Raw genomic sequence first — 72,089 nt, 5'->3', positions numbered from 1 at the left:
AGATTTTTGTGAAAGTTATTTTGTATTAAATAATTGTATGGTTTTGGTTGGTTCCATTTGAACATTAACAAAGTACAGTATTTCTCACATGTTGGTATTTTGAGTTAATCTCTATAATTATATTGTTTATATTTTTTAAAGTATTATTTGTACATTGCCAGTCAGGGGTGCCAGTAGTTTTGGAGCCCACTGTTTCTTGTCTGTTGTGTTGGAGGTGCACCAAGGTAATTCATTTTAAATCTGTTTTAGATTTGTATGTCACTTAGGTTAATGGAACCAGGATATTTTGTCAGTTTGTAAGATTTGCACATATATATAATGGCAACTGAACAAAAAATGGTTAAATATGCATTTGCACATTTCTGAATCGAAGCAAACAAATGGAGTGCCAGATGTCTTATGAGAAGATTCTGGAGAAGAAAGGGACAATGTCTGGTGTGGATTTAATAAGCAAATCATTTATCGTATCCCTCTTCATGAAATGTATACTAATGGCTGCATTAAATTGAAATACAGATGTTCCCTACATTCACATTTTAATAGAATAGTGCACTTTGCAAAACGATTCTGATGTGTGGTAATTAATAGGCAGACTGTGGGCCAAATCCGGACCACCAGACGGTTTTGAATGGATCATGAAAATAATTTTAATGAACTTATTATCATTATATATATATTTTTTTTACAAATGTATTGTTACAAGGGGTTGTTGCAATCAGTGCCTGTTATTGTGTGGAACCTAGTAGCAGCCCTTCCTGGTTATTAGCCAATAGGATGTTTTGTATTTTCTGTAATGTGGGATGTCCTATATAGAGCTAGTGTTCCTGTTAGTTAGTTGATCGCTCGCAATTGTGTTTGAATTTGTGTTTTTCTGTAATGCACAGTAGAGATCGCGTGGGGTCTGGACATCTGTTCCCATTTCCACCATCTCATCAGCAGCAAGTTTGATTGCTCCACCAACTCCATCTGGAGCACCTTTACTGTGATACTTCCCTGAGTAACTCCCAACAAAGGAATGGAAGTATGCTTAGCAGATAGAAATTTATTTTATTTTAATACTTCATCACTGGACCAAGGCTCAAGGTGTGCCCATATGGCTCTTTCATCATGGCAGAGGCTATCTGAAATTATAGCATATGACTTGCAATCCTGAGATGTGTACACCACACTACTGTGTATGGTGGCTTTCTTTCTGTTACTTCCAAAATGGAAGACCTGAATCTTGGTGTGCTTTTTGCAACCATAGTTCTCGGAGAAGTCTATATGAACAACAACCTTGGTGTCACTTAAGTTTTAGGCACTCTTCAGCTTGATGGATGCAGTTAAAATGGTGCTTTGCAAGCAGGTCGAGTTTCTTGTTGAAGGTGGTGTTCACATCCATCCATGTTCCTATCTCAGTCTTCTTCACAAAGTTTGTGAATGTCTTTTCACCATTATTTGTCTTTTCTCATTGCCGTTGCTGCCATGTGGTTGTCGATGTTTCATCTTCAAGTAGAGCAAGCTGTATTTCACTGTAGCAGCACTTTGAACACACACGATATATTAATTTCTTGATTTTTGTATCACATACTATAGAGGTTAGCAGCTCTGATATGCTCAGTATTTTTTTAGCAAACCATTTTCATGGAGTTTGTTGGCAAGTAGTTTCACATTTTCGAAGTCTATACACAAGTGTTGAGATCACTTGTTTTCGGCCCTGTTACATAATAGGGCACAGGTGCACAAACTTTCTATACGACAGTGAAAACTCTTTTCCTGCCTCTTTATTGTACAGCACATGGATTTCCTTCACCAGTTTTAATTGGACTCTTTGTTGGACTTTTTCTTTGCCCTTTGTTAAGGTCTATTCACAGCGGACGCAACACGATTTGCCGTGCGGCAAAGCGATTTTGTTGCCGCAACATAGCCTTTCACACCAGTAGGGACAGATGCATGTGATGCAGCAATAAAAAAAAAAGTGTTCCAAGGAAGATGATGAAGTAATCTTAATGTTGACTATATGTTATAGGTAAATCATGTAATTCAGAATATCATATAGGCAGCATATAATAAGCTGTATGGGCATATAAAGTTATATACGGTAGTCTATATAAACATATGCAAATGTTTATTGCATTTTAATAATCATATGAAGGAAATAAAACAAGTATTTAAAATGGTAAACACTTAATAATAGGACATTCCTCCAGTGTATATGGTTCCCAGGTCATTACATGAATGGATGATGGTTACTTAAACAAGATATTGTAGAGTAGTGCAGTACAATGTTACCGCTGGTCCTAGCATGCAGAGAAGCTACCGTATTATTTGTTAATGCAAGTTTAAAGTAATGTAACTGCTTATTAATAATAATAATAATAATAATAATAATAATAATAATAATAATAATAATAATAATAATAATAATAATAATAACTTACCTTTCAGATTTCTGTGAGCTAGAGACTCCTACACCTCTATTGCTTTTAGCTACCAGGTTGTCATCTCCACAGTCTGACACATTGTGGAAGTAACATGTGAAGTGCTGTAGACATGCCATTGCTTTCTTTGTATTCTTCATTCTTTACTGTTGTGAGCAGTAAAAAGCTTTTCATTGGTCACTTATCTAAATGTTGCCTGTTTCTTGGCCCTGATTGGCATGAATTTCATTCACAAGTCTATTTTTTGATGAAACCTTCTTTGAATTATTTTTCTCAGATTCTGTCATTTTCTGTTTGGCTGAGCAAGTTGCTATTTCATTTTCATGAATTGTTTCTTCAGCCTTACCTTTTCTTTTTTCAATTGACTGCATTGCCTCGGTGCTGTGTTCTGAGTTGTGTGCAGCTGAGGTATTTTGCTGTGGAGATGAGGCTTGAGGTGGGAGCTAAGGTTGAGCATGTGGTTGTTGTAGATGTTGTTCAGGATCCTCCTCAAGAATGACGCCATCTATGGACTCTGGGGTGAGGTTCATCAAGGCATGTAACTGTTTCAGTCTTTCCCTGCGACAACTCTGGTTTCTTCTCCACTTCTCCAAGCAATTACTTGGCCACCTATATAAATTGATTACTTTGATGTACAACTATTCATTGTCATCTTTCATATTAAATATTCATATTTTAATAAAACTATTCATATAAATGCTTTTTAAGTGTTGTCCAGTATGACACAGAATTTTGTACCCTAGTTCACAAGTGATCAAGAAGGTCAAATCATTAACATTTTAGAAGAGACTAACCTTTCTGCACAGGTCCTTCATAATCTGCTGCATGATGCAACTTCCTTTCACATGGATAGCAAAATGAAATATGATGTAAAAATGCTCCTGAATGTCTGTTGTCCGGAATGACATTGGATGAAATCCTAATGTTGGGACAAAAGTTTTTTACATGTAAAAATTAAACGAAATGAAGAATCTTTGCAATATTTGCATACATTAATGCAAGCACTCACATAAATATGTCCAACTGTTAGATCTAAAGTTTTATTTTTATTTATTTTCATATTTTTTAAACATTTTGGCATTTTCATTTTAGGTGTGGACAGTTAACAGGTATGACATTTTGAATGATTGGAGATTAATAGTACATTAAATTTTAAATACTCCCATCAGTGAATAAAGATAGGAGTGTTATCAGTTACATATTTGTAATATTATTAATAGGCGTTGGACACTAAAATGGATGTGTCATGTCCATTTTGGATCTCAAAAGTGATTTGGCACAAGGGCTGACATTTTTGCATTCTATATTAATAAGTAGGTCTTGTTTGGGACATTAAATTAGCCTATAGGACCTACACTTGTAGCTCTGTTCCATGTACTACTGTAAATTCTGCCAGGATCATACTTCTGGCATCAAAGCAATCATTTCATGCCAACAAATATGCTCCATAATAATCTTTTGTGATCACATTTTCTTTGCAGATTTCATGCTTGTGACACGACAATCACAACAAATGGGTGAGATTTACTAGAAAGACAATAGCGCACTGCCACAATTATTGTAGATTACAGGGAGGATCTGAGTCTTAATGGTGGCATTTCAGTTCACTTAAATCTATAATTATAAAAATTGTGAGTAATAGCTATAATTCAAATTTAACTTATAAACTTATAAATAAATAGTCATAGTCTTTCACCAAAATAATATTTTTTATAGTCATCTATTTTGCCTCCTGAAACACAAGTCAAAGAACAGAAAAGAACAATAAATGAGAATGATCAATAAACAGTAAATAAGATATTTGATCTTAATATAGTACATTTAACCATTACATTGTGCATTTCACCGACCATCCTATCTATGTTTTTCTGAATATATTAAACCTTGTAAAAGTTCTACAATGTTCATAACTGTATGTGAAAATATCACCAAATGGGTATGGCATTGAGTTGAGTTGACCCTCAAGAGGATAGGCAAATGTATGCAAGGATCCAACTTGCTCAACATTTACATTTCATTGGATCTCACTTATATATTTTATATGAAATGGTTTTGCTGCAACATTACCATTAAGCACAATTACCTTTACTGTGACTATCATTGATCAACCAACCAGTGGATAGGAAGAACAGCTGATTCACAGCTGGATTGCATGGGGGCCTGCCACTCTGATCCTCATCTCATGCTGGCTGCATTGGTGGTAAGGCCCTGAGGTGATCTTGGTTGGGCGACCAGCAGCATGGCGCCGTCTTTCACCCAGGGGCGTGAAATTATGCATCGATCATTTGTAAGAGTATTAATGTATTACCTGCTGGATGTCCTCAGGCCTAATAGTGCTATCTCTCACCAGGAATCTGGACTTTTGAAACCCTTCCCATTGACCAACAGCTACATAAGTGATCTTAGCCTGATAGTATGCTGTCCGGCAAGTGGTGAGAAAGTCAAATAACTGGGGGATGTTATAAGCTTTAGTGCGATGAAGAATTTTGTCTTTCAGGATCCTCAGCGCAAATTCAACAAAGTTGTTTTTGTTGTTGCCTCTGACTTGTAGAGAGTTCCTGAAAGACAGAACCCAACACTCCCTCCAACTATACTGCCTCTCCATGTACAGTGAGTAATATTCAGTCAGCTTCAGGGAAGTCTTCCTGAAAGAGAGACGAGTAATTATAAAACCCCTAACGTAAAACCTGTAATCTCTTGATAGATCTTTGATGATGGCAAAAGCACTGCTCTATGAGTCATGGCAACACCATTGTCGTTGGACCATAAACACATCCACACTACTTGCCACAGGTGGAAGGAGCAGAGGAGTAATGTTGATTTGGGAAGTCTCTATGAAATTCTGATCTCTCTGCTGTCATCTGTTAGGAATATCAAAGGACCTTCTCTCTGCCCTCCTAATGTAGAAGGCTCTTAAAAAGTTCCAAACCTGAAAAGATCAATCTTCCTCTTCAGACTGTGTGATTATTACCCCAAGAGGATGACCCCCAGCATAGCTATGGGTAAGCAGAAGGAACACGTGACAGTGGTGCCTGTCCATCTCCCCACGGTGCTTAAGTTTGGAATGTACTCTTTTCATTAGTGGGGAACAAATGGTTGCCCTCCCCCCTCTCGTCACCCCAATTTTGGAACAAAACATATTAGCAGCAAAACTAGCAGCAGTGGAATTACATTTTAAGGGGATGGACACACTTCACTTTCATGCAATTCAATAAGCAGCAAAGCTCGATAACTTTAGGTTGCATTCTGCAGAATTCTACCGATCTTACCGATCCCGCGAAGAACCAGACCAGCTTGATGTATCTGGTCAAAAACATCTTGTAGATGCTGAAGATATTCCTGCCAAGAATACCTGAATATGGCATTATCTATATAAGCAGTAGCATACCCTTCAGCTCATTACAGCACTTGGTCTATTAAGCACTGAAATGTCACCGCCGTGCCATGAAGGCCGAAAGGTACAACCGTAAGCTGAAAGAGGCCTAGTGGAGATTTGAAAGCAGTAGGTTCTTTAGCTGACTCAGTTAACGGCACTTGCTAATAACCCTTACAAAAGTTCAAAGTGGTTAAATATTTGGCCGTACCAAGTCTTTCCACTAGTTCATCAACTCTCAGCATGGGATGAAGATCAAATGCAGATTAAGCCATTAAGCTTTGAAAAGTACACAGAGAAATTAAGTAGGCCATCCTTTTTAAGGACCAACACAACTGGACTGCACCATTCTCTTTGTGAAGATTCAATCATGCCCATCTTGAGCATGGTCTGGACTTCACATTTGAAAGTTGTCATCAACCGAGCTGAAGTCTTATCGGGCCAGGAGACAGAAGGCGAATGTCATGCTTGGCCAAACTAGTGTGATCAGACTCTTCCCTGAAGAGACCTTCTGGTAGTATTTCCAGCAGTTCTTGTCTTTGCGCTGGGAGAATGGCTTTCACTCCAGAAGTTGTCGAGTATTGCTCCTGTAACTCCTCCTCTTCAGGAACATTACAAACAAACAAACTTCACAGTATCTTGAAACTCACTCTTTTAGAATATTAACATGAAAAAATGGTTTTCTTTTTCTTATCCAGCATTGACATTTCATAGGTCACAGGACCTTTCTTTTACAGGATCTCATAGGGTCCCTGCCATTTGGCCAGAAGGCTGCTGGTGGAGGTAGCAAACAACAATAACACCTTCTGTCCTGGTGCATACGAGCAAACTCGGGATGACTTGTCATACCACTTATTTTGCCTAGGTCATATTCTCATGCACCGTTGTAGAAAGCTGTTCAAACTTATTTTTAAAATGTAGGTAAGGATATTCTCTGGCTGAGGGGGTTTCTCTCCATCCAACACTTCTTTTAGTACAGCCAGTGGGCCTCGTACTGGATGCCTATACAAGAGTTCAAATGGATCAGTGGGGTGCTTCTCTGTAAGCAAAAATAAGGTAGGGAAGCCACTGATCCTAATCAGAGCCAGTTTCAGCAAAACAAACCTCCTCAACATGTTTGTTAAGGTTTGGTTAAACCTCTCAACAAGACCATCAGTCTGAGGATGATATGGTGTGGATTTAATTCCCTTAATCCCTAACAGATTGTAAACCTGCTTCATCATGTTTGAGTTGAATTTGCCCCTTCATCTGTGATTATCTCCCTTGGAATTCCTACTCTAGAACATAGCTGCAACAAAGAGGTGGCTACTTGCCTAGTTTTAACCTTCTTCAAGGGAAATGCTTCAAGATACTGAGTTACATAATCACACACAACAAGTATATATCAGGTCCCTGTCCTATTTCTCTGTAGTGGACCCAAAATATCCATGGCTATCCTGGTGAATGAAATGTGAACTATTGGCAAATTAATCAGTGGAGTTCTATCTCCCTTCATAACCTGACCTACTTTCTGACACTCAAGACAACTTTTAGAAAATTCAGCAATATCGTGAAACCACAACGGCCAAATGAAATGTACAACAACTTTGGCCCTCATCTTTGCTCTGCCTAGATGACCTGCCCAAGGTATCAAATGTCCTAGCCACAGGACCTCCTCCCTAAGGTCTACAGTAATCAACAATTGCCCTCCTTCTTCAGTTCGATGACACAATTTTTTATTGTCCCTGATAAAAAAGATTCAGGCTTGACCAAATCTGTTCCTTTCTCTGCCAGGGCAAAATAAGGTTTAAGGCTAGGATTTTGCCTTTGGAGACTCGCCACATCAGAAGAGATCTTTGAAACATACTCTCCTTAGTCTGGGCTTGTCAACACCTCATTACTTTTTGTCCCCCTAAATTTCTCAATTTTTGGCAGTGTTATCAGTGTTACTCCAACTCTGGGCTGTTGTAATCACCATCACCATTCAAAACTGGTATGTCACACCCCAAAGTTACTGGGTATGGTGAAACTTTCAATACACCTACAGAAAGAATATAGGCCTGTTCTGCAATTTCAATTTTAAGATCAGCTACCAGACAAACACATTCATCTGACCCTGACTGTTTGTATTTAACAGAGCTGAATCAATACAGTCCTCTCTTACTAGAGTTTGCGTACTACCAGACTTCCCAGCAACCTTAACTATAACAGTGCCTTCATTACATCTTACCAGTTACATCTTTGACTTGAATATCCAGGAATCTAGAAACAAAACACAATTTCAGCTCCCTAACCACCCTCAAAGGACAATGAGGTTTAGCATCCCCAGCCTGACCACACCTGTAGCATACAACTTCCTCCTCTCTTTTCCTAACCTGATCATGTTTCTTAAACTTACTGCAAGAGTTATTTGCTATCAAACTAAAACCACAACCATAATCTAACTCTGACTCGCACTGGGCTTAGTAGGTTGATGTTTCTTCTGAACAGGATATCCGTGATACCTCTTTCTGACTGTCAGGTACCCAAGTCCGCTGCTTCTTTGGATGTTTTTGGACTGTGTTCTTAAACCCAGATTTTTACCTCTGTGCTGAGCAGCCATTGAAACTGTTCAAGAACTATGATGTCCCCTATCTCCTCTTTAGCTGCCCCTGTGTTTTCATCCATTTATAAAAAATAAAAAAAAATCATTCGGGCCTGCATCTCCTAAGGAGTCTCTCCTTCTAATACTCGTGTTGAACAAAACCTATCTGGTTGTATTTCAAACTTTCTTAAAATGTCTGCTTTCACACATTCATAACTCAAAGTGTCTGTAAGGTCCATGGTTACATAGGCAGCTCGTGCCCTGCCTGTCAAAAGAGAAACTAAATGTAAAGCCCAGTCAGATTTTGGCCAGCTACAAGCTATAGAACAATCCTTTCAAAAGTTGTCAAATAATATTCAATGTCCTCATCATCTTTGAAAGGCAACATTTTTGGCCCTTTCCAACATGTCTGGCAAACTCTTTCCTGGGACACTGGAGTAGGAAGAGGAGCATATGAGTCAGCATCCTCTAGATCCTACTTCTGCTGTTACTCATTGCTCCTCTTTACTTCCTCCTGTAACAGGTTGAACTGGCGATGAAGCATCCTCCAGTGTTGCTCCTAAAGTTGTACATCTTTCTCGCATGCTGAATCAAAAAAAAAAAAATGATTGCACACAGTTACTCAGACAATTCACAGTCTCTCAAAAACAGGTAGTTACTATCTTCAGTATGGCTTAGAAAGACAATCAAAACGAATGCAGCTCATGGTAGTATTAGCTTGATGGTGAGGCCAGTAGTTAACTCATAGAAATAATTAGCTTCATCATTCACTTGTTGCTAGCAATGCTGATCTCCTAAGAATTGGTCTACTTTCATTCGAACATCAACAGTCACTGTACCTTTAGTAGTTTCACTTGATCACAAAGAGATTTCAGATAACAGCGTCTCTGTCGCAGTCCTGTTCACAGTTTCCAACATGAGCAGAGATTTTGACTCTTTTGTAGTGGCGCAGCTTTCTTAATTTTGAATTACTATGTTTTAGTTAAATTGAATTTGTAATGATTGATGCCTTGTACTTAACTGTATTTTTGCACTTTGTTTTGCACTTATGTTGTAAGTCACCCTGGATAAGGGCGTCTGCAAGAAATTAAAATAATAATAATAATAAAAATAATATAATCAACCATGGGTGTGTATGTGAAGCAATGAGTCTAACGTGAATAAAACATATCAATACAATTCTTTGTTTTACTGTTTACTTCGAAAAATAAAAAAACAATACAAACAAATATATTTTACATGGTCAAAAACTGTGTTGCTCTATAGACTTCTTCCTGCTTAATGAATTAGCATTGATGACAGTACTAAACTAATGGAGCAGCTAATTATGCAAACATATAAAACATTTTAACATTAACTAATACATACATAAACAATGATATTAATTCAGAAAATGCACTTTTTCCTTAACTGATGCAGGACCATTGTTGCAGCAAAATAGTGTAACCCATGTATTAATTTAAGCTTTGTGTATTGCTCCGGAGAGGACATTTTTTGAGAAACATTTTCATCCAAGGCCATAAAGTTTGGGGTTCCTCACTGATGCCATGTAGTTGCTCGGCAAGGGTGTCATCTTGTATATGATAGTATGTTCTTTAGAAAAACTTTAGATGGGTCGTGCCAACTGGCCATCTCCGTAGCTGAATAAACTATTTTGGTATTATTTCAGTTAAATCGGGCCCTGAGTATTCCTTGTCCGCCTATCTATTGAGGGAGTACATTTCTCCCTATCATTAACTATGGCTTTTACAGTATAATTTGCGTTTTGTTGTATGGTCTTTGCTAATGCTGCTAATTTGGGATCTTTCAGTAATATGTATTCAAATAGCTTTATGAAAAGCCCATTAGGAAAACAGTCAGCATTATCTATTGTATGGATCACAATACCCCCCCCCAATCCCCAGCACCGGCCATACCTTGTGAAATATTTTTTCTATTGTATGGGGCATCCATCCCATCATCCGTTATCTGTTTAAACCTAGCCACGCCACCTTGTGGTTTGCAATACAAATGTTTTAACAAAATACACTACCTAATTGTAGGAGCTGAATTTGCAATTTTCAATATTGATACTGTAACTTGAGTAATAAAAACAATGAATATACCATAAATACAAATGTTAGAAGTGCATGTTTATTGTCATAGCCCTACACAAATAATGAAATGATTATTGCGACTGAACCTAAGTTACTGTCTTAAAATAAATAATAATAATAATAATAATAATAATAATAATAATAATAATAATAATACACTTTCATTGTGGTTGTCATCTGTTTTTGTTTATATGAGCTACTAAATTCCAGCAAATGCCAGATTTCTTATATTAATACAGGAAAACAGCTCAGTCAGCATAGCACCTGGTCTGACAGCAGGCACATCTACTGCAGAGATCTCTATCATTAATCAACCATCTTTAATAATGGCCTGTTGTGTGAGTTGAGATCTGTGTCCACATTAGGCTTGGGCTGTTAGAGGGCAGGGGCAAGCAAATACTCTATATTTCGCATTTGCCCACAACAAGCAGAGGGGGTTATAAAGGAAAGGTGGGCATTTGTCCTTTGACGTCAACCACGTCAGCAACCACAGTCAGCCTCAAGAACATGGTTATCTGTTCCCGACTCTGCTACCCTTTTGTTTAAAGCAGTGCCTAAAACTTTCAGGCCTAAACACACACAAGGTCACCATGTGCCCTTTCATACTTGTTTTGGTGTTGAGTGTGAAGTATGTACTCCATGTTGACTGGTTTTCCAGTGCTGGCATCAGCCCCTTCATCTGTAATCCTCTGTGTTCAAGACTGAAGAGACTCAGTTCGTTTTACCCACAAACACACACATACGGAACTTCTCCAGGGTTGCCAGACTGAAATGAATGTCATGGCAGAATAATAATAATAATAATAATAATAATAATAATAATAATAATAATAATAATAATAATAATAATAATAATGGGGGTGATTCTGATTGAAATGGGGGAATTTTATGTTCTCTGTAATGGTTTTGAACATGTACACTATGAGCCTGGTTACAATTGCACTACCTAAGTGTGGGACCTTACAGACCCCACCCACAATTTTTCCCACATTGAAATTGTAAAGTAGCTTGTGTAAATCAAAGGGATGAAATCCCATTTAAATGCATACAAAATGCAGGTTGTTGTTAGATGACAAAATACGAAAATGTCCAAGGGGGTGAATACATCCTAGTATAGGACATGAAAAGCCTTCCAGGAAATTTGTTATTATTAACCAAATAATATGAACATCATTTTTATTTTATTTTTTTTTTAAATATGAGGTTAATGTACTTCTGACAATCTTTTCCCATTCATGTCATCTCTTTAATATAAAATTGCAATGTGGAATAATTCTGCAAGCTTGATTCAGTTTCTGTCATGGTATTAGAATTAAAAATATTTAAAAGAGGCAACCCATTTGCTTAGTTGTTTAAATGTATTATGCAATCGAATCTTGATATAGAGAAGTGGCTGTACTGTCACGGTCCGTTCAGCTCTGGTCCTTTAAATTTCAGCATGCAGTTTTTTACAGTGTTCAGCCAGGGACGCTGATGTTTACACAGGCATCGAAATTCTTTCAGTGGACAAACAACACAATCTTTTCAGATGCAGTAGAGTAAAATAACAACAGGAACCGTTATTAATTTATTGTATTTTTTTTATTTTTTATTTTTTTTACAAAATTCACCAAGATCGTCAGCAGGTATGCAGCTTGTTTTTCTCACTGTAACGATAATTAAACAGTAACATCAATATTAGACTTCCACGGCAATTTCTTTGAAATGAACGCTAACCATTTATCTACACATGCAATGTTGTAAGTCAGTATATATGTATATATACATGGTTCACTATTGCATTGTATTCTTATTTGCGTTATGATATAATCAATGATCTAATGGTATTTGTCCTTTGTGTTGTTCTTTTTAACCCTTTTGGTTCACCGTAGCAGTTTCTTCTGACTCATGGAGTTGTAGTCTTTTGCATCGGCATTATAAATTCGCGAGTACGACATTATATGTATAAAAACACTACACTTCCCAGTATAAACTATTTGGAGCTCTATGAAGTATGCAGGGACCATTTCAACAGAGAGGCCAGGGGCAGGCTTCCAAAACCCGGTCAGTGAGGGACTTGCAATTCCGAGGATTGTCTGGGGCCTTCGTAGGTTTTTTTAATAGTAGACAACGCTTGTAAACATTTATCTTGAAGAGATTCCCCAAATGATACGCTTGTGTTATGCTTTTAATAAAACATTGATTTGTAAACTTGAGTTTGAAGCTAATAAAAGCATGCACGCACACATTCTCCCAGAGTGTAAGTACTGGATTGTGATATCTAAGTTACGTGAACGTGTTATAATTAGGAAGTATGTCGCCTCTCTGTAACAAACAATATAAACTATGTGTGTAATAAGCTGATGTATAAATAAATATTTGAAACGGAAAATATGGTTTAACATATGGTTTACATGTGCTGTAGTTGTTTTGATTTCTCTAAGACTTTGATGTATTTTATTGCTTATAGAATATAGGCCTAAATATTGTAATCCTAAGGTGATGATGAATGATAAATCAATGCTTTGTACCCCCTACACTGAATGTTAAAAGTATGTGCCTAAATGTGGATTAATGAACAGTATTGTTTATTGAGGACAGAGTGGTATTTTTATTGTAAACATAAAATTATGTATATAAACGTGCGTACATATATACACACATGTATTTTGGCTTATGTTGGAGTTGGTACATTTAATTATTAAGAATACATTGGTATTCTATAAAATACTGAATATTGATTAGTTATAAAAGCAGCATAGAAATTAAGCAGTAAATCCACTGAAATGTTCAGTTACTCCAAAACACTTATGTTTTAACAAAATCCACCATGTTCTTATAATACTTAAAAAAGTAAATTCTGCAGCTGTACTAGATCTAGTGCTTCTTGCGTTTAAAAAAGGGGAGGAAAGTGTATGAATAAAGACACCGAGACCGATCACTCTTTTTTCCCCATTTAGAGCAAGTAAAAGTGTGTTGTTTCAGGAGGTTGTGGTTAAAATGCCCTGTATGATGAAAGGTAAGGAGAGTTCCGGTGCTGAGATGGGCCAAAAACATCAACAGCGTCTGACATCATTCAAAGTTGAGCTAGAAGGACAGTGTTTTTGTGATAATTTGTTTAAGAAATGATATTCAGCTGATCTTTCACTAATATAATTTCTCACTTGTTGTTTCCCAACTTTATTGGTAAAACTGCAAAACAAAACGCATCTATTCATATACTCATACTCCAGTATCTTATGTACATGCAACAATTTGAACCCTAACAAGTGTGTTCTCTTTATAATAAAACCCACTGGAGCCTAGGCTGCTGCCTAAAATGACCAGATTCCTGTTTTTTTTGTTTTTGTTTCTGTTTTTCTCAGTTGCTCCATGTTTGCTCGTCGCTTGAACCTCCTGGGCCGGAGCCACTTCTCCCATTCAGAGGCCACCCACGGCTGCTGGAGGAGCCCTTCTGTGTGGGACCCCTCATGGTGGACTGGTTTGGCCCCCTGGCCTCCGAGTTCCCAACCGAACAGATACCTCTCAGTGAATTTCAAACCTCCTGATTGTTTTCGCCTCAGCTGGTGGCAATCTGCTGGAACAAGAAACCTCTGTGACCGTTTCCCTCAAGCCCCTGCTTTCCACCTGTCCCGTGGTCTCATGGACCGCACAGGAAATGAGCCTCCATTCAAAAGGAGGAAAAGCCAGGAAGAATTTGCTCGGCATGGGGCAAGGAGCTCGCCATCGTGCCACTCAGTCAGCCCAGCTGGTAGACTGCCTAGCTCATCTCAGAACGGCCCTGCAGAGGTTGTGACCTCGGACACCAGTCCACAGCAGACAAACCAGACAACAGGTAGGCCTACAGCAACACCTTGGGTCTGTAAAGTATTCATTGAATCCTTCTGACAAAACCCTGGGCCTAAAGAACATCAGCATGTTGTTACACCTGTAAAATTACAGGTTCTGCTTTTCAAACTGCATTTTGTCTTGTAGACTACCACTTGTGTTCTGTGAACCATGCAAGTTTCCCTTAGTATGGACTGTAAAGAGGGATGACCAAAATACTGCTGACCAATCACATTTGCTATATTTTAACCACAACAATGAAAAAGAACCTCCGGATTTCTAATTGGGTAAAATTGGTTGTGATATTTATAAGACTAGGCCTACGCTTTAATGTCTATGTAAAATCATGAGTTATAGCCATGCCCATTACTGTATTTGTTCCCGGTTGTTGTCGCAGTTACCGGTCAAAAACTTTTAGAACACTGATTATTATTGAAATGTAAGCAGTTCAAGTACAGTGAATAACCTGAAATGGTACAAAGGTAAGCGGTAAACTGCCAGAGGTTAAAAAAAAAAAAAAGTTTAGGTTATCAAAAACTTAAAACTAATGTACATTTCAGAGTTATATACTGTGTTACTACACCCTCTTTAGCATTTTTTGGCAGTGTTAAACACAGCTCCTGTGCATAGAAGTTACACTGTATTCCTACAATGCACAATCGTTCACAAGCTTGTTCTCTTGGCTACGAGCGTTTCATTCTCAAACACATCTACAGATTTACAGTTTCCGTGTCACCCGCCATCATTCAGAGCTCGTGGAAGTAAACGCGCAGTCTGCTCCGGGGGTGGTCTCATTCAGATGGTCACAGATCACTCAGTTTCGATCGGATTTCTTTTCAAATAGGCTTGTTTTGTTCAGAACAACCTAACGATTGATCCAATATTATTTGATGTTCTACGAAACACAAAGAAGTTCAGATCCAATTATGTAAAATTGTTGTGTATTCGTACACTGTAAACAGGGTTTTCCATTTTTACATTTTGAGCGCTCTACGGGCTTCTACCAAAACGTGGATGGTCTTGTTTTGATCAGTAGACTGTCTGGTTCCAGAATATGTCATAATTGTCAATATTTTCTGAGATTTTGTATTCCTACTTAGATCAAGTATCCCCCCCACACGCCCATTTCAGAAACACTTGGCAAACAACACAACAGTGAAGAGTACACAGGGGATTAAAGAGAAGCTCATGGATTTGGTCCTCTTTTAAGGGTTCCAGAGGGGTTTGTCAGTTTAAGGGGTTAAATTTTGTTAAACAAAATAATTCCATGATTTATTTTTATCTCCAATTTGTTTATTTGTTCTATGCTTTAATTTCAGAGTACATTGAGACATTAAACTGCGTAAATTGCAATAAAAACTGGAAAAATGTAGGTGTTCTAAAACTTTTGACCAGTAGTGTATTTACTATAACCAACTCAACTTTTTTTTTTTTTTTTTTTGTAAAAATTACAGACTCTGCACAAATTGTACATCAGGCAAATGTGTACTCTGTAGAATAGCTTTAACAACTTTATTCCAATGTGTGTGGCCCTGTGAAATTGAGGGGGTTTTCAATCTGAAACCTCAAGATGGCGATAAAGCCACAGCTATGAAACGTCTCTAAGGAATAAGAAGGAATCATTTTTTTTAAATGATTCATCCCTTTTAGACAAATGCATCAGTTATAAAATAGCTTAGGCTATATTAAGATTTACAAAGGTTTTTATTTTGTTTTGTTTTAGTGTACCTTGTCATGTATTTAGGACTAATTTGTGTGAGTCAAACTAGTAAGCTGCTTGAAGGTAATGAAGAGTTTCTCTATTCAGTGCCTTTAATGCCCTCTAGTGAAACTCTGAAATCAAGTTACAGGTGTAAAAGTTGATTAACCAGCAGGGTTGATAACTCCACACAGACATAATCTTAGTTTGATTGCTGAAAACTAAAACGCCAATAAATCAAGATATAAAATAATTACAAGAAAAATACACATTGATACCAATTTATAGGAATCTTTAAAGCATACATATATATATAACATCAATATTCAATTTCCTATCTTTCTTTTTTGCAGAAATAAAGAGACCATGGGAAGATTTTTCACAGATTTACACGCGGAGACAAAGAGAGGATGTTTTTATTATAGATGGGAAAGAAGATCAGTCATTTGACTTCTCTGTCATGTCGTACAATATCCTTTCTCAGGACTTGTTAGTGGACAATGCACACCTGTACAAACACTGCAGGTGGCCTGTACTTGAATGGAGCCATAGGTTTTCCAGTATCCTGAAGGAATTCGAGATGTATGATGCAGATGTGAGTAAGAAAACTTGTAATCCATCTTCTGAAGATCAGAATAGTTCTGGTTGCATTCCCTTTTCAATTTTTTTTAAATTAAAGCAAAAAACATCCCAAGCATATTGTTTATAACACACAATTGTATAGATTTTCAACAATTATTGATTTCAAATTTGTGTAGAGGTGTGATTAAAAAAAATATATATATATATATATATATATATATATATATATATATATATATATATACAGTGAGAGAAAAAAGTATTTGATCCCCTGCTGATTTTGTATGTTTGCCCACTGACAAAGAAATGATCAGTCTATAATTTTAATGGTAGGTGTATTTTAACAGTGAGAGACAGAATAACAACAAAAAAATCCAGAAAAACGCATTTCAAAGAAGTTATAAATTGATTTGCATGTTAATGAGGGAAATAAGTATTTGACCCCTTTGACTTAGTACTTGGTGGCAAAACTCTTGTTGGCAATCACAGAGGTCAGACGTTTCTTATAGTTGGCCACCAGGTTTGCACACATCTCAGGAGGGATTTTGTCCCACTCCTCTTTGCAGATCCTCTCCAAGTCATTAAGATTTCGAGGCTGACGTTTGGCAACTCGAACCTTCAGCTCCCTCCACAGATTTTCTATGGGATTAAGTTCTGGAGACTGGCTAGGCCACTCCAGGACCTTAATGTGCTTCTTCTTGAGCCACTCCTTTGTTGCCTTGGCTGTGTGTTTTGGGTAATTGTCATGCTGGAATACCCATCCACGACCCATTTTCAATGCCCTGGCTGAGGGAAGGAGGTTCTCACCCAAGATTTGACAGTTCATGGCCCCGTCCATCGTCCCTTTGATGCGGTGCAGTTGTCCTGTACCCTTAGCAGAAAAACACCCCCAAAGCATAATGTTTCCACCTCCATGTTTGATGGTGTTCTTGGGGTCATTCCTCCTCCTCCAAACACAGCGAGTTGAGATGATGCCAAAGAGCTTGATTTTGGTCTCATCTGACCACAACACTTTCACCCAGTTCTCCTCTGAATCATTCAGATGTTCATTGGCAAACTTCAGACAGGCCTGCACATGTGCTTTCTTGAGCAGGGGGACCTTGCGGGCACTGCAGGGTTTCAGTCCTTCATGGCGTAGTGTGTTACCAATTGTTTTCTTGGTGACTATGGTCCCAGCTGCCTTGAGATCATTAACCAGATCCTCCCGTGTAGTTCTGGGCTGATTCCTCACCGTTCTCATGATCATTGAAACTCCACGAGGTGAGATCTTGCATGGAGCCCCAGACCGAGGGAGACTGACAGTTATTTTGTGTTTCTTCCATTTGCAAATAATCGCACCAACTGTTGTCACCTTCTCACCAAGCTGCTTGGCGATGGTCTTGTAGCCCATTCCAGCCTTGTGTAGGTCTACAATCTTGTCCCTGACATCCTTGGACAGCTCTTTGGTCTTGGCCATGGTGGAGAGTTTGGAATCTGATTGATTGATTGCTTCTGTGGACAGGTGTCTATTATACAGGTAACGAGCTGAGATTAGGAGCACTCCCTTTAAGAGAGTGCTCCTAATCTCAGCTCGTTACCTGTATAAAAGACACCTGGGAGCCAGAAATCTTGCTGATTGATAGGGGATTAAATACTTATTTCACTCATTAACATGCAAATCAATTTATAACTTTTTTGAAATGCGTTTTTCTGGCATTTTGTGTTGTTATTCTGTCTCTCACTGTTAAAATACACCTACCATTAAAATTATAGACTGATCATTTCTTTGTCAGTGGGCAAACATACAAAATCAGCAGGGGATCAAATACTTTTTTCCCTCACTGTATGTATGTATATATATATATATATATATATAATCTTTAAGTTAAAAACACAAATTATTGAGCACAAATAAGCAGAATGAAACAGAATTGCAGACTTTTCACCCAAGTGACTGTTTCATATGGCTGACTGGTAGCCTTTGTGTTTAACATTAGGATATTGTATGTTATGGCACATCTGTTTGAGAATTCTGGGCTGTTAAAATCGGTTAGATCTGAAAACCTGTATTAAATATGTATGTGTATATATTTGTAGAACTATACAATAGTTCGTTTTTTATTACATTGTCCATTTTTAATTTTTGATCCCCTGTGAATTAGCCTCCTACTTAAGTTTCCCCTCATCTGTTATCTGCAGCTTAGGACCCAGACAGCTGTGTTCATGAAAGTCCAGATAGAGTAGATTGTACACTACAGATAACAGCAGGTTCTCATAATCTGTTATAGATTTTTGACACCTGAGCCCTGAATAAATACAGTGCATCCAGAAAGTATTCAGAGCGCTTCACTTTTTCCACATTTTGTTATGTTACAGCCATATTCCAAAATGGAATAAATTCATTATGTTCCTCAAAATTCTACAAACAATACCCCAAAATGACAACGTGAAAGAAGTTTGTTTGAAATCTTTGCAAATTTATTAAAAATAAAAAACAAAAAAAGCACATGTACATAAGTATTCACAGCCTTTGCCATGACACTCAAAATTGAGCTCAGGTGCATCCTGTTTCCACTGATTACCTGTTGTAAATTCAGTTGATTGGACATGATCTGGAAAGGCACACAACTGTCTATATAAGGTCCCACAGTTAACAGTGCATGTCAGAGCACAAACCAAGCCATGAAGTCCAAGGAATTGTCTGTAGACCTCTGAGACAGGATTGTATCGAGGCACAGATCTGGGGAAGGGTACAGAAACATTTCTGCAGCATTGAAGGTCCCAATGAGCACAGTGGCCTCCATCATCCGTAAATGGAAGAAGTTTGGAACCACCAGGACTCTTCCTAGAGCTGGCCGCCCCGCCAAACTGAGTGATCGGGAAAGATGAATGCAGCAATGTACAGAGACATCCTTGATGAAAACCTGCTCCAGAGTGCTCTGGACCTCAGACTGTGGCGAAGGTTAATCTTCCAACAAGACAATGACCCTAAGCACACAGCCAAGATAACAAAGGAGTGGCTACAGGACAACTCTGTGAATGTCCTTGAGTGGCCCAGCCAGAGCCCAGACTTGTACCTGATTGAACATCTCTGCAGAGATCTGAAAATGACTGTGCACCGACGCTCCCCATCCAACCTGATGGAGCATGAGAGGTCCTGCAAAGAAGAATGGGAGAAACTGCCCAAAAATAGGTGTGCCAAAGGTGCTTCAACAAAGTATTGAGCAAAGGTTGTGAATACTTATGTACATGTGCTTTTTTTGTTTTTTATTTTTAATACATTTGCAAAGATTTCAAACAAACTTCTTTCACGTTGTCATTATGGGGTATTGTTTGTAGACTTTTGAGGAAAATAATGAATTTAATCCATTTTGGAATAAGGCTGTAACAAAATGAGGAAAAAGTGAAGCGCTGTGAATACTTTCCGGATGCACTGTAAATAAAGGGATCCAGGTTTGCAGTCTCAGTATCAACATTTGTTTTTTATTTTAATACATGGAAAAATAAATATGCCTTCTTAACCTAGGTCTCTATTTAAAAATGTACAGCCTCAAATTTCAAACTTCCATTTCTCTACATTGGAATATATTTAAAGGTCTGTTCATGTTGGTTTTGTGTTTGTTTTTTTGCATTTGATGACATGTTTGGTTTAATCTGTCCTAAGAACACTCATATGCATATTGGACATTCCAGGAAAACCATTAACACTGATTGTGTGCATCTGATTTAGGCCTTAACCAAATCAAAACTGTGACCTATCTGCAAATCGCAAATTATAAATTTATTGCTTCTAACAACTTGTAAATGAAAACTAAATTTTAAGTTCAAATAATACATGTAATATTTAATTTGCAGATTTGATTTTGTCCAGGGTTTAATCTCAGTCAAAAACAGGATAGAAAAAAGAAACTTTGACAAACTTTGTACAAGTAAAGCTCTAAAAACTTCCCAGAACCCTGGTGTTTAGAAACTGAAATCGAAATTAAGTATCAGAAAAAAAAAAACTCAACCTAAAGAATACATTTTTTTAATTTAATTTTATTGTTCAAATTTAAGTAAGTTACACTTGCTAGAATATTTAAGTACTTGGGTCCTGTAAAGGCACCTGAAGTTCCCTCTCTCATTCTGCCTGTGTTTCAGATATAACCCTCATAAATGATTGTTAGTTCAGTATCTGTACCCGTGCTTCCCAAGCTGTCTGAGTGTGTGAAGTTTTGTAATACAGAAAACTGTCTACCAAGGACCGCACTGAAATTGAAACTAAATTCATTCTAGTTTTAACCTTAGTATGGTGTCAGCCCAGACTTCTTCAGGGAAAGCCTAGTGATTTCGCTCATAGTAACTTGTATTTTGACGAGTCCATTCCTTTTAACTTCCACACCCATCCCCCCCTCCATCTGATTCAATGAACACTAATTATTCAAATCGTTGTTCTTCCATAAAAACATGACTTTCTCTTCCAGTTGTAATTGAGATGTTTCTATTCAATTCACTGTACAGCTGTGTAAACCTTTTTCTCCTTAGATATTGTGTCTACAAGAAGTGCAAGAGGACCACTACAAAAAACAGATCAAACCCAGTCTAGAGTCCTTAGGTACCGGAGAGAGATTTTGTTTTTATATATGCCTATTTTCCATGTACTTAATACATTTTGCCCAAATTTTGTAAGTGGGTAATACTGAGATGTAAAATCCAAGTGTAATTCACTCTTAATTCTGTCAAACGGCAAATGCATGTGTATATCTCTTTAGATGAACCCAAATTAATGAAATGAAGGAATCTGAGTCAAAATCAAAACAATTACCTATGGATGGTATAAGTGGTATTTCTTTCTTCCCTTAGATTTGCAAATTTAATTGTCGGCTTCCTTCAATTTGCAGACTTGTGCAATTAGGTTTCATAGTTTAATAGTTTGAGGATATAAAGTAACCCAATAAGGGGAGCTCTGGTTCTATAGAATCCCAAGACAGAGCCAGTGGCTTTCTTACTGAACTCTCATTCCAAACACATACTGCATTTATACTAACATAATACTCCCTTATGCATTTGCCAAATAGAACTAAAATCTTGCATTTCCAAATAAGGCTTTTAATGGTATTTTTGTAATATACCTTTAGTTTTAAGTAGTTTACTTTTGTGTCTTTTAATTTCTGTATGACTGCATGTCATATTGCATTTGTTATGTTAGTATTTTTAACTTGCATTGTCAACTGACTATTACTGACATTCTTCTGAAAAAAAAAAACAGCCATTGTTCCTATTGGCTACTGGTGGAACATTGATTAGCTTCCCCACAGTTTCTCTTCTAGGGCAGGATGGCTAAATTCCAAATGAAAATTGGTGATGGCATTAAGAAATTAAACTAGAAAGTGCACATGCACATTGTGGTTTTAATTATGTAAATTCCTAAGTGATGGCTAATAGATGTTGAGAACAGTCAAGTAGGACATTTCCCCATTAATTTATGGTGGCCCTCAAACCAGTCCATTATAAAACATGTCATGTTTAATTAACTCAAAAGTTTAGTTTATTTGCTATTGAGGTAGCAGTTGTGTGTGGACATTTGCTTTAATTCTTTTAAGTTCTTTGTTTTTAGGTGCAATATCCAGTTTAAATTGCTGACATAAGAAACTGTAATCCAAACCAGTGTAAATCAATTACATAATGCTTTAATGACCCAGAAAGACATTCTCATACTTCATTCTCATACATAGATTTGTTTGAGTCAAGTGTTTTTGTGTGCATTAATTAAAATGTCCCCCTTTTTGACAAATCAAATGAGTTGATGAAAAGTTAGCAGCACTAAGGAGGAGTACATAATGTAAGTGTCATCGCCCCGCACACAGGTTACCACTGCGAGTACAAGGTGCGGACAGGAAGGAAGCCAGACGGCTGTGTAATCGGATTCAAGCAATTCAAGTTCTCGCTGGTGTCGTGCCAGCCAGTGGAGTATTTCCGCCATGGCATCCCTCTCCTGGACCGGGACAACGTGGGACTGGTTCTGCTGCTGAGGCCCGCTCTCCCTGGCGGCTCTGTGCCGTCTCTGTGTGTGGCCAACACCCACCTTCTCTACAACCCCCGGAGAGGTGACATCAAGCTCACCCAGCTCGCCATGCTGCTGGCTGAGATGGGCAAGGTGGCCAGGCAGCAGGATGGCAGCTACTGCCCCATCATCCTCTGCGGGGACTTCAACTCCGTCCCCAGCTCCCCGCTGTACAGCTTCATTCGGGAAGGCAAGCTGGAATATGACGGGCTGCCCATCAGCAAGGTGAGGATTTCTCATCTTCTCAGCCAGCTTGTATGCGACTTTTTCTTCATGTGCCTCTGGGTTTTTAGTGCAGACTAATGACCGACTGTTCTTTTGTATCCTAGATCTCTGGGCAGGAGCAGGCTCTTAGAGGCCAGAGACTCTTGTCAGTACCAATCTGGCCTAAAAGCCTCGGGATTTCTCATCATTGTCAATATGAAACTGAGTCTGAGATCCATCCAGGTAAGGACTTGTATTAGACACTGGTACAGTGTCTGTATGCTTATGAAAATGCTATCAGAAAGATAGTACAGGAACATAGTACAATACGCTGTGACCTGGTTCCTTAACTTCTGGCTGCTAGTGAGAATAACTCACCATATTTTGGACATTCATGTCATTTTTTATCATATATCAATATTTATTTATTTCTTAAAACTCATGTTGTAGCAAATGTAAGTGTAATCCTATTCACTGTAGAAATCAAACAGTTTTACTCCTCTGGGTTTTGTTTGACAGGTTTTTCTTTTTTCTCCATAGATGAGGAATGTAGGAATTCTGTGTCTGTCAGAGAGAATGGAGATAAAGCTTCTCCACCAGAGACAAAGTAAGTCCTGATTATGTTGAATGTTTTGAGTATGTTAATGAAAGAGTTTAATTGGCAGTGTCGAGTATAAACTATTTACGATCATGAAAAGCCAGTGATAGATTTGCAGTGTATGCTAGTTCTCTTCAGTATGGTGATAATCCTGTGTGAAATGATGGATAGTCAAATACTGTGCCTCAGTCACTGCCTATCTAAGGCAGTGGCTTCAGTGAAAATGAATTTCAGTTGGGGAAAATGTAGCAAAGGAATGTTACACACTGTTGTGGGGGTTTACAATAATTACAGTGATATTACAATAATAACCATAATAATCCTAAAACACAGGGCAAAATATGAAAAACCTCAAAGCGTGTGTATGTATGTAACTTTCTGGTGGCTGTAGGAAATGGCTCATTTGCAGGAGGATCAATTACATTTCACTTTGTTTAAAATCTTTTTTCTGCTCAGCTTTCAAGTGAAATGGGGTCGGGCTAAAATCCATAACAGTGTTATTTTCATGTGCTGATTTTGACATTTTCATGTCTCAAATGTAACCTTGACTGAACACTCTAGTCCTCTGCTGCTTGTTCCGTATTTCGAACTTGGGCTCTACTAACACAAATGGTTAAGTCTGTATTTGTAAGACAATGCATGTGTTTAGATTTATATAAGTCATGAACTCTAAAATTCAGACAGCAGAAAGCCCCGTCTTTGCACTGTCTGCTTTCTGTGACTGTAGGAGATGAGACCTTATGACAAAGACACTGCTGCTGAAATCTTAATGAGAAGAGAATGAAAGGCTCCAAGCAAGGAAATTTCTTTATATTACTCATGCCTCCTCTTCCCACTCCTTCTATAGCTGCTTAAATTTCACAGCTCATATAACTTTACAAGTATGTTTTGAGTGCAAGAGTTATGGTTTGTGCATCGTTAAAGAGAGAGGAAAAATGTATAAAAGCAGGATTTACATTGACTGATGTGGAATGTGATCTGTCTTTCTAGGGTGCAGTCCTGTATTGAGCATGATTTCCAGTTGACCTCCGTTTACTCCCATTACCTGAGCGGGCAGCCCGAGATCACGACCTGCCACTCCAGGACCGCCCTCACTGTGGATTATATTTTCTACTCTGCAGCAAAAGACAATTTCTCTGCAGGGCATGGTAAGGAACAAGCCTGACAGCACTGTGCAGCAAGTGAAATCAATTCAACCTATAAAGTAGTGCTTCTTATTGTTAACTTTTACATTGAAACAACTCCCCCTTTTGGAATGGCTAGGTTTGAACTTTGTTAGTTAGTGAAATGTAATAAGTGTAATCTGCAATTAAATTACATTGATTTATTTTATGGAAAAGTTTTGTTTTTGTTTTTTTAAGAGCTCAAGTTGAATGCAGTGTTTTTTTCTTAGTTATAGGTTTTCTGTTATAGTTAATGGTTTTTGATCCTATTATGTAGTTATTACAGCTAAATATAATTTTACATATTAATTAATACTATGGTGATAAACTTTAAAAGTTAAAATAGTGAGTAATGCAAACCACAAACATGAAGAGAGATTACCAACTATTGTAGTAGAGCTAATTGTTTAATTAGAAGCTCAATGCTGAATGAAAACACAGCATGGCCCACACAAGATTTTAATAAATAGACAACCTGAAACCTGATTTTTTTTTTTTTAATAACCTTTTCTGTGAAATAATACAAAATATCCCTGTCCAGCTGGCTTTCCAAGAGATTTGGTGAAAATACAGGGATTTTATAAAACGTGTTACCTCCTTTTCAAAAGCTGAAGAATCAGATCAATCTTCCACTGTTTTTCACTAACCTATTTTGATTGCAAGTGCTTTATGAATATAAATGATCAAACTAAGCACTATGAAATGGTACTTGTAATACAGTTAATATAACTAACTATGAAAACATGACAAACTAAAAAAGTAATTAGCAATAGAGTAGTTGATGTTAATAGGAAAATTAAAACTGCAGGTCCAGAGTCAATATATGATAATGTTTCCACAAGTCTAGTAGGTAGGGACATGTAAATTAACATATTTGTAAGAGCCTTTTGTTTTTCTTTAGAGTGTATTGATCAAGCAAAATTGTTTGCTCCATGTCTGAAAAAGACTGCCGCTTGAAGACTGTCCATTTGTCTTGGGAGCGCTCCTTTCTTTTTTCTGTGTCGATTTTAGTTTCTTTCAATTTATTATACTCAACTGGGTGACATTTCCTCAAATGTGTTTTCAAATTTGTAGGCTTTTTGCCCTTAAGTTCCTTTGTTACACTTTTGTTCACAATATCTTGATTAGACTGCATCTCTTTCTGGTGTGGCATTACTCACCCAAATTATACTACATCTTTGCTGTCCCTATTTCTTTTGTGGAACTGAGCACATACACAAAAACAGAAAGATCCTTAAAAAAAGTGAAATGGCGCACGGTTTCGCCATCGACTGTCATGTTCACAGAAGTATGGCTCGTCATTATATATGTTAACTGTCTAGTGTGAAAGTGAAAGTTAAATAACCTGATAAATTATCCCTGGAGACACTGTGGCCCTCTAAGAACCGAGTTTGAAACGCTTCCTGTAAAATGAATCTCAAGTAGTGGAGTTCTGCATCGAGACTGCATCCTAGTTGATAAGGGACAGTGCAGGACTGTATCGACACTCATGATGTGGGCTTCTTCCTCACAGTGGGCCATCCCCACCCTGATGGCGTGCTGCAGCTGCTCTCCAGGCTGTGTCTGCTGTGTGAAAGCGATCTGCGCTCTGTCAATGGACTGCCCAACGAGCACAACCCCTCCGATCACCTGCCTTTGCTGGCCCGGTTCCGGCTGCGGCTCTGACCCAGAGAGCGGCCTCGTGTACTCTGCCTTCAGTGCCGGCACAGTGAGGATTCATCAAGGATTGTTTTGATTTTGTTTAAAGGATCTTGACAGTTTACAGATCTCTTCCTTTTATACTGTGTATAAAGAAATTTTTCTAAGAAGCTTTTTACATTGTTGGTTGAAAAAAAAAATGTTTTGACTACCCAAATACCCCCCCCATAACTAGTAAAATAAAAAAAATAAGATACCACAAAATGTGAAAAGATAATCATGGCTTGTGGATTATCTTCTCTTCAGTTCTAAACAGCATTAAGGTTACATGGAACTTTTATCACGATCTGCATTTGAATACATTTCATTTTTGTTTGTTTTATGGCATGATGTTGAAGTCTAAGATATATTTTAATTAGCATTTTAACGATTTTCTTCTACAGAAGGTCCTTTATAAGCAAAATAAATTCATATCTAAAGAATAACTATTCCCTCTCAGGAATGGGTTGTTATTTTAAGCATTTGTTTTTATTAAATGTTGTACAGTCTAACCCATTATACAATGTAAATATAAAGCACATTGATCTGGCAAACCAGAGTAGACTGCAATGTCATGAAATAGACAAAGCTTTAAAACACTCCCATATTTATATAGGAAAATGTAATCTGAAATGTACTTATTCTATGACCAGGTGGCTTACTTTTTAATTATTTTTAATAATTACCCTTCCCTGACAGAGATTTCTGAATGTTCATTTTCTTACTTGAAAACAACCGTGTATAACGTTCACTGATGACATTTTGTCATGGATCAAGGCCAGTGTTTACAATTTAAAATGTACTTCTATAAATTTTTATGGTATGTGTATCAGTTTTTTCAGATTAGATTTGTCACTTCATGAAGATTCTCAAATGTATTGGCTGCAGGGCCTCAGCATTTAACTTTGTACATTCAAATGATCTAATAAATGATATTTGTGCAGAAAACGTATTGTGCACTTTTTCATATTTCAAAATCAGATTTTAAAATTATTTTAACATTTAACAGAAACTCTCAATCAATTATTCAATCTGTTTGGAAAGAAAATAATTGCATAGTGATTAGGGTTGTGACGAAGTTTGAATCTGCATTTGTTAACTTCGAACTTTGTACATTTTTAGCATATCTGAACTCTGTTGAATATTAAACTTTTTTTTTTTTTTTATAATTTGAATTTGTAGTGAAAAATGAAAAAGTCTACCCATTGCAACATCACATTCATGAAGCCAGTCCGCTCATTCAGTCCGTATGGTACAAATTTTATTCTTAGCACACGTGCCATGTTTGTCTACTTTCCAAAGTCAATTCGGCTCATTCCGGAACTTTTCATTTTTTTTATTTGAAACCTATCGATTAACGAATAGTATGTCCACAAGGCCATATAGCCTATAGATGCACACTGTTTAAACACATTTAAAATGTATTAAAATATACGAATATTTGCCAGTACTGTATAGACTTGCCACCTATTCAGATTTTTCACCAAATATCCAGATTTACAAAAATGCTAGATCAACCTACATGTATCTATATGTTCTAATAATAGCTATAGTACAGTATTTTAATGGAAAGATCACACCACACATCAGCATCCACACAGATTTTAAAGCTTTAAAATCTGCATTTGACGGATGTGGATTTTCTGTCAGCTCCATCACATCCCTAATAGTGAAATGCTCTGATAAGTATTGTTGTCTTATATGGTTCTTTGTAGATAATTCAGAATGTAGTAGAAGTAGTTCAAACTGACAAGGTTTTTGATTAATACAAAGCCCTGCCATGTTGTTATTTGCATCCACAACAATAGTGGTTTGAATATTATTAATTGTCTTTTTGTGCTTGTTTTTTTAATTTCAGGGTTGTTTGTATCATGAACCATGTGTTGACTATAGTGCTGCTGTCTGAGATATCTAGTGGGGGTGGTGAGGAACAAGTTTACTGTGAATATGTTTTTTGCATGTCTTGTGAAGTTTACAGAATCTGAATGATTATAGAGAACTAATAAATCTCTCCACTGGCATGTTTTTTATGGTTTGTTTTTTGGTAATATGGATTTCAAACATTGGTAAAAGTACTCTGGTATTTCTTTGACAGAAGTTTTTATTTATTTATCTAGGTTATCTACATTCCAGAGACAATTAACTGAAAGTTTTTTTTCCCTGGATGTGAATAGGGAAAAGGGATTTGAATATCATAATATACTACAAAAATAAAAATAAAAATATTCTCCTGTCCCTGTAGACAAAGTTGTGAACAGAATATCTGTAGAATAAAACTGTGCAAGTCAAGGCTGCATCGGAAAATGGCCATGTAGAATGAATGGCATTTCCCTCCTTCAGCTATTCCCCTCTCATAGGACAGTTTATTTTATTGATATCTTTAGGACTTTACACAACGTATGTTTTGATGCTGTGATCTTATACAACACAATTAAATAACTAACCACTGGGAACCTCAATGGCTGTTGACAAGTTCATATAAAATTCAGCATAGTGTAGAATAATCAAGGTCATCGATGTGCTACAGTAGACATGGCTTTAGAAGACCATGAAACTATGAATTTGAATCACTTCCTACATTTCCACTGCCGTTCAATGGTTATGCTTCACTTTCCTTTAAGATGTATTTCTTGTTTGTAGATGCATTTTTTTGTTTTTGAAATCCTGCTTTTTACTTTACAGGGCTTATGTTATTGAAAGTCTGTGATATGAGCAGTGTTGCAGAATGTTTTACAGTTTTGTGATAGTGTTTTTATATAATTTTATTTATATGGACAAAAATATATAAAAGGATAAGGGTGTCTGCTAATAAATACATTTCCTTATACATTCAAGATCATGAATTAACAAAGCTACGACAGGTTTTTGATAGTGTATCTTAGTTTTATTTTATTTTTTTGTCTGGTTCAGAGTGTTATCATTTGAATGTCCTGCAAAACAAAACTCTCCTTCACACATCTGGGACTCCTTTTCCACTGGAAGGACCAAGTGATAAGACTATGGGATGAGATGTGAAACAGCTGATATGGGACAGTGTCCTGTCCAGATGCCAGATATATTCTCTCTGTATTCCTGTTCCAGCATGATTGTGTAAATCATGTGTATTTCAGCTCTGTGTATTGCTCTGGGTAGGCCAGGTTCAGTTTCAGGGACACGCACAGAGTGGGCCCCTTTGCCCTGCCACCCAGAAAGTGCCCTCCTGTAGTGCCCCCTTTTCAACAAGCGGTTGAGACCCTGCCCCTCTAATGTTCTCTGCACAGCTCTGTACAGTACAGTTTCTGTGTAGCTGCTTTTAGAAAAACATTTTCATCCAAGGCCATGCTGAGTACAGGAGACAAAGAAGTCATCTGTGATAAAGTTTGGGGTATGTCATTGACGTCATGTAGTTGCTTAGCAACCAAGAGAGTAATCTTCTATATGATAGTATGTTCTTTAGAAAAACGTTAGATGGGTCTTCCCGACTGACCATCTCTGGTGCACTTCGTTATAGTTCAATAGACTACTGTGGTATTATTCTAATAAATCAGGCTTTAGAGGGTGCGTTTCTCCTTATCAGGGCAAAGAAGGATTTTCAAGTCGGAAGTGTTTAAATCCACTTCTCTGTGTGCTTTGATCTTAAAGAACTACAACAGGGTTTCAAATTCAGTTCTGAAAGGCCACTGTTTTCAAGATTTTGTTCCCACCCATCTCCCAGTTACTTACACATTTTTTTTGTTTTATTATTATTATTTTGTTAAATTGAATACTTTTCTCCAAGCTAGCAAATTCTGTTCTGGGTAGTGTGCCTTGAATTAAAAGGGTCCTGAATGCCACATAGTAAATTACCTGAAAACAATATTATATGTATATATCTTAATTGATCAACTAACCAGATTAATTAACAAGCTGGAATGAAAGCACTACACTACATCCCTTCGGGATCCCCTTTTGAGAGCTCTGGACTATAGGATTCAATCGGGTTAATGCGTTTTTGCTCTTTTTGAATATGATTTAAGTTGGCCACCAGGTTTGCACACATCTCAGGAGGGATTTTGTCCCACTCCTCTTTGCAGATCCTCTCCAAATCATTAAGGTTTCGAGGCTGACGTTTGGCAACTCGAACCTTCAGCTCCCTCCACAGATTTTCTATGGGATTAAGGTCTGGAGACTGGCTAGTCCACTCCAGGACCTTAATGTGCTTCTTCTTGAGCCACTCCTTTGTTGCCTTGGCTGTGTGTTTTGAGTCATTGTCATGCTGGAATACCCATCCACGACCCATTTTCAATACCCTGGCTGAGGGAAGGAGGTTCTCACCCATGCTTTGACGGTACATGGCCCCGTCCATCATCCCTTTGATGCGGTGCAGTTGTCCTGTCCCCTTAGCAGAAAAACACCCCCAAAGCATAATGTTTCCATCTCCATGTTTGACGGTTGGGATGGTGTTCTTGGGGTCATAGGCAGCATTCCTCCTCCTCCAAACACGGCGAGTTGAGTTGATGCCAAAGAGCTTGATTTTGGTCTCATCTGAACACAACACTTTCACCCAGTTCTCCTCTGAATCATTCAGATGTTCATTGGCAAACTTCAGACGGGCCTGTACATGTGCTTTCTTGAGCAGGGGAACCTTGCGGGCGCTGCAGGATTTCATTCCTTCACGGCATAGTGTGTTACCAATTGTTTTCTTGGTGACTATGGTCCCTGCTGCCTTGAGATCATTAACAAGATCCTCCTGTGTAGTTCTGGGCTGATTCCTCACCGTTCTCATGATCATTGAAACTCCACGAGGTGAGATCTTGCATGGAGCCCCAGACCGAGGGAGACTAACAGTTATTTTGTGTTTCTTCCATTTGCGAATAATCACACCAACTGTTGTCACCTTCTCACCAAGCTGCTTGGCGATGGTCTTGTAGCCCATTCCAGCCTTGTGTAGGTCTACAATCTTGTCCCTGACATCCTTAGACAGCTCTTTGGTCTTGGCCATGGTGGAGAGTTTGGAATCTGATTGATTGATTTCTTCTGTGGACAGGTGTCTTTTATACAGGTAATGAGCAGAGATTGGGAGCACTCCCTTTAAGAGAGTGCTCCTAATCTCAGCTCGTTACCTGTATAAAAGACACCTGGGAGCCAGAAATCTTGCTGATTGATAGGGGATCAAATACTTATTTCCCTCATTAACATGCAAATCAATTTATAACTTTTTTGAAATGCATTTTTTTTCTGGATTTTTTTGTTGTTATTCTGTCTCTCACTGTTAAAATACACCTACCATTAAAATTATAGACTGATCATTTCTTTGTCAGTGGGCAAACATACAAAATCAGCAGGGGATCAAATACTTTTTTCCCTCACTGTAGAAGAGGAGTGAATCTGTACAAATATGATGCCTATCTACAAATGGTATTGAGATTGTATGCAGTGCTGAAGCTACAGATAGAGATAGACATTTATTAGACAACAAATACCTAAAATATCACAACAGCCAGAAAAAAATTATGTAATCTTTTCAATAGGAGTTTAAAGAGCTTCTACTTAAATACTCCACAGAACATACACGAATACAGACCGATTTATTAGATAAACTGAATTAGCTTGGTTATTGGCAAGGGACCACTAAGATGAGGAAAAAGGATTAGGGGTCTAAATCTGCACTCGCTCTGCCCGACTGTGTCCCTTTAAGCTAAGGAGATTAATAAAGCCTCTGGAGTCCAACTTTTCATCTTATCATCCCTGTGCAGTTCACATGGCTGCACTAAATTCACAATGAAGCGCTTACCTAGTCCACAGTCCTCCTCTCAGCCTGAAAGGCACTGAGTACTGGAAAAAGTTAACGCCTGAGGCTGAATTTCATTGAGATCCAAAGCAATGGTGATGGTAACAGGTCTGATCATGTTCTGGGTCTATGCTATTTTGCGGTGTATTATGTAACATGTAAAATGCATTTAATCATTAGAAGGTTAATAATAATCATATTTTTATTGTTTTTACACCTTCTGTTCCCAGTAGGTTATGAATAACCAATATGTACTTCAGTTACTCAGCTGAGAGCAACCAAGAATGCTATAGAGCTCTTGCTAGCTTCTCTTTATACAGTGGGGGAAAAAGTATTTGATCCCCTGCTGATTTTGTACGTTTTCCCACTGACAAAGAAATGATCAGTCTATAATTTTAATGGTAGGTGTATTTTAACAGTGAGAGACAGAATAACAACAAAAAAATCCAGAAAAACGCATTTCAAAAAAGTTATAAATTGATTTGCATGTTAATGAGGGAAATAAGTATTTGACCCCTTCGACTTAGTACTTGGTGGCAAAACCCTTGTTGGCAATCACAGAGGTCAGACATTTCTTGTAGTTGGCCACCAGGTTTGCACACATCTCAGGAGGGATTTTGTTCCACTCCTCTTTGCAGATCCTCTCCAAGTCATTAAGATTTCGAGGCTGACGTTTGGCAACTCGAACCTTCAGCTCCCTCCACAGATTTTCTATGGGATTAAGGTCTGGAGACTGGCTAGGCCACTCCAGGACCTTAATGTGCTTCTTCTTGAGCCACTCCTTTGTTGCCTTGGCTGTGTGTTTTGGGTCATTGTCATGCTGGAATACCCATCCACGACCCATTTTCAATGCCCTGGCTGAGGGAAGGAGGTTCTCACCCAAGATTTGACGGTACATGGCCCCGTCCATCGTCCCTTTGATGCGGTGCAGTTGTCCTGTCCCCTTAGCAGAAAAACACCCCCAAAGCATAATGTTTCCACCTCCATGTTTGACGGTGGGGATGGTGATCTTGGGGTCATTCCTCCTCCTCCAAACACAGCGAGTTAAGATGATGCCAAAGAGCTTGATTTTGGTCTCATCTGACCACAACACTTTCACCCAGTTCTCCTCTGAATCATTCAGATGCTCATTTGCAAACTTCAGACAGGCCTGTACATGTGCTTTCTTGAGCAGGGGGACCTTGCGGGCGCTGCAGGATTTCAGTCCTTCACGGCGTAGTGTGTTACCAATTGTTTTCTTGGTGACTGTGGTCCCAGCTGCCTTGAGATCATTAACAAGATCCTCCCGTGTAGTTCTGGGCTGATTCCTCACCGTTCTCATGATCATTGAAACTCCACGAGGTGAGATCTTGCATGGAGCCCCAGACCGAGGGAGACTGACAGTTATTTTGTGTTTCTTCCATTTGCGAATAATCGTACCAACTGTTGCCACCTTCTCACCAAGCTGCTTGGTGATGGTCTTGTAGCCCATTCCAACCTTGTGTAGGTCTACAATCTTGTCCCTGACATCCTTGGACAGCTCTTTGGTCTTGGCCATGTTGGAGAGTTTGGAATCTGATTGATTGATCGCTTCTGTGGACAGGTGTCTTTTATACAGGTAACGAGCTGAGATTAGGAGCACTCCCTTTAAGAAAGTGCTCCTAATCTCAGCTCGTTACCTGTATAAAAGACACCTGGGAGCCAGAAATCTTGCTGATTGATAGGGGATCAAATACTTATTTCCCTCATTAACATGCAAATCAATTTATAACTTTTTTGAAATGCGTTTTTCTGGATTTTTTTGCTGTTATTCTGTCTCTCACTGTTAAAATACACCTACCATTAAAATTATAGACTGATAATTTCTTTGTCAGTGGGCAAATGTACAAAATCAGCAGGGGATCAAATACTTTTTTCCTTCACTATAGCTGTGAATCAAGCAGAGACCATTACTTTGCCAAATTGGTGATACTTTGGTAGCTTCACCAACTTCACTTGTGCCCTAACAACGCCTCATCCTGCCGAGCTGACCTGACCAACTGTGCCATCGTGCTCTATTAGGGCTTCTGACGCTTCAGCTCTGATATCGTATAAAGACAGCGATATTGTCCCCTGCAGTCATGCCTGGACTAGGATTAGGGCTCTAAATCTACCCCACTGTGTTACTTTTAGCTAATGAGATTAATAAAGCTTCTGGAGAAGTCTGTATAGCAGTGAGCAGTTAAACGTCAGAAGCCCTAATAGAGCACGATGGTGTGTATGGCACAGTAGGTCAGGTCAGGTCAGGTCAGGTCAGCACACTGGCTGCGAGAACAAGGTGGTGTTAGAGCACAGATGACTCCCACGTTTTGCCCAGCAATAAAGGAGATGCACAAACACTCCCAGCAAAAGAGAGAGGCCACAAAGCAGTTAGCCCAGTAACTTCCTTGAGCTAGAGCCCCCCCCAAAGCTTTGCCTCCTGCTTCCACCTGGAAATCTCTTCACGCTGTCCAATCGTGCAGTTCATAGACAGTGCCTATAGGAAGTATTCACCCCTCTTGTACTTTTTCACATTTTGTTGTGGTACAACCTGAAATTTTGATGCATTTAAATGCAATTTTTTCATGACATGTGGTACAGACATCTCATGCTGGTTGTTTCTTGAGCTGCATGGATGCTCTCTGCTAGTGGAGGAGTCCCATTGGACCAATGTTCAATGGGAGGTGCAATGGGCTAGTGAGGGAAGAAAAAAAAAAAAAAAAAAAAAAAAAGTGTGTTCTTACCTGTTCTGTATAGGTGCTCTGAAGATTTGCTGCCAACTTGTGTATGGAAACCTCCATAAATCTAAGGTAATATAGCGGTCCTCAACTTCACTGTTGAGGTGGCACAGTGGGTAACAGCAGCAAACCTGAGTTAGTAGCATTCACCTTCTGTGACATTTTTTCCCCAAGACTTGTATTAACATACATGTTACTGCTACACAGTACACTGCACTGTAGAACAGAGGGTTATGCCTGGGGTTACATACACCCCCTTATTGACTGAATGCCCTCTTGACTCCATATACCTCACAATAGCTTGGGTACACAGTTCTAACTGATGATTGCTTTTCAAAATTGAAAGAGAACATTGGGTTTCAATGCAACCTTGGTTCTCCAAATACAGAAAAGCAGTCAACAAGCTTTGAGGTCACTTTAGCAGCCGTATGGCTCAAGAAGCAAAAGAGGAAGTCACTTCTGTGGGGATCCGAGATGAAGCAGGAAGAGGGGGGGTTTTCTCTGTCACCCTCTAGAAGAGCCCACTGGTACCTTTGACATACGTCACAGGAAGCCACTCTCAAGTGTGATCAAATTCCAACTGATGATTGCTTTTCTCTTTCAGAGAACCAAAGTTGCACTTCAACCCAACATTATAAACATTGTCTGGGACTAGAGGTGACTAAGGACAGTTCATATTACATGAAAATACAGGCATCATCTAAATTGAGTTGGAAGTTTCTTGGTGTAAAGTTGCATAACCAGTCACGGTGTCCATTATTTACACAGACAACAAACAACCTGCCCTGAGCCAAAGAAATACACAGCAGGCCTGACACTGCACTGCTGGCTTTTCAACTAGTTCAGATGTTCTAATTTGCTCTTTCCGTGGTAGATTGAAGTAAAATGAGACACAGGAAAGATATCATCTTTGTAAAGTAACATACAAGTCAGAAAAAGGTGGTTTCCAGACTTTTTACTTTATTAATAATATTAATGATGAAGGGGAAAATATATCTCTGAATGCTTGATATAGACACTGCACAAAGTGCATTAGCTCTGCTGTGTTAGACATTTGTAGAAAGCTTTGGGTGTCAGTGCATGGAAGATTGTATTATATACAACCGCATAAGTAAGTTTTGCTAATGAGGAAAATGTATTACTGTTCATTTATAATTAGACTAGACCTTATTTTCAGTTTTCTTTTTTCTTTACTGAATGAAAATGCAGTGTTTCCTTTAATGTGATATATAAGTGCTCTTCTTTTATGTATTGCTAGTGCCTTGGAGAATGCTAACTTTCAAAGATTAACTCCGGAGTAACAGGAAGATGCATTCCAAAAAAGAGGGAATAGAAAGAAAAGAAGGGAAAAGAAACCAGCTCGGACTGGATCTGAATCCGCCTGTGGATTAACGATTGAATTCCTTTTTTTTATTGCACCAAAACTGTATTACTAATTTTATTTTATTTTATTTAATTAGTTAATCTATGAGTGTCTGTGGGACAACTGAGGTTGACACAGTGCTCCCCATTTTCTGTCTGCATCCACAGCTTCTGAGTCACTGAAACTGAAACCCCACAACAATTACCTTTTTTTTTTTTATCCCACCAAGTTTAAATAATTGGTCTCTGCCTTTTCATAAACACTTCAGCTTGCACAGTTGTAAACCCCAAACCTGCATCCAGTACCAATCACCAAATTGTCATAGATTGACTGGCTATAGAGCTATATTATAGCTCATTTTTTATTAATTACAAGATAAATGTACAATGTTGTGTACATGCTCTGTGAAAACATTCTGTTCTTTAGTAGCTCCAAGTCCTGTTCAGAGGAAGCTGGAGACTTTATGTAAAACAGTCAATATTGTAGCAATTGTTAAGATGTAGAGTTATGCAAATTAAGGAATAGCTTTAGTTTATAGTCTATTTTTTTAAAGCAGTAAACAAAATGTGCACATAATGCATACATAGAGGCTTTGCTCTGTATGCTTTTTTCTGCAATTGGGTTTTAGAAACTGTATATCCTTGTCTCTGTGGAGATATGAGAAAGTGCCTGATGATCACACAGCATATACATTTTATTTCAGAAATTCCTATATTTTGGGACATGCTTAGCTTTCAGTTAGTTTAGAAGCGTTCGTTTCATAAACAGACTGCTGAAATTGCAGTTATGTTTTCAGCCTTCATCATGAAATCACAAAAACACAAACAGTAGAAAACTGCATCAATGTTTAAATATACATAACCTTCATGAGGTGGGGGCCCCCAACATAATGTTGCCTCAAGCATATCCAAGATGTTACTACTGGCAACCCCATACCCCCAGCCCCCACCCCAAAAAACATTAAGGGGCCCCTCATGACCCCCACACCTCTTTACCATTGATAAATCAGGGAAATGACACCCCTAGGGATTTTGTCATTAAAAAGAACACAAACCAAGATGACTTTAAAAATAATCGATTATACAATAGGCCAGCTTGCCCAACACCCAATAACAACATAAAAAAAACACATGCTGAATAAAAAGAAGCAACACGAAAGGCTGCAAAGAAACTCCCATTTGTTTTATTAAAACATGCTAGATAAAAACATTACAGTCAACTGTGCATTGGATCAGGAGGATTTCTAGTCTATTGGGTACATTTCATTATGATATTACAAACTCATCTCTGTCAAATAAAAAACAAAATAAGGACAGAGAACATTCCTTAGTCACATCAGCAGATTCATTACAAAGTAGTGGTTAAAAGGCTTTTGAGAGGCATTTAATGCAGTCTATTTGTGACATGCCAGCTCTCCCAGCAGCACAATGGGTTATTATTGGAGAAAGACTCGGTGACAGATGAGTGAAGACCAATTCATCAAAAACTAAACAAAAAAAAGGAAAACATTTAACTTCCAGGCCAAGGTAATAGTAGTATGCACCAGGCCACAAACAATAAAAACATGGATTCATGGCGGTTAGAAAAGCTCTGATCTGGTTTGTAATTGAACTCCCATTGTTGTGGTCAGCTGTTTCCAAAACAACAGGTTCACCTATGAAGATATCATGGTGATAAGGTCTCAGATTTCTTAACAATTTATACTGTAATTTTCCAGAATTTGATGTCAAATCTTATTTGTATCCAATACCATTCATTCTTAGTAATTCTCTGTTGTTTCTGCTCACATTATAATTTGCTAGGGTCATTACTCCAGTTAAAAACACAACACATCATAAAACAACTCTTAACAATGAGTACTAAGAACTAACACTGACCTGATACCTGTACACTTCCTTCAGGTTGTTTTTTGCTGGAGTAGTTTATTTGCATGGCAAATAGGAATCTATGCAGAAATAATAGCAGAGCATCACAAGGAGTACACAGCTTGGATACACAGGAAAGTTAGACAATTAAATTCAACATAGTAAATGAATATATGAAGCATTCAAATTTAATAATTTTCTTCAGTTTTGCTTAGGTAATTAACAAGCAACCTCACATTTACCTAACATCATACAATAAATACTATTCTTTGGAATGCCATATTACAAATGCACCAGTTGTTTTTGAGATATTCATACAATTAATTTTAAGGATTTTTACGGTTGTTTTTTAAGGTTGTTTTACATCATTTAGCATAATTCCATGATGATGGGTTTTCAGGATATGATATTAAGACATTTATATTAAAAGATGGAAAAAAAAATCTTGGTTTTAAGATATGAGCAAAAGTTGGCAAAATGGCAATTAAAGATATGAAAATTATCACTTGCTTGATATTAGACATTTTTCTTGGATGAGCTGCAGTTTACACAGCAACAATTATTCTTTAACAGGATGTCAATATCATATGGACATAAACTATTAGCTAATGGGGCTCCAAATGTTAAGAATAAAGGTTAATGTTATACAGTTCTGATGCATCTTCATTGGTAAATTGCTAAAAGACCAGTGTGCTACTTCAGTAGCTAGACAACACCGATTTGCGTGGGGGCTAGGGTATGTGATTTAATTGATTTGGCTTGTTCTCTTGGCTACAGGAATGACGGTCTGAAGCCGGGTCCAGACCGCCAAACCCCCCTCTTACACGGACTGAGCCAAGGAGGTGCTGCAGAGGCAGTGACAGGGGAGGTAGTGGGATGCAAAATGATGAACGCTATGGGGGGTGTTGGAGACGGGGTCATTATACTCTTTGGCTGGAAGTGAGAGTGAAGACATCAGAGTTGTCTCGCTCCTGAAATTGATTTATAAATTCCACATAGCGCTTAGTATGAAGTTTAGAAAGATGCCGCTAAATCAAAAAACTGAACGAGGATTTCACAAAGACATGGTCACATAATGTACAAATACAGTTCAAATATCTATATGGACAAAATTTGGAAAAAATATAAATAAATAAAATAAGTAATTACTTCAGTAAATCTGGTTTCTATCAAATAATTCCCAGCATTAAAATAACAAAATAAATCATATTTATTAAAAATGTGACCAGACTACAAGTTTAATCACTATTAAGTCCAGTCAGTACTTGTACAAAACAGCTTTAGGTGGTTCCATTATAAAATGCATGTAAATCTAAAAAATGTAAATGTAATTTCAACATTAAAAAATGTCATTTTCACGAAATGGAATGCTTTCCAAAACTTATTTCCAAAAAATACATACAATTAAAATTCTCTAGAGGCCAGTCACTAAGAGAACCCATTCCAACACACCTGTGAGAGACACACAACAACCGTCTGTAAAAAGCATCAGTCAATACAAACACCTTCTGTGTATTCAGACTCAGGGAGACTGCAAGAACAGGACACTGAACACTTGTGCAATATTAATAAGAGTAGAGGCTTCAGAAACCCATTGCTGAAAAGTGAAACGTAATTATAAAAAAATCATACCTGACCTGCCCCAAACGAAAAGAAAAAACGTCAAAGAACAATTTCCACAATGTGCTTTACCTGTGATACTTAGTACCAAACTGTGCTGTGGGTTTACAAAAACAGGCCAAGCTTTGATCACCGCAAGTGCCACCCAGCAGCAGACTGCAGTCATTACAATATAAATATGTCAAATACAGTATATATATATATATATATATATATATCAGTCTGCTGTGTTAAGTTTAATTAAAAGTGTAGTAAATTCCAAACGGCCTGCTAAAATTATTGCTGTAGTGTGGAGCATCTCTCTCTTTTTAGAACAAGATGTGCCTTCTTAAAGCACAATATCGTAGGTAAAGAGAAACCTTCATGGTTTGTGTGATCATTCCAACCAACAAGAGAATGTTGAACCAGATTAAATGTGAAGTAAAGTTCCTTGCACTTTTCATAAGCTTAAATTATGAAATGGGCTGCTGTTATTAATATGGTAAAGTGCAAAGCTATGAAATGCCAACACCTTAGTATTTCATATAGCTATTAAATCATTTGAGCCCTAGCATTCATTTTTCAAGTTCTTCAGTTAACACAGCCTTTCAGTTTCACATTCAATATGCTTAGCATTACAATGGTCATTGTCCGTTTACTAAGTATTGAAATACCAGCGGTGTTATAGAACTCATGTAAAATACATGTGACACCAAATTTGCCTTCTACCTATTATTAATACTGCCTTCTGTTTATGTATATTTTCCGATGAAGGGAAACAAAATCAGATTAGAATGGTTTAGTGTCACAATTATGTTCTGCTTGGAAAGAACATGCATGGAAGAAAATAAACCATGACTTCTGAAACCTTTGATCATTCTTCACCCACCTCACATTTCAGTAGGACAATGCCACGATGACTGCTAGGCATTTCTTCAAAGCGGGGTTTACATTTAAAGTAGCTGTGACTTTATCCATATTACTGCCTTATACGTTTACATTAAAAAAGTTGCAAATGAAGCCTGAAACAAAATGAACAAAACAAAATCACAAATACCAAAAAAAAAAAACATCTTGAGACAATCCATACTGATGCAGTCACTAAAGCACTGGTCAGATGTAATTGTACAGTGGTTTATACAGTTATATAATCCTCCACAATGATTGCAAAATAAAGCCGACGGATCATACTGAGGGTATGATTTCGGTCTTTTAATGCAGAGGGAGGATTGTCCTGCTGACATTGTCAGAAGGGGAGGGGACTGATACATATATCCCATCTGTACAGCTGCTTTTACCATCTGAAGGGCAAGATTCAAGGAAGACCAGGATGACAGGATCTTAAAAACCTCAGCAGGTCATCAGCAGTTTTGCCGGGGGATTTTATAGCACCACCCTTAAGTGCTTTACTTTATTCCTTTTTCATTTCATTGCCAATTAACTAATGAACTGCTATGTGCACTGGCTTCAATTGTGTTTTCTATGTAGTTTGGTGAATATTGATACTGTATACTGGGTAACTTTTCACTGGCTAAGTGCTTGTACTAGTCAGACCTGTCAGCATGTGTCTATATGGTCTGAGGCAGTCTTGCCAAGTCTTCTCTATTTACCTGCTAAAATCAGCACAGACAGGGTTTGTGCTACAAGGTTATAGTGAGGGAAAAAAGTATTTGATCCCCTGCTGATTTTGTACGTTTGCCCACTGACAAAGACATGATCAGTCTATAATTTTAATGGTAGGTGTATTTTAACAGGTGAGAGACAGAATAACAACAAAAAAATCCAGAAAAACGCATTTCAAAAAAGTTATAAATTGATTTGCATGTTAATGAGGGAAATAAGTATTTGACCCCTTCGACTTAGTACTTGGTGGCAAAACCCTTGTTGGCAATCACAGAGGTCAGACATTTCTTGTAGTTGGCCACCAGGTTTGCACACATCTCAGGAGGGATTTTGTCCCACTCCTCTTTGCAGATCCTCTCCAAGTCATTAAGATTTCGAGGCTGACGTTTGGCAACTCGAACCTTCAGCTCCCTCCACAGATTTTCTATGGGATTAAGGTCTGGAGACTGGCTAGGCCACTCCAGGACCTTAATGTGCTTCTTCTTGAGCCACTCCTTTGTTGCCTTGGCTGTGTGTTTTGGGTCATTGTCATGCTGGAATACCCATCCACGACCCATTTTCAATGCCCTGGCTGAGGGAAGGATGTTCTCACCCAAGATTTGACGGTACATGGCCCTGTCCATCGTCCCTTTGATGCGGTGCAGTTGTCCTGTCCCCTTAGCAGAAAAACACCCCCAAAGCATAATGTTTCCACCTCCATGTTTGACGGTGGGGATGGTGTTCTTGGGGTCATTCATCCTCCTCCAAACACGGCGAGTTGAGTTGATGCCAAAGAGCTCGATTTTGGTCTCATCTGACCACAACACTTTCACCCAGTTCTCCTCTGAATCATTCAGATGTTCATTGGCAAACTTCAGACAGGCCTTCTTGAGCAGGGGGACCTTGCGGGAGCTGCAGGATTTCAGTCCTTCAAGGCGTAGTGTGTTACCAATTGTTTTCTTGGTGACTATGGTCCCAGCTGCCTTGAGATCATTAACAAGATCCTCCCGTGTAGTTCTGGGCTGATTCCTCACCGTTCTCATGATCATTGAAACTCCACGAGGTGAGATCTTGCATGGAGCCCCAGACCGAGGGAGACTGACAGTTATTTTGTGTTTCTTCCATGTGCGAATAATCGCACCAACTGTTGTCACCTTCTCACCAAGCTGCTTGGCGATGGTCTTACAGCCCATTCCAGCCTTGTGTAGGTCTACAATCTTGTCCCTGACATCCTTGGACAGCTCTTTGGTCTTGGCCATGGTGGAGAGTTTGGAATCTGATTGATTGATTGCTTCTGTGGACAGGTGTCTTTTATACAGGTAACGAGCTGAGATTAGGAGCATTCCCTTTAAGAGAGTGCTCCTAATCTCAGCTCGTTACCTGTATAAAAGACAACTGGGAGCCAGAAATCTTGCTGATTGATAGGGGATCAAGTACTTATTTCCCTCATTAACATACAAATCAATTTATAACTTTTTTGAAATGCGTTTTTCTGGATTTTTTTGTTGTTATTCTGTCTCTCACTGTTAAAATACACCTACCATTAAAATTATATACTGATCATTTCTTTGTCAGTGGGCAAACGTAAAAAATCAGTAGGGGATCAAATACTTTTTTCCCCTCACTGTACATGAATTAGAGTGGTGCTTAAACATGACACGGCAAAGTGGCAAAACAACATCACACTCCTTCTAACATTCAGCCTAACCTTCTCCAACTCAGAATCTGTCCCCAGAATAATTACATGTATTTTGTTTAAAACCAATTTAGGTGTAAGGTTTGAATTTCTGCAAGTCTGTGATGTTATATTCTTATTTTCTTTTTTGCATTAGCATTTTAATAGACCTGAATGTAAAGTGGCACAATATACTTCACAAATATGTTCCGTCTTTTGAACATCTAAGATTGCAGTTTCAAATGCAGAACATGTAAATAGAGTGCCATGGAAGACAGGACTGCCAGCTCCATCACACTGACAGGCAATTGTTTGCATCTCATTTCAAGATGACACGCTGTTTCTCTCTTTGATGCCTTCTTCATTCGTATACTTGCATTGCACGATATGATACTTGATCCGTTTTCCTCCCAAGACTACTACAAGTTCCAGGTTTCAGATTGAGCCAAACTACTAGCCTATATACACAAACACTATGTATAGCAGTATATGCTTTTTGAATCTCTTTGTGAAATAAAATAAAAATATCCTCCACTGTAAAGGAAAGTCAATCGAGTACAGTTTGCCTGCACAACACAGTCCTGTTGTCCATATTCTGAGGGTTTTGCAAGATCCTCTTGATGTCTGTGCCTAGATGAAGAAGGTTGGTAGACAGATATCCCCAGGCTTAAAGTTAAAAATCAGCCAAAAGATGTTCCTTTGTTCTGATGTGCTTTTTACGCTTTCATTTCATTGATATTTTTGTCATTGTGTGCTGATTATTATCTGACCTCTGGTACAGAGCCTTTGAACTTCCAAAAAGAAAAGTAAAAATTAAGAAAACATATATATGCACAGTGTCCATTAAATACATAAAAGAAGCTGATTGCAAAGTAAAGTGCAAAAAAGGAGCACAACAGGAAGAAAAATAAAATATAAGTGATAGGCAGTTTCATCCTATGGATTCTTCATATCCGGATTTGGTAGCCTGCATCATTCAAAGTGCTGAGCTCAGCAGGTTTCCGATCCACCACAGCAGGCCTGTAAAGGGATAAATACATGTTTTACTAGAGATGGGATCCATCACATGCTAGTTATATACAACACGCATTAAAAACAGCCCTTAAATGAGGGTTCCAAAGTGATTGGCATGGTTCTATGGTTCCATTTCCTTGATATACGAATATTAAGGATGACTGAGTACAACAGTATGGAAGTCACAGAGCCTAATTCTAGCTGCGTTCAGTGTCAATGCACAGAATTCCCAATGACTGCACAAATAGCAGCTATAGGCTAAAAGTATTGTGCAGGACAGTACTAGATGTGTGATCCCTGCTTTGCAATGTGATGGTGAATGGTGTCACTGATTGGGTACCATTAAGATTGGTAAATGGAAATAAAGAATAACTCTGAAACCTGCGATTTCTTCACTTTGTAGTCCCTCTAGTAAAACCCAGTATGCTTCAAAAGACAAGAAAGTGCTAATAGTATTCATACTTCAGTCTGGTTTAAAACACTTATTTTTATTATTTTTACAAGTATGAAAGAAAGCCTTTTTAAATAAATAATAATATATGTTTTATTAACTTACTGTCGGGGTTCAGAGTCTTGAACAAATGCATGGCACAGAACCTTATTGGGCTTTCACAAGCTTTGTTTCACACACAGCTTAAAAAGCCTGAACGCTGCCTGCAGTTCTATTATGGAAAAATCTGATCTTTTCCTTTCCTACTGTATATTTCAAATCAGACCCAAGATACCGCAATATTCTCGCATTTCAGATCAGTCGGCATCCCCCCTGCTCTCCACTGACTTTGAACTGGGGGCTTGCTCAGCAAAAACAACTAATCGCAAGCCTGGAGAGCATTTTGCAGTTTGCTTGCAGTCAATTATGCGGCCTTTTTCAAACCTTAAGCACTTATGAAATCGGCTTTACTCTGCCGAGCCAGATAAAATCAATGAAATCTATTCTCCCTTAATAACTGCACAGCTGAAGACAGGGCTTTTAACAAGAGCAGTTGTACAGTAGTCAAGGGTGACCAAAGGAATAATGCATAATGCATTTTGTTTCCTCTATCAAGATTTTCTCTATTTTTTTTTCAGAATTATACCACATAAAAAATAAACTGCACACATTTTCACCTACACCAAACAACAGGGTTGATCTTTTTCTTTTCTTTTTATAATTGCATACAAAAGAATCCTGGTAATAAGGTAGTTTCTCTGAAGTCCAACAACCAGTGATCACACTTCCCTGAGAAGTAACCTCAGGTCTTTCTTGCAATTATAATGAATGCTTTACGACCCCCGCCCCAACACCACCACCACACGATTTATAATACTCAAAATTATAAGCAGCAAGCAAAGGTCTACCTCCTATTTCAGATACACTGGTAAACCAGAACCTGAAAATATCTCATCATTCATTATACATATCTGAAAACCTTTAAAATGAAAAAATAAATATTTCAGTCGTCAATCTCCTCTGATGTTAAAACACGTATAAACAAATATTGCAATGCTGATGATGTACTTGCAGCTTCTACAGTTGCAAGACCTCTTCTATTCACAAGCATAAAAACCCCCAAAAATCCAAGATGACTTCAAGGACTAGACAGCCCTGTAGCAACTGACTGCAGTCATCTGACAGAAGATACGGAGTGGTCAATCACAGACACTAAGTCCTTTGAAAAGGATATGAAAGTCAAGATGTGTTACTGAAATAAGACCATGAAAACACTTTTATAATGGCTACAATTTCCATTGAGAAAATGTTTAAATGGGAAACCCAGGTTTTTCGCTTTTCTCTTCACTGCATGAAAGGCTAATTACAGCAGTGTCCTCTCACTGACTGGAATTTACTTATTGCTAGTAAACGGGTTATTCAAGAGTCTCATACACGAGGCACACAACTGACCAGCTGCCACACCAACAGTTGGCTGTAATTTGGACTGCACAACCAACTGTACTCAATAGATTATATTAGCCTTTCTAAGAGTTAAAGGTGAAATTGCGTTCAAGCCAGCAAAAGATCTCAAAAATAATACGATGAAGAAATACCCTGGCTGCGTTGCCATCAGATTGATGCATTATCAACTGCCAAATGCTGCAGTCACCTTTGCATTTAAAATACTGCCAGACTAAAATAAAAAGGCTGTCAGATCAAAACCGACTGACACAAAGCTTGGCTGCAACTGATGTTGGCTAGTGAATTCTCCCAGAGTGCTGCAGCCAAAGAATGACTTGACGGAGGATATTTTAAAATAATAACGGATGCTGTGCAAAAGGCTGACTAAAATACAAAATATAAATCGCCAACGCTTGAAAATAAAACCTTTCTAGGTGTAAAAACAAGTTTAATATATTCACTTATTTATGTTATTATTTATTTTCAATGTAATTAAATCTATTAGGATGTGACTATACTCTTCGATATTGGAATTTTGAAACCGTGCCTGTATTGAAGAGGGGAACAAAACGAAAGGAGAGAGCAGAGCTGGCGAAGGAGTGGGAAGAAATTGATAATGACACGTGGGGTGGGATGGTGCAGCTGGGAGCGGCCGTAGTTGACAAGACTGTGGGTGGGTGACAGAAACAGAGGACAAACAATGGTAAGGGAGCCGTCACAAGCTGGCAACAGAAAATAAACAATTTGATTGTTCAAAAATGTAACACAATAAGCATGAGATAAACCTAGAACGTAAGGTCTCCACTGCCTTTTAAGTTTCTCAGAATAGGTCTGAATGTCTATCTTCTTAACTCTTACATATGACTTCATAGCTAACATTACATACTAGCATTATATTTAAAAAACATGTAAAAATACAACATTTCTAAACTTACTCCCGGTGAGAAAGCATCCTGACTGTGCTCAGTTGTTCAGTTTACTGTTCAATCTTCCTCATAAGCATCTAACAGAAAGCAACAGTACTTACATACTTTCATCTCAAGGGATGTGCTTTATAATTATTTAATCTTCTTAGTCAAGGCATGAAGAAAAAAGCAACTACATTTCATGCCTTCATATACTGAAATCTCTTCTCAGCAATTTTCCATAACTATTTAATGGGTTAATAGCATCCATCATACCCGACTAAAAAGCCAAATTGCTTTTCTGGCTTTACAAGCAATGCTAAACTGCTGACAAACTGTCTTCATTATACGTCTTTAATTGAGGTCTAAAATGATTCTCTGGGAGACCATAAATCCATGGTTATATGCTTACAGGAATGCTTTGGGATTTATAAAACATTCATAGATAGAATTTAACACACACATCGTTATTATTAGAATTAATAAAAGTGCAAACAAAGAAAGTATAGTTTATTAATTCCTAAGCCAGGAAACAACCCTACAATGACACTTGTAAACCCAAGTAAACCATCTAAACCAAGGCAGGAGACTGTTCATTTTGGGATCGTAGGAAAACTGTTTAAAAAATAATAATTCAAAATAACAATTTGTAAGCTTGTGTTTGTCCCTTCTTTTAACATGCGTTCCTTAGCTGCAGTTCATTAGGAAAATGAACCACTTGTTTACATACATTTTCTAAAGCACTATGGCAATCTGGCAATAATAAATACTGCTTACTGCTGAACCAATTGAAAACTCTTGACAGCCTTAAGTTTTAAGAAGTTTAAGATTTAAAGAATAGAAGAAAGAAAATCCAACACCTTTCCTGCCGATGAGGGGAACACAGTCGGCAACTTGTTTTCACACCACAGCTGTGATTAAGAGACTGAAATTATCTCTCTAATTAACATCTGAGAAGTCGACAACTGGAACACTCACTTTGTGTGTCAAAGAATAGCCTATAAATAATTACAAGCAGGTGGGGAAGGATGGAGACAGACAGGCACAGACCTCAGACTCTTTCCTGTAATCAGTGCAGCAAACTACCATTTCTATGGTATTATTGCATTGCTGGGGTAGATAGCCACTAATTATGCCGTCACCTTCACAAACACAGATATGTAGATGCAGGGTGTATTATTGCAAGGCACTGTCAGCGAATTGGACCACCTTACCATTTCCCTTCTAGACAAGCCTCAGCAACTGGCAATTATGTGTGCACTGCAAAACTGGAAGCCACAATGGATAAGCGAACAACATCAAGACAATTGCAATAATCGGCTCTTTGGAAACAGGACTATGCTTTGAGCACCTTCTTTACCAGGTGAGCCCCAAAGCTGCAGATTGGGGGGTGGGGGTGTAAAGTACACAGTTTAGGCAATGACACTGTGATATGAACTGTGATATGTAACACAGGATCTGTGAATGTAGCACTTTAGACACAGAATAAATATTAATATTATGTACTTGATTTCTCTTGCCCTGTTGCAGCTGGCAGACTGAAGCCAGATCATATTAAAATACGATTAAAAACCTATATACTTTGTATTGTAATAACTCATGCATTTTATCATGAAAGCATTTTTCACTATAACAATCAAATAATCATTGCAATTGTAATAGATTTTGCAGCTTACTTTTCATTGAACTTAGGTGATGGCATAGCCTTGTAAACCTGCAACTCATTAATACTTTTGGAGTGTGTAGCTCTTTTTGTTCTGCTATTTAAATACAAACAGCTGGGTTTTGTATCCATTGGGAACTAATGGGGTGAGTTCTGAATTGAACATTCAAATCCCTGGATGACTGCAGCAGAAAAAATGATAATTAAAAAAAATAAAAAAATAAAAAAACTCCCAGCACAATGAATACAAATGGCGCTCTAGTTCCATTCCAACTACTCTGCATTTCTGAATACAGCATATCATCTGGATCAGCAAAACACAAACCCAGAGACAACTGCAAAATTTAAAAATGCTTCATGTGTTTTTCCCATCAGATCAGACTTAAGTCCAAACCTTTTTTAAGAAAAAAAACAGGCATTCATAACAGGGTTAGCAGAAAAGAGGATGAAATTAAAAGCTTAATACCGGATCGGTCCCTTTCAAATTGAAATGTGAGTGGCAGAAACATTTCTAAATGGGGGGGGTGGGGCAAATCAAATCAAAACATTTCAGATTGTGATGGACAGCTATTATTAATTTAGTTTCTGTTTCAGGGTCCCCGAGCTGATGATTGGCCCTGTCACACATTTGTCATGCCTTTGAAAACGACACGTTATGTTAGATTATAATAATTCCTAAGCATGTTCCTCACTCAATTACTGCTGCTACAGCTCCAGGGAAATGTGTGCATCGTGAGGGACCTACCCTGACCTTCACTGACAAAGCAGAAATGTCTCATGTTGACAAATGTCTAATTTTGAAATACTGACTAAATAATTGAATGTTCTCCTTTAGAAAGAACAGAGCTCATAAATTATATTTTTTCTTTTTCTGAGATGGCAATTTAACTCTTAAACTAATGATAGCATATCATTATTAGCACCTATTATTACAGCTTACTACAAACTAATGGTCCACCATCATAAGGTAAAGGCTTGTAAGTCATGGACCATTTGAAAGGGAGCGGGGCAATAACATATAAATTCTTATCTTTGTGCACAAATGTTTGATTGAAGCCAGAGAGGGAAATAATAATGTAATCATAGACACTGCCATCCATTTATCAAAGGCTGTCTTTAAAAGTTTAAGTGTGGATAATATTTTGTTCTGCAAGCAAAACTGATTTGCAGATTAGAAAACAAAAACTGATTATTCCAAACATAGCCTCATGATTTTGTTTTGCAAGCTATCAGCATTCAGTTTATTTCAGTTTATGATGGTTGAATCCATTCAGAATACTTATGGCATTGAAGTCTGAGGGGAGCAATCTATTGTATATAAATGTACTTATTTGGTGCTTCAGTTTAAAAAGTGTACATTAGCTTGATAGTTTTAAGGATCTCTCCACAGCAAAATAAGAATAAATAAATTTATTCTCAAAGGAGTTAACTGCAGGAAAATACAACCATATTTAAAAAAGTTATTTTTTTATTTTATTTTTTTCCCCATTAACATTGGTTTCTCCTGTTCTCAGAGAACTAATGAAGCTAATATATACTTTAATACAAAACACTTATTTCATCCAGTAAGTATCCATGAAGACTGATAAATAAATACATTATAATTAGAAGCTGCAGAGTTACTTACGATTTTTCTCGTCTGTGAAGGTGGCGTCTTTGAGGGCTTATTTGCCTCCGGCATGGAGACAGCGACTTGCCTCTCGATCGTTCTTTGATGGGAGACTGAGCTGTCGAGGATTTCAGGATCTGTCAAGGAAAAGAGAATGCACTTTATTTTAAGCAAGAAACGAACACTAGGAAACACTATCCCAGTTCTGTTTTCCCACAGATCAACAGCAGCAGCCCAGGCTTTGTTTCCATGGATACCCCTTCAGGTTGAACTTCAGACAACGTCAGATTTTATATTATCCCCCGATTGGTTTATCATTGCATAAGTAATTATCAATTTCATCAAATGTTTCCAAACATTCCTGATTTTATTCACACAAAGTTATTCTAATATTCCTATACCATACATTGTCTCTGGTGCATTGAAGGAGCAGGTCTGTGTCAAATTGGATCATGATGGGATATAAGATTTAATTATTTAGAACAGTTAATAGACAGCTCGGGTTTCCCCAATTCATATTGCCGATTGATTTAATGGACTTTGTTATTCCCGAACAATCTAAAAAATCTGCAGAATGGTTGCTAAATAACCTACTAGTGAGGCAGTCTCACAAAACCTTTTCTCACAAAAAGCCTGTCAAGTAAAATGCATTATAAATTGAACATTAGATAATGCAATTGGCACCCTTTCTAATGACACCAATATCAAGTCTGGTGAAAAACTACAATCTTTTTTTAAGCACAAACTTATTTTCGAAGGAGAGCTACCTGAATACAGAAGGTTAAATAGTATGGCATCTTATTCCTATAAAAGGCGGACATCTTTGTAATGCTCAGCAATTGAACTTGAGATGAAGCTAAGGACAATTCCAATAGAAAACCTTTAGATTGAAAAAAAAAAAAATGAAACCATTAACTTTTCATGAATTGCATTAAAATCACCATACTGAGCAGTGGAGTTAACAGTAACTTGTTGTAGGTTTCTTTAGTTTGATCAAATTTGAACATACACCGATCAGCCATAACATTATGACCACCTGCCTAATATTGTGTAGGTCCCCCTTTTGCCGCCAAAACAGCCCTGACCCGAAGAGGCATGGACTCCACTAGACCTCTAAAGGTGTGCTGTGGTATCTGGGACCAAGATGTTAGCAGCAGATCCTTTAAGTCCTGTAAATTGCGAGGTGGGGCCTCCATGGATCAGACTTGTTTGTGCAGCACATCCCACAGATGCTCGATTGGATTGAGATCTGGGGAATTTGGAGGCCAAGTCAACACCTTGAACTCATGATTCATCAGACCAGGCCACCTTCTTCCATTGCTCCGTGGTCCAGTTCTGATGCTCACGTGCCCATTGTAGGCGCTTTCGGCAGTGGACAGGAATCAGTATGGGTATGCTGACTGGTCTGTGGCTACACAGCCCCATACGCAACAAACTGCAATGCACTGTGTGTTCTGACACCTTTCTATCAGAACCAGCATTAACTTTTTCAGCAATTTGAGCTACAGTAGCTCGTCTGTTGGATCAGACAACGCGGGCCAGCCTTCGCTCCCCACGTACATCAATGAGCCTTGGCCGTCCATGACCCTGTCGCCGGTTCACTGCTTTTCCTTCTTTGGACCACTTTTGATAGGTATTGACCACTGCAGACCGGGAACACCCCACAAGAGCTGCAGTTTTGGAGATGCTCTGACCCAGTCGTCTAGCCATCACAATTTGGCCCTTGTCAAGGTCGCTCAGATCCTTATGCTTGCCCATTTTTCCTGCTTTTAACACATCAACTTTGAGAACAAAATGTTAACTTGTTCAATATATCCCACCCACTGACAGGTGTCATGATAATGAGATTAAGAGTGTTTTTCATTTCACCTGTCAGTGGTCATAATGTTATGGCTGATCGGTGTATTTTAGAGCTTCAGAAGCCTGTCCACAATTTCCTATTCAATGAGCAGATGTCAACTGTGCAAAAGTTTGTCAAGACTCATTCTGAACTCAGAATGCACACAAGCCTTTTGAAAATTAAAAAAAACAAACAAAACAAAAAAAAATATATATATATATTTAAAAAAATGACATTGTTCAGTGTATTAAAGAAAATAATTATCAAAGAGAATGTTTTCATGACAGACCTTTCTTAATCTTTAGAATTACATTCTTGAACATGTAGAAGTACTAGGGATAGGGAATTATTAAATATGCAACTCTGAACAGAACCCATCAATTCAACACATGGTTTAATTAAATCACACTGTTTCTTTATGTTCTGGTCTGTGTTACCTGAAAAATATACTTTCAGAAATTGGCAATCTGTCATTGATTTTATTTCTTCAGGTTTTGTCATGCGTCAAATTCTCCCATTTTCTTTCCTGAAAAATGTTTTTTTTAATCCTATTATCAAGGTCTGCTGTGCACAGCTGAGAAAGGTCAGCTATTGATGCCAAGAAGGGCTTGCTAGCAAACAGCAGCTGTAGGGATATGACCTACATTTCATGCCATTTTTAATCTTATTACAGGCAAATATCAGGCCACAGCTGGAGAAGAACAAGGCAGTAAAATGTAGCCTTCCTTTAAAATCCCTTAACTTTTATCACTGCCAAATTAAATGTGTTTAAATAGGATTGTCACTTGAAATTACTAATAGGCTACATAATGCTTTCAGACAGGAATTCAAGGAATTCTGCACAGAACTGTAATGGTTATTTAATACGATCCATTGCAAGGAGATTCCTGTAAGATGACAGCTGCTAAAAGTGTAACAGCTCAACAAATCTCGTGGGTTCATGCACACAATGAAAACCTTCATAAAAGTCACTCCACCAAGAGGAAGCAGAGTATATCAATAGGAAAAGGGGTAATAGGTAATTTTATTATTCTTGAGTATAAGCAGGAATTATAAGCATGTCACATTACAAAAAATATATGTATATCAAATGCTGCACACTTTAAAACATTTGAAAACTATTACAAAACTATGAACTAGGTTTACATTAGGATAATAGTCCTGCAGGTAATGTAGATCACTTCACACCCCCAAATAATTGCAACCTGCATAACTGGTTCAGTTTAGCAAATAAATGGTTCAATGAAGCCATTGAACTTGAGGTGGAACACAAAAGGGAGACCTTAGAACAGGGTTCCCCAACATTGTACAAGTGTATGTATGCAGGCCACAAGGTTGTAATTTCTATTGAATATCCAACGGTCTCTTTCTTTCTTTGTTTCTTTATTTTCGACAGCAGTGAAATCTTCATCTGACCCACCTTCATCCTCATGTCCCTGGCGTGCTTCTCCAAGTCCTTGCGCATGTCCTCTCTGCCCACCTTGCTGGAGTTGAGAACCAGGTGCTTCCACTCAATGGGCTGGAAGACGTGGGGGTCATGAGGCACGTAGAGGCCGATCTTCACCTTCTTGACAGTGTGCAGGTAGCGGCGGTAGGAGTCCTCGAACTCAAACACCAGCTCGCTCAGTGTGCGGAAGGCCAGCGGCTTGTCCATGAGATCGGCCCGCCGGCTCATTCCCACAGTGCCATAGCGGCCGTTGCAGTAGACACCCAGCACCACATGGTGGAAATAGTTCCCTGAAAACTGAGTCTTAAAGCTGATGGGAAAGCGCTCCACAGATGTCAGCCCATTGGTCAGGTAGCTGAGAATTCGTGGGGTTATGGCATTAACAATTACAGGCACTTTCTGTGCTTTAGGTAGAAAGACAAAGTGACAGATCAACAGGAAGAGAAGGCTGCAGTGCTGTGGTTCTCAACCCTGGCACTGGGGAACCCCTGCATCCCTGTGCCCCAACCAAATTCTAAATTACAAAGTTGAACACTTATCTGAACCAAACTTGCCTAATTGAATGGACCGGTCTTTCTTCATAGCTGTGCAATTGTTGAATTTGTTCAGTTAATTCTTGATTTGAATAACAGCTCAACTGGAACAAAATCCAGAAGAGACAGTTGTCCAGAACCAAGGTTTAACACCACAACTGTGATGGAAAAATCGATGAAGATATTTATAATAAAGAACTTGGATTAATTAAGGGGGAATGCTTCATACTGTTATTGCGAGAGTCATTCCTTAAGATAATCATGGAAATAATGGATGAAACTGTGGCTTCAATTAAGGCTGAATATTGTTTATGTAATTAAGTCCCAAAGAACAATAATCACTTCTACTTTGCTGTAATGTTAGTCTTGGATGATCAGGATCCTTCTAGTCCACAATAGTAAATATTTCAAAGGAGAAACACAAGCCACCCTTCCGCCACAGTTACCCATTTCACTAAGTCAAACCATAAAATGTATAAGAAGCTGAGCAAAATATTTAACACTAATTTGAGAATTTCAATGCTGACTTGGCAACAATCTGACCCCTCATAACAAAATTACTTTAAATCAGTGAAATTCTACATTGGAGCCATGATTACAGTTTTCTCCTGTATGTAACCAGTTTCACTTCTGGTGCTAAAGATTTTAAATACGTTCTAACCATCAATAACTTTTCAAATGTATTATTTTAAGTATTCTCTACCAAGCAGGCAAACAGTATAGTAGAACTTTACTGGAATTCGATCAGTGAACAAGATCAAAAACGTTGTATTAAGTACAAAGGTGAAAGCAAAGGTCAACCAATCTTAATTTTTAAAATTAAGCATTTAGTTTTCTCGAAAAAATTCTTTTGAAATGGGGTAAACTGTCCTTCACCGTAAACTGGCCATTACAATTGAATGTACACAATTAACCTTCGTCTTTTAAATCATTGTTACCCAAACATCTGGCACTTGACTGTTCTCTTTTGTCCAAACCCCCCCCTCACCTCCCCAAGTGCTCAAAGGCTCAATAAATTCAACAATGAACAAAAGTTCAAACACATTTTTGAACATATTTTAAATCCAGGTTAAATCCAGGTTTTGGAATGTGATTCAGAAATGCCTCTACAAGCATCACTTTTTAAATTGGCTCCTTTTAATTTGGGGGACATTAACGTCAATCTAGTTCCTATCCCATACAAAACCTAATTTAATTGACCCTATATTTCAGGGTGTATTTCAATCAGCTTCTCTCAACCATTATGGCCTACTGTTGTAGTCTTCTCTTTATGTTAATATCATAAAACAGTAACCAGATGCACTGGAAGAAGGAGGGAGTTAGGACATGGAATCTGCCTGTGCATCTAAAAAAAAAAAAACCACCACATTAGCAGCAATAGGTCTACAGCTCTTTGGTTTCCAATAGCCATCTGTTAATTGGGCTGAAAGTCAAGCTCCACAGCAGCCCTTCCCCCACAGACGCCACAGGGATACCTCAGTGCTCTGTCTGCCACATCTCTGTATTAGACTATACAGAATAAATAAATTATACTGGAGAATGAATGTACAGTAGCAGACAAAAAATATTATACAAACTAGTCCGCAGTTGCTGTGAATGCTGCATAGCGTGGACGTCCTTTAATAGTTAACACAATTCTAAAATACAGATAAAGTTTGCCATTTAAAGAAAACAAAGTTTCCCCATATCATACCTATGTATGAAAAATCCCTAAAATCCTAATGTAGGTGGGTTAACAGATTTCACCTGCTTTATCCGCTTCATGTCTCAATGCTCTGGAAGCCCTTGTATTAAACAATTTTGGGCAGTTAAAAAAATCTCAATCCATAAAAAAATATCACAAGATCTCATCACAAAACAAATCATTATCAGCTGGCAATCAAAACTGAACATTAAGATTGTACACCATAGCAGCTCATCAGACTTGTTCACATCTTTTGGTTTACCACGAAGTGTTCATTTCACATTAAATAAAATAACAGCTTGTAGCCTTTTTAATAATGGCCAGTTCACTGTACAGCCTCTCAAGGGATTCGTAAAGGACAGCAGCACACATTCAAAAGCTCAGCTGATCTGATCACAAGGAACATTGTGGTTTTTTTGAAGAGCAGGATGCTCATACATTCAAACACGTGCACAACAAAACAATTCTGCTGGAGTTCACAGTTCTCTCTGTGCATCACTTTCTCTAAGAATTCAGCTCATGTCCATAAGAATATGGATAATAAATCCACATAACAGGACTAGCACACCTGCCTAAGAAGATACAGGATCAGGTGAAAGCAAGCATATCATTTTAGCGGTTGTAACCATGGAGATTAACACATTTTAGAATATTACAGATGGTTCCTGAGGGAAATATAAATCCTCATTTGACTTCAGTGAAATCTGCAGTATATCTAGTTCAAACACCGACACTGGGCACACTTATAATTCTAAGACTACGGGATCCTGTTTAACTGAAACACATAAATGAACTAAATAACTAAATAAATATTTATTATTAGCTTTTACAAAAGAAAATGCAAGATTTTTTTTTTTCTTATTAGACACATTACAAATTTCACTGCTGTACTAAAGCTATCCTGTAAATTAATTCCCAGTCGTTTCCCAGAGCTTATTTATGCTGACCGTCAGAAATATCACTATAACAAACAGTCCAGTCATTTGTGGCCTGCTATTCCACTAACAGACCTACTAAAGGTTATTTATTTATTTATTTAATATACTCCAAAGTATAGCTTTAACTGAGCCTTAGCCAACATTCTTATTTTACATTTGGAAAATCAGATTTGGATTTAGAGGGGTCCGTAAATTAGCTATAGCAATGACTAATCAACTTGTAGCTTAAAAAAAACCTCTAAATTACATTACAGCAAATACCAAACCAAACAGGAATTTTACCTCACAGTTCAAAAGACATGACAACACCAGCTACGCTTTCATGAATACGCACAACAGCTGTCAAAGGCAGCCCCTTTGCAACTGCTCTCAAATTAGTGGCACATTAAAGGGTAGAAGTGTATCCCATTACACATAATATGGAAATTAAGTTTGGCTACTGAATGGTGGAATAACTATCCAAAACAGTCTGCCTTTTATTTTTGCCAAGCAAGGGTTGTGTCACCTGAACATTTAGAGTTGCCACAGAACCAAGGTTGTGGGCGTGCATGGATTGTAAGCCATACAATTGTAAACATCTTTATTTCTTTAAAAAGGTCTTATTTTTACATGCATGAATGAGTACATACATACAAACATCTGACAACTGAACAATGTGATGGCATTTTTCTTGAAAAGAGACTGAGAGACACTTAATTAAAAATGAAACTTAACAAACTTAACAGTTAAGTTTAAATATACAAAGTTTCTGCTGCTTTGATTTACTTTTCGGCAGGAATATGGTAGTTCTGTTAAAATCTCCAGCTCTTAATCTGTGAAGACCTCTGAGATACAGCCTTTTGTGGAGTTGACTGCATCAGAATTAACATTCACAACCCACAAGAATTCTGACAATTCTTTTCCAGGGTCAAGTGGTGGAGTCTTGTTATACAATCAACAGACCATCTGTTGAATCTTTAACACAGAGGTTTTGCTTGAGTACACTACTGACTGCTGAAAGGATGATGTAGTTCTCTCCAAAAAACCCACATTTAATATTCCAGGATATGGTGAGCATCTGAGAATCTCTGAAATACAATACTTTATGGTGGCATTAGAGGTGGCGGAGAGATACAAAGCAACGAATGCTGGGAAGAGGTGTTTGTTAACCGATACTCAGCTTGTGTAGACACAAGCTGAATGTGAAGCCAGGGTTGCCCTACTCCTGTATTTTAGTTTAAAACTCAATTTAGTGAAGAGTAATACTTATTCCTTGGTATTTTTATCATGTTGCTCTTGAAAAATACATTAGTTTCAGCAGAAAGACTTATTCTCATTCAATGTGCTTACAGGGTACTGTTATAAGTGTTAGCCATAGCTAGAAACTGGACACAAATTAAAATTAAATCTTAGTTTTAATTACACATTAGGTTTGTTCAATTAACTTACACAACCCACAAATCCAACAACAGTTTTATCCAAAGCAATGATGGCAGAATAGGTAAAACCAGTTACAGTGGAGAAATGTTCTTCCCTTGGCTGTCTGAATCATTAGAAGAACACCAGTCTTCTCCCTTTATGGATATTATAATACCAGAATAAACAGATCTCTCTCAAGGATTTCAGCATTTCAACCATTCCTCTAAAACAAGCCTGCAAAGCACACAAAATAACACACTCTGAATGAGCCATATACAATTACATATTCCACACTATAGCAGTCAGTCTAGCACTCATTAATTTGAAATGGAATGTCAACTAAAACAATCTGTCCCTTCAAAACAAGACAGTAAACACTATTGAGGAAACCTGACAACCGGATGCCAATACAGTAACCTGCACCATTTTAGGAACTAGAACCATAATAGTCTCGCACAGAAACTGTGAGGGGACTGTTGATCTTGGCTTTCTTACTCTGTTTCCTAGCAACCAAGTAATTCTGTCAGAGGCTACACTTTTAACACACCAAATCCAAAGTGTTTTTCATTCATACTGTAAATAAGATCTAACACGTACAGTTTTTTTACAGATCCCTTATTTGTTGTTGTGGTTGCTGGAGTAATATGGTTCATATTCATTTCTATTAGCCTACCATATGAAATTCCTCCACGCCCCCCCTCCCTCATTAAAATGTGTATGAATGCAGCAAAGAATATTTTTATCTTTGATAAGTAATTATAGCACAAATTTATAGTAAGCTTGCCTACTGAAAGGATACATTCCAAGAATAACAGCTTCGAGACATTTGATAGGGAGAGATTCCCTGGTCATCTCTCTTGCCGTCTCCATTAACCTTGAGAAACAGAAGAGATCATAAACAGTAGCACTTTACAGTCCTTAAGACTCCTGTACAATTGACACATATCAGCAAGGATTATACATGCAGCAATAATTGAACCCAGGTGAATGCAGTGTTTCCGCATTCTAAACTTGAAAGCACAGGCTTAAAACATAAGTGTCAACACTGGTAGAATTAAATGGCATTGACTTTACTTACTTCTGCAAGGCCTTTATCACTGAAACTCCTTGAATTGCAGCAACACAAGAAGCTAACTGTAGAAAGTATAGATCACTGCATGTGAACATTGACACTCCTTGAGTGAAGGTCTTTGTCATTCAAACACTCATGAAACAGGACAAATATACTGCCAGTGTCACTAGTATGAGGCCTCAAGTTTCCTCAAACAGCATAAGCAATATAAAACTAATCTTTACATTTTAAGATGCACCATTCAACTTGATGTTATCATTTTACAGCATAAAAATGAAGCCACTGTAGAAGAACTGTCACTGAATTTTTGCTGTCTGTTTATCATGTTTTAATCCTTCATCTCATCTGATGTAGTGACTGCGTTGCAATTGCACTGTATGTGGTTCACTGTAATTATCTTATTGAATAACTATGGAAATTATACTAGACACAGTTGATAGATTTATAACAAAATATGTACAAAATAAATAAAAATGCATTGAAAAGGCCTCACTTACCCACTCAGAGGTCTGGTCTTTCTAATTTCAAAGAACTGTGTTCCTGTGTGATTGTATCTGTCAGCAACAAAGCTAAGGAGATTACAAAATTCATGTTCTGAACTGCATGAGATTTATGGACTGAAATTATACTAAAACACCAGTGGTCAGAAAAAGAAAACCACTAGTTTACCTCTTTATTACAAAATCTATATCGGTTTCTAATTCAAGCAAAATATTTGTCAATCAATTATTATCATTATCATGTTTATGGCAAATTGGAGAGTTGGTTTAAATCAAAGTAGCAGTTGTGTGAACAGGAAAGAACAAAGGTCACTTTGGGACATTTTCATTCTGAATAGCTGAACCAAATCACATAAAAGGGAGACAAAGCAATTTGAGAGACCCCATAGCCTTTACAGATGAAAGATGCGACAGGCAGGAGTAATGGCTCCTCTTCGAAGGCCTCTTTTCACTACAAAAGGCAATACTGTGCCATCCTGTGCTCTAATGGAGGAGACAGATTCCTGTGACAGTAACGGTATTATAATGATTGCAAACTCTTGATTGATTAATTAATTAACTCCATGAGAATGTTTCTCCATCAAACAGTCACTGACTGACAAACTCTTAGTTTAATGTTTCACAAGATGTATTAAGGAAAATCTGCCATTAAGATATTTTATTTACAGAGGAATAAAGCCCATAGGGTTGAAATATAACAAGACATTTGGTTGCTATGGCAGAAAGATATAGCCAAGTAGGGTGCACTTTATACCCCCAGTAGCTATTTGCAATCTGGCAACAAACCCAATTCTCATTTGGTCCATGCAACTGTTTATACTTTAGCACTTTACTGTCTGGATGCATTTAGTACTCTATTATGAATAATGGAATGTGAAATGTCTCAGTTTTGTTTAGATGTCCTCACTTTTGATGTTCATTACAGTTACTGATAAACAAGTTATTTATTCTGGAACAGCAAGAGCTGGTTTGTGTGGAACCAAAGTGAAACCAGTATGAAAGGATACTGCAGCAGCTTCATGTAGTTCTGGATGGCCTGCAACCAGTCTGGGACGGACATTGATGGTTTGAAGTTTGGTACCAATGGCACTGGAGGCTGCAAGAAATGCAGAAGTTCAGAACACTGAGAAGCAACAAGAACAAGAAATTGTTTTTTTGTGTGTTTGTGTTTATTTTTGTACAAAATTGGTTATTTATGTATTTATTTATTTGAGAGGACTACACAGTAAAACACAAATTGTCATCTTCATCATTATCACTTCAAAACAATTGAGAATGCATAGATAGCTTCTCCTATACTTTGTAACAATTCACCTAGAGTCACAACATATATACAAAAATCAAAGAAATAAGAACACTACAAACACGAATGAGTTATTCTAGGCTTCAAATTAAATGTCAGAACTATTGTTGTAACAGAAAGAGGAGCAAGGTAGCAGAAAGTAGTTGTAAATGTTGTAAAACAATACATTACTGAATTTCATGTCAACCCACTCCACACAATCTGAGGAAAAATAGGTAAGATTGCTGTGTCAACGCAACACAGTAAATACATGCATTTAGAACCATTGGTGAATATGACCACACTTTTCAAATTTAGCTCTTCTCCGAAAACATTTATTCCTTTCCCACAGGTGTTTCCTTTGGATCACATATCAGCCATCAATTTCTGACTGTTAACTGCTTCCTTTCTCTGGGTTGCGTGTGCTTTATAATTGGCTGTCTGTTCAAAGCAGACAGATTGTGGGGCTTCTGAGAAAACACTGTCAGGGCTGTGATTTCCCATGATGCCAACTGCAGGGAAGGATGCAAATTAAAAAAAAAAAACGATTTATATGCTGTAAATTAAAGCAGATGTCTTTAGAGCAACAATGCAATGCATATTCCTTCTTTAAGGTCTATATAAAAGGAATGTAATGGGTGGAAACAGAGAATAAATCATCCAAAACTTAAAAGATTAATTATCACTAATACTTGAAAATAATTTAGTTTGTTAGTCTACTTACTTACCTTTTCCAAACCTGCAGTGTCTCTCCTTCCACTGACTACAGTAAAAGGAATACATTCATAGAACAGTATAACCACCCCCCCTCCTTCATACTGGGCACTTTAGCTGAAACTTCAAGACTTCTGTTGGTAGTTAAACAAATATGGCATCAGATATTTTCTTCTATATAACTGTGGTGATCTGAGCACCATTTCACTCTCTGATTGGAGTTTTATAGGCAAATTTGCAGCATGGACTTATTTTATTCTCTTTATCTTCAGACTTACAGGTGTCTTTGTTAATGACATCACGTTCAAGATGTTGTTTTGTTCTGTCTGGGTTGTGTCCTCTAAGCTTTTATCTTTCTGACATCACTAACAGCTGCTGCAATAATGCCTCTCTCTAAAGCTTGATGTAAGCTGACAACAATGGTTTCTTGACCATGAATGCATTGTACTTGTACTACATCAGGATGTGTATGTTGAAAATAAAATAAAAATACACTCAAGAAAAACATTACTGAAGTAAAACAATTTGATATACAAAATAATGATTGTATATTTTGCTATATTTACCAGGCTAAACCTTTACTCTAACCCTTATATATTAAGAAGCATATGAAGTTATTTAGGTTTTAATATTTTCCTACATTTTTTTTTTTTTTATACACAACTACAATCCAGCCACTGATTTTAATAATAGTAAGACCATATATTAAAGTAGACAGATTGAGCAGATTATCAGGAATCAAGTTAAGGTTAATTTTGTACTCCCATTTCCCTTCTCAATTAACAATCAACACAAAATCTGTTCCTCTACAATTATCAAGACACCTAAAAGCGAGGCAGAAACCCAGCCGAGATGAGAAGAGCACTGCATTTTATTATGATCATGCCATTAAAACGATCCCCACTTGAACAATTAAAAAGGTTCAGTTAATACAGCTCTGGAAAAAATTAAGAGACCAAGTTCAGAAATCAATGTTACGTGGAGTGGTCTCTTAATTTTATCCAGAGCTGTATACTAAAATGAATTACACGAATGGAAGTGCTGCACAAATGTTTCAGATTTTAATTCCTCAGCATTCCTTTGAGCTATAAACGACCTAGACATATGTCCCTATAGGTTACATTTAAGACAAGTACTAAACCTGGACATGCAAGGTGATAGCTGAGCATTCAGCCTGTTGGCTCCAGTTGTTCGGCCTATGACTCTGTGAACTTGTTTAAGGGCTAAAAAATGTGTGCTACCATTCTGAACTGAGTCATACCGCCTAAAGAGGTCATTAAAATCGGAGAATTGTAAACTGAAACCCATAACATACAAGCCAAATCTTCTCGAGAATCTGGGTCTTTCAAAGCAGGTGTCTTTTATTCCAAGTTGAGGGCTAAAGCAACTGCAAACAATATACTCTGTCTTACAAATGTATGAGGAAATCTGTTACAAAGTTTGATTTTTACCAGTCAATAAAATAGTACAGTAGAGGAGTTTACAGATTTACAGGAAATGTAAAATGGTACTTTTTATGAAGAACATCAAACAAAGTTTACAAACAATATAGGGGCCATTTGGATAGCGTCCAAACAATGAAGGGACAAGCTTTTCATTGTTTTTCCATACATAAATAATTAGCATATGGAGCTTGTGTGTTTCTACTTCAATGTAAACAATTTAATAAAAAGTAACTTGTTGCTTAGCAGTCAAGCGAAGACGTACTGAAGACAATTGTTATTAGGTTATCAAAAGTACGGCTGAGAGGAGTTCATTCCATTCATATGGATGTTGCCTTATCCCAGCTGATTTTCCACTCATTAGAGAAAATAGGAAATCAATTTTGAGATCTTAAGTGGCAAACCTCTCTTGTTTTTGAAAAGTACAAAAACAGCCATCAGAAAACCAATCTATAATTAGCTGGGTGAAGGCTAATTGCATTCCCTCTGAACGATTAGCCTACTCAATCCACCAAGAGACTACTGTGTATAAAATAACTTATGTTAACAAGTAATTAATTAAATCAACCAACTAATCACATGCAGTTAATTTCAAACACAGGCAGTAAGCATGAAGTGTCCTTATGAAAGTTTACCACAGTACATTTGTACACATTTCCCATGGTAATATCATGCAGTAACTTTGAAATGGTTTTTCCATGGTTTGTATCATGGTTTAGTAAAACCATTCATTGCTTTACCCATAATTCACTTTACTATAATGTTACTGGAAAACCATGTTGTTTATAAAACACCCATGTTAAAATGACCTACTTATGTTAATAATACTTTATTGCCCATTTGAACACAGTCTTCTTAAACTCTGCAGTGTAATTAAAACAAGTTAAAGGAACAAATTCTAGTTCCACACCAAATCACACATAAACAATCCCCACTTTCATGTGTCTGTCGAGGTCATATTGACATCCCCAAAACTGTAACCTGAGATTTACCATCTTGTCACAGTATTTATTATCTTCATTATCATTTTGGATGTTTTTGTTGCCTTAAAGTATTCAATAGTTTTTTTTTCATTAATAATGTAATATTCTGTTAATTTGCATCACTACAAACTACCATTGCACAGAGCTTAGTGGTGCAAGTCCCTGTGGTTGAGGAATGCGTTCATCAATGCAGCTGCCTCTCAGCACAAAAGTGCAACAATAGCCTTCATACTAAGGAAAGTAAATTGGGTTACCTGGCAAACTACCAAAAAGTTCGAACAGTAAGCAGGAAAAATAACAAATGATCCGGGAGAGCATATTTCATAACAGGATATCAAACAAATGCAAAGTTGCAGAACAGGAAAAAGCAGATATGTGCACTACATCAGTTATACTTGTCTTTTAAATATGATATTACCTTAGATATTAGATGTCAGATTTAACAAAACATATTTTGGTCCAATGCCATTACTTTATTATTGTATTTATATCTTACATATAATGTAAACCTAACAAACTAATATTACATTTGCCTGCATATAACAAAATACTATAAAATGTAAAATAAATTAAATATAATGAGCATCAGAATGCCGTGTACTAACAGTTACAAAAAAAACAGCTGCATTACCTGACCTTGACTGTGTCTCTAGTTCATTCACTCCTGTCTGGTTCCCATAATCATGGCTATTTGTTTATGCTGATTTGTCTAATAAGATTTGTTATAGTGACAAGGGTGAGAAGTGAAACGTTACAGATGTTTTGGAAATGTTCTTGAAGTCTACTATAGGTTGACAAATTTTATGCAACTAGATCGGGTGTATAAATTCGGCTTAGACAAGGACCATCGGAAAATCCCTGCATATACCTTCCAACATTTGTTGCTGATACACAAATGCATGCAAGCTGTGTTTTGTATAATAAACAGATGTCAAACTTGTTCCAGTCCATTTCTCTTTCCTATAAAAATCTTTTACTGCTGGAAGTGCTTAAAAGGTCATTCTTGAGTATTCTTAAACCTTGCCAATCTTCTTAATAAGATCAATCAATCATTAAATCCTGTACATCATGGAGAAATAAATGTAAAAGCGTGGCACGGCTCAAAGAAGGAACTTTACTTTCTACATGTTGCAGTCTGTTTTATCAGCTCCTCCGAAATGACAAGCAATTCATCCTTTGTAGGATTTTAAAACAATACTACCAAAGGGCATCAGTCAGCTTTTTTTTTCCTCCATCTAAGAAAACAAATTGAAAAACAAATCTTCATACAAAACTGAAACAAACATATCCTGTGACCAACTCCTGAAAATGTGCACTAGTGCAAAAAAAGTAGATTGCTAAACCAAATAGTTTTTCAAGTTAGAAAAGGCCTTGAAGAAAATGTGTTCTGTTGATGTGCAGAAATATTAATTTAATTAGACTTGTTCATAAGATTGCCATGAACAACACTTTACAACGCTATATCAGACTAACAGATCAGGCTTGTAAACACCATTTACTTCATTGGAAAAAAAAAACAGATGAAAAGGTTACATTGTTGCTTCCATTTTAGTTTAATTTAGTTTAGCACCATTGTAAAATGTACGCCTCCGTTTAGGAAAATTTTGGAGTGTTTTGGAGAGGTGGAATTCACTCCCTATTTCCCTACTAAGAATAATAAGTATTTCCAAGGCTGTTACCCTATACAGATGTTTTATCATTGGGCATCGCAACTTAAATATATTGATCAAAAGACGATTCATAATGCACTTGGTTGAGTAGTGAACATGATGCCGATTTAAAGCTGAAGTACACTCACCTAAAGGATTATTTGGAACACCATACTAATACTGTGTTTGACCCCCTTTCGCCTTCAGAACTGCCTTAATTCTACGTGGCATTGATTCAACAAGGTGCTGAAAGCATTCTTTAGAAATGTTGGCCCATATTGATAGGATAGCATCTTGCAGTTGATGGAGATTTGTGGGATGCACATCCAGGGCACGAAGCTCCCGTTCCACCACATCCAAAGGTGCTCTATTGGGTTGAGATCTGGTGACTGTGGGGGCCAGTTTAGTACAGTGAACTCATTGTCATGTTCAAGAAACCAATTTGAAATGATTCGACCTTTGTGACATGGTGCATTATCCTGCTGGAAGTAGCCATCAGAGGATGGGTATATGGTGGTCATAAAGGAATGGACATGGTCAGAAACAATGCTCAGGTAGGCCGTGGCATTTAAACGATGCCCAATTGGCACTAAGGGGCCTAAAGTGTGCCAAGAAAACATCCCCCACACCATTACACCACCATCACCAGCCTCCACAGTGGTAACAAGGCATGATGGATCCATGTTCTCATTCTGTTTACGCCAAATTCTGACTCTACCATCTGAATGTCTCAACAGAAATCGAGACTCATCAGACCAGGCAACATTTTTCCAGTCTTCAACTGTCCAATTTTGGTGAGCTTGTGCAAATTGTAGCCTCTTTTTCCTATTTGTAGTGGAGATGAGTGGTACCCGGTGGGGTCTTCTGCTGTTGTAGCCCATCCGCCTCAAGGTTGTACGTGTTGTGGCTTCACAAATGCTTTGCTGCATACCTCGGTTGTAACGAGTGGTTATTTCAGTCAAAGTTGCTCTTCTATCAGCTTGAATCAGTCGGCCCATTCTCCTCTGACCTCTAGCATCAACAAGGCATTTTCGCCCACAGGACTGCCGCATACTGGATGCTTTTCCCTTTTCACACCATTCTTTGTAAACCCTAGAAATGGTTGTGTGTGAAAATCCCAGTAACTGAGCAGATTGTGAAATACTCAGACCGGCCCGTCTGGCACCAACAACCATGCCACGCTCAAAATTGCTTAAATCACCTTTCTTTCCCATTCAGACATTCAGTTTGGAGTTCAGGAGATTGTCTTGACCAGGACCACACCCCTAAATGCATTGAAGCAACTGCCATGTGATTGGTTGGTTAGATATTTGCATTAATGAGAAATTGAACAGGTGTTCCTAATAATCCTTTAGGTGAGTGTACATTGATGAATAACAATGGAAATAAACCGAAATATATTTTGTATCTATGTATATATTTATTGACTTCTTTCGTATTTTATTTATTTTGTATTCATGTTTTTTTTTACATGTTTTATTTATTTGGTTATTTATTTATGCATTTCCTTTTTAATTTTGGCACAATCTTTTCATCCTTGTATTTCCTCACTCTGGGAGGGCGGGAGAAGACGTGGATCGATAATCTACTAACTTTGCCTGCTGCTGGATCGAAGAGCCGTCAATTCGCCCAGCGACGACCCGCCCCGTCATCCTACACAGGAGCCTCTGCAACCCAGACTGCACTGACATATTGCGGGGCTCTACAGGGCGAGTGTTTTACTCGCCTTTGCCAGTAAAAATAATGTTGTGCGAGTGTGTAATACAATTTGGAGCGCACAGTGCGAATACAATATTTGAACTCTATAAGTTAATAATATGTACGTGACTATGATAATAACGATATTTTACACTAATCGTTATTACGGTAGCAAATGTGGGAAATGTAGTTCGGTTGTGGATTATCGCAATTAACGGAGAAGGCAACAACTACAAGTCCCGTGAATTACATTATGACCCAGTGTTGCAGCGGCTAATTTGGCACGATATCCGATCAGTTGCTAGCTGGCGGAGGGAGCAGCTACATCCATGAAAAGTGTAGGAGCAGTTCACATTGAATTAACACTGAAGACAGATTGCTGCAACATGTGCTATCAGTGATTTCATGGTTTGGACCAGTAGCCTCCATCTTTAGAGTGACTTAGAGTCTTTAAGGGCAGGAGTGGGTCTGCACGCTATTAAATACATCTTTTTAATTGTACATTTATAGCCTAACTAATGTAGAAATAGTGAGCATTATGTCAAAACTCATCCTGAACACTGATCTGTGACAGACTGAGGGGTGTCTTCAACTGGCATGTATGACACAGAGATTAACAAACTGCAGTGAAGATCGAAAGTGTGTCAGCCCAGTGTCTACAGGAGGGACAGCAGACTGCACTAGATTTACACAAATAACTCCACTGCTCGTAAATACCCACTGAAACATGCTCTGTGACAATACAATACACACAACTAAGACACACAAACCATGCACCTGAAATTTCACTCATCCAGTATGTTTGCTTTGTTTGTTTGTTTGTTCTTTCCCATTAGATATCCATTACTGGTACAACACCACAATACACAATGGAAGTCTATTCCAAGAGGTTCACTAGTGCTTTACAGGATTTCAATTATGACTTGTTTGCTTGCAGACATCCTTACCCAGGGTGACATACAGTACAGTACAGTCACAGAATATATAAGTCAAGAAATACAATTCAGCAAGAGCAAGGAAACAGAAGCAGCAATTCTAATCCCTGATAAAGTATACTTAAAATCAATGTTTTCCCTTTTAATGACTCTTAATTGCAACTGTTGGGTGAGACAGCTGTGATCATGGGAGTGTGTGTAGCTACTGCAATAACAAGTACACCCTTCATCATCTTGACAGAGGTCCTTTCATTCAGTCTCTTTAAACACACTGGACAACTAGAAATCGATTTAGATCTTCCTTGCAAAATAAATCTTGAGATAATGCATTGGTTTTAATACCAATGGAATTGCCATTTTTCCATATAGATGTGATGGCAATTACAGGACACCCTAGCCATTCGTTTTGCTTCCAGTGGGCAGTAAGAGACTAAGCTTGCACTTACTTTAGGGAGATATGCAGCATTGCGTATTCTGTCCACCATCTCTTTCCCATCGGGGTGAATCTTGGTCACATGAGTCCACATCCTCTCCCAGATGGGACACTCTATTGGGAACCCGGTCCTGTTCACGTAAAACAGCACACCTCCATCTTTCTCCTCTTCCTCACCGGAGGACCTGCCGGCGTTGTTGGCGGTGCTGCCGGAGGAAGCGGACTCGGCACCAGAGCTGGAGCTGCAGTAGTTGTTGGTGCTCTTGGACCGGCTGTGTCTACTGAGTTTAACCGCTGCTTTGCAGGTGCCATTTGAGCTGGACCCAGTCATTGTCCACTCCAGTGAAAAGGTTTATTGCCCAAGCACAGCTCCCCTGGATATCTCTCTCTCGTAATCTCTTCAATTTATGTGTAAAATAATACTATTTTCCATTGCGAAGCCTAATTTGTGTCTCTCAGAAGCACAGACACATTTGCAAATTGACAGATGCCTAGGCGTCTGCATGAACATTAACGGTAGCCAAAATTAAAAACATTAAAGTAAAAAATACTGTGTATCGTAAAAGTGGCGTGCATTACTTGGCTTTTTAGATGCACTGAACTGACCTACAATGTTATATATATATATATATATATATATATATATATATATATATATATATATATATATATATATATATTCAAAGATATGCCTCGTGGCATAAAGGTTTAATGTCAACGATTCAATGTCTTGAATAAATGAGACCCCACACATCGCATATCCCCCAAATAAAAAGGTGATCGTTTAAAAAAGGATATCAACCCCAGTGCTGCACAAGCGAAATAACAGAGATAAACTGCACCGAGGACCTTCACATTCATTCAGCCATATGCTGCCTGCCCGCTGCTGCCGTGGTATTACTAATAGCGTCCTCTCCGGGTTAAACGCATGCTGCTGATTCTAAGGTTTCAGCAGCTGGTGGATCCGCCGAGATGATATGTTTGGTATTTCCCGTCTTTCGTTCGGGGATTACTCCTTCTCCATAACTACCCTTCCTTCTGCCTCTCCTTTTGTTATTTTCTCGTATTGTCAAACTCCTTATCAGGCTTTCAATCCGTCAGATGGGTTGTCTATGAGTGTTATTCTGTTGCATTGTAACCCGGCAGCCAACAAGGCTCTCCGGAACGCCATTGGCTGTTGCAACAAAGAGAGGCGGGATCCGTGGCCGTTCATTGGCGGGATTCTGTCCATGTAAAACTTCTCGCGTTGTCATTGGCCGTTGTTCCGGAAGAGGGCGGGGCACCCGGGACCTGGTCTGTTTGTTTGGACGTGCCAGTTGAATGAGTTGTACAGTCCCGGGAGACTGCGCTGTAGTCTGGCGTTATTTTACATGGCAGCGCTGAATCGGTTGGGGAAGTCGCTCGACAACATAAGGAGCATTTTAATTTACTATTTACTAAAGTTACAATCGGTTGTAGTAAATATGCACACAAAAATACGTTTATTGTATTTTCTTTGTTTTGTTCTGTATGTGGTCTTATTCAAATACATAAAAATCAGTATATTCACAGGAGTTCCAAATTATGAAATTACACTAAATATTTTAAAGAATGAATGAGAAAAAGATTGTATTTGTCCCTGTTGAAATGTGCATTTTTTTTTACCATGGTTACCACCATGTTATTTGTCCAACTTATTTTTAATTATTAGAAGTTTCTTTGTTTGATTTTAGAACAAGCATAACCCATGGTAACAGAGTGAAATTAGCCTACTGTTATTATTAACATTTGTTTTAAGAACCATGGAATAAATCATCACAATCAGTGTATCACATAGTAAACTGATCATGGTTACTGTCTGAAGCATAGAAGTCAAAACTATACTACACTGACCAAGTACATTTAGATTCACATCCTACTTTTGGGGTAGCAGTAATTGAATGATCATTTCTAGAAAGTCAGCTTCAACATCATGAATGGGGAGTCGCTCCAGCATAAATAATGGATACTCTGCTACTTTGGCCTAAGCCACACACTGAGGAAATCTAACATCTAACATCGTGAAGAAGACTCTGATATGAAATCCCCAAGGAAATGAAAATAAGAGGAAGACCTAGAATCACCAGGCAGAGGGACACTGAGATGATGGCAGCAGGCTACACATATTAAAAACTGGTCTATGGCCCAAAGTTGGGTGTGGGGTAGAGGTGATGTCAATGGCCTCTGTACCTCAATGGAATTAAATACTTAAGTAAGTTAGTAAGTAAATAAGGGAGTAAGTAAGTAAGTGACTAAGCACCTGTTCAAGTCATGGAGTATTCCCTGACTTGAATCAAATCCTGTGTTTAAGATCAAATAGATGCATTGCCTTTAACTGGACTATGTATGACATATCTGATGTGGTAATAAGTTGTCCACAATATCCTAAATTAGGTCATCTTAACACTGGGTATAATGTAAACATCACTTCCTTGCAGTTACATTTCACTTAGAAAGTAAGATGCAGCATAAAGTCTTTCTATTAAAAAACAAACATGCAGATAGGATACATTTTGCTAGAGTTTTATGACAAAGGTTTTAGTATACCATCATCATACGAGTCAGACAATGTTAGCAGTGTATCATACTGCTTCCAGCTAGCCACCTAGTTTCAGTCTCTATTTGATTCGATTTGATGAAGATCATCTGATGAAAATTCAGTTGGGTTGAGATCAGGTTAATGGGGGAGGTCTGTGCATAAATTAGAAAACTGGTTGTTCTTTACAACATAAGACATTGTGTTTGTGACTGTTATTCTTGTATTGAAAAACACACCCTTCACCCACATGTCCCCTTCCTGGGGCTATGACATGGAGGAATGCAAACATAATGCTGCTTTACAAGTTAACTTCACTATGCCAGTATCTCCTTTTTGTGCCCTGGCAATATAACCTGAACAGCATTACAGAGGGGTGGGATTTATGGGAGCAACCGAGTAAGACTGTTATATTGTCTTTTCATACTTAATAATCCTTTGCCTTTGCCAGTAATTTATTTATACTTTTCCTCTTGTTTCATGTATAGGTTTATAGATGCCTCCATAATTTGTACTGCATCCTTTGACATTCTTTATTCTTTTTATCAATGTGTAAGTCATATTAAAGGATTTGAACCAACATAAATATTACTCTTAACTTATTTCAGTTCATGTATCTTTTTGTGTGCATACATTTATCTCCGAAGGACATACTTTATGCAAGCAATCTGCCTTTAGAAAACAAGTTAATGTTTACATTCAAACATCACATGTATTTCTTAGAATCTGGACACTGTTCATATTATTAGTGGGGAATAAGGCTCAACTGGTAGCTGTGTTTATAATTCTGATATTAAGTTTGTGACTCAGTAACAGTATCATATATTTAAATGTTCAGGGTATTAACAATGCCCTGCTTAGTACAGGTTAGATGTGAAAACACGTTAAAGAATACTAAACATCAGTATTTGGCAAACTAAAATTATTGCTTGGTAATTGCCTCTAAAATGCAGTGAGCCCTTCTGAGCAAAAACAATGACATTATTTTTTTAATTTCTTAAAAAAAAAAATCAGCTTGCAAATTAAACAATTTGTTCTTAAATTCAGCATGTATTGCCTGACTAAATCAAACTTGTATTATGCAATGTTTTATAAGAATCTTCAATAAAAAAATGCAATGAGGCATTAGTT

The 72,089-nt window shown here is 37.8% G+C and overlaps 2 protein-coding genes across 5 annotated transcripts; one reads left to right on the top strand and one right to left on the bottom strand.

Annotated features, from left to right (window-relative positions):
• The first annotated feature begins 11,909 nt into the window (after positions 1-11,909).
• On the top strand, positions 11,910-28,225 carry angel2 (angel homolog 2 (Drosophila)). Of its 3 annotated transcripts, none has more exons than XM_066705243.1 (9): positions 11,910-12,077; positions 13,797-14,266; positions 16,312-16,553; positions 21,044-21,113; positions 22,366-22,787; positions 22,892-23,009; positions 23,307-23,373; positions 24,355-24,512; positions 26,041-28,225. In XM_066705243.1, exons 2-9 carry the CDS (start codon positions 13,804-13,806, stop codon positions 26,190-26,192), a joined length of 1,692 nt encoding a protein of 563 aa, XP_066561340.1. In that variant the 5' UTR covers positions 11,910-12,077; positions 13,797-13,803; the 3' UTR covers positions 26,193-28,225. The 3 variants fall into 3 exon arrangements, with proteins under 3 accessions (XP_066561340.1, XP_066561253.1, XP_066561419.1); XM_066705156.1 differs by lacking the exon at positions 11,910-12,077 and adding an exon at positions 12,393-12,495; XM_066705322.1 differs by lacking the exon at positions 11,910-12,077 and adding an exon at positions 12,505-12,691.
• A 14,445-nt stretch (positions 28,226-42,670) lies between these two features.
• vash2 (vasohibin 2) lies at positions 42,671-69,058 on the bottom strand. 2 transcript variants are annotated; one of them, XM_066705021.1, is made up of 7 exons: positions 68,418-69,056; positions 60,276-60,364; positions 59,266-59,322; positions 58,496-58,570; positions 53,117-53,498; positions 49,875-49,993; positions 42,671-43,812 (listed from the first exon to the last, which is right to left on the bottom strand). In XM_066705021.1, exons 1-7 carry the CDS (start codon positions 68,733-68,735, stop codon positions 43,740-43,742), a joined length of 1,113 nt encoding a protein of 370 aa, XP_066561118.1. In that variant the 5' UTR covers positions 68,736-69,056; the 3' UTR covers positions 42,671-43,739. The 2 variants fall into 2 exon arrangements, with proteins under 2 accessions (XP_066561118.1, XP_066561039.1); XM_066704942.1 differs by lacking the exon at positions 42,671-43,812 and having other exon boundaries at positions 49,880-53,498; positions 68,418-69,058.
• Between the last annotated feature and the right edge of the window lie 3,031 nt (positions 69,059-72,089).

This window comes from Amia ocellicauda, chromosome 1 (assembly GCF_036373705.1).
Source record: "Amia ocellicauda isolate fAmiCal2 chromosome 1, fAmiCal2.hap1, whole genome shotgun sequence".
Lineage (NCBI taxonomy): Eukaryota > Metazoa > Chordata > Actinopteri > Amiiformes > Amiidae > Amia > Amia ocellicauda.
The sequence above is the reverse complement of the archived record's forward strand: the minus strand, read 5'-3'. Positions and strand labels throughout refer to the sequence as shown.

Bases quoted from the DNA above. Each gene is read 5' to 3' on its own strand.
- angel2 (XM_066705156.1), top strand. From the start codon at position 12,446: ATGCAGGGACCATTTCAACAGAGAGGCCAGGGGCAGGCTTCCAAAACC. The intron at 12,496-13,796 runs GTCAGTGAGGGA...TGTTTTTCTCAG, and splicing joins GGGCAGGCTTCCAAAACCCG to TTGCTCCATGTTTGCTCGTC. The intron at 24,513-26,040 runs GTAAGGAACAAG...TCTTCCTCACAG, and splicing joins CAATTTCTCTGCAGGGCATG to TGGGCCATCCCCACCCTGAT.
- vash2 (XM_066704942.1), bottom strand. From the start codon at position 68,735: ATGACTGGGTCCAGCTCAAATGGCACCTGCAAAGCAGCGGTTAAACTC. The intron at 59,323-60,275 runs GTATCCTTTCAT...TGTTGCTGACAG, and splicing joins AACTACATGAAGCTGCTGCA to ATACAATCACACAGGAACAC. The intron at 58,571-59,265 runs GTAAGTGAGGCC...CTGTTTCTCAAG, and splicing joins AAGACCAGACCTCTGAGTGG to GTTAATGGAGACGGCAAGAG.